We start from the raw sequence: 72,089 nt of genomic DNA, 5'->3' as shown, positions 1-72,089 counted from the left end.
AATTTCATTTTTACCAATATTATAACCAAAGAATAACCAATAAGAATTTTTTTTCTCATTTTTAAATACATATTTTTCTTTTAAATTAGTCATGTTCATGAGACGTTTTCTCCTTAAAAACCGCGAAAAATGGAAAAAATAAGTTGAGTTTCGAAAAATTTGGAATGATTTGAAGCTATTTGCATTTTTAAATTTTTGAAACGACGACATGAATTATTTGATTTTTGTCGTTGGGCGCATCCACTGTGAGACGCCAGCAACCTTGACACTCGGTTGTCAAGGAACCAGGTTCGAATCCCAGCCTTGTTAAGGCGAAGGTCATTTTTAGTGATTTTTTAATTTAAATAATTCTCTTTTTTATAATTTTCGATTTTGAATGAGAAATTGAAATATATATGTAATATACAGTATAGTCTCGATAATCCGGACACTCGTTAATCCGGACAACAACAGTTCAGTTGAAAGTTGGTGTGCAAGTCAACATGTATGAGTGTATTGGTATTTTTCGAACAGCCACTTGTATGTGTAAACGGGGGGTTAGTGGTTTAACAATTTAGTTGTTTTTATACCCTGCGTCATAGTATGGGGGTATATTAAATCTGTTTTTCCGTTTGTAACTCATTGAAACAATCATTTGCGGCCATGTAGAATATATGGTTGAATATTGCGAAAAGTCTTGTTTCTGTGTCCCGACGCATTTAGGGTTAAAAATATTGAAACAATTTAAATTCTTAGATACAGAATAAGTAAAACAAAATGTCCATAAATAAGGCTCGAAAATCAAAATAAAATGTTCTACATATTTATATGAAAAAAATTGGTCGCAAGGTGCAAATACTCACTACCGTGGCGTGTCCCCATACGTTTTGTGCTCAAAAACACTGATATTCATTAATATTTCAAAATATATTATATAAATGAAGTATAAACAATGTCTATTTTAATTTCATATATATAATTTTATTTTTATACCCTACACCACTATGTGGTAAGGGGTATTATGTGTTAGTGCATTTGTATGTAACATACAAAAGGAAGCGAGATAGACCCATAGTTCCTTCTAGGGATATACATAGAATCACTTTCTGAGTCGATTTATGCATGTCCGTCCGTCCGTCCGTTCGCAACGTACAGGTCGCATTTGTTGACCGATTTCGCTGAAAATTGGGGAATACCATTTTTTTAGCCGTCGGAAGATCAAGTTCGAAGATGGGCTATATCGGTCCAAGTTTTGGTATAGCCCCCATATATATTTTCGGCCGATTTCACGTATTTTCTGTAACACACACGCTATATATGTCCGATTTCGATACAATTTGGAATGTGTGACTGAATTTGGTATAGAAATAAGTGTGCCAAATTATATAGAAATCGGTTCAGATTTGGATATAGCTCCCATATATATTTTCGGCCGATTTCACGTATTTTCTGTACCAAACACGCTATATATTTCCGATTTCGATGAAATTTGGAATGTGTGACTGAATTCAGTCTAGAAATAAATGTGCCAAATTATATCGAAATCGGTTCAGATTTGGATATAGCACCCATATATATGTTCGCCCGATTTCACGTATGCGATGTACCAATCACGCTATATACGTCCGATTTTAATGAAATTTGGAATGTTTGACTGAATTTGGTATAAAAATAAGTGTGCCAAATTATATAGAAATCGGTTCAGATTTGGATATAGCTCCCATATATATTTTCGGCCGATTTCACGTATTTTCTGTACCAAACACGCTATATAAGTCGGATTTCAATGATATTGGAATGTGTGACTGAATTCGGTCTGGAAATAAATTTGTCAAATTATATCAAAATCGGTTTAGATCTGGATATAGCTCCGATTTATATTTTACATATTCACAGTGGTGTAGGGTATCATATAGTCGGCCCCGCCCGACTTTGATCCTTTCCTTACTGGTTTAAATGATGATTTTGAGACATTTTAGTCGTGTCCCTATTTTTTGTCATTCCCGTGTGCCAACAATATGTTTATTAAGAAAAAATGCTTTAAACCGGGTTTTTGTCCTTTTCCCTTTAGTTTTAAAGATAATCGACAGAAGTGAAAAATGTAGCCAGTTGTTTCAAAACTGTTGAAGTGTTTTTTGTGCATGTTTCTTAAATTTTTTCATTCCCGTGGTGAGTATTTTTCCGTTATTTATATTATAATTTTCAAATTGATGGTATAGGTATGTTCATTTTTTCGTCTGTATTAAATTATATTATATTTTATTAAAAAATTAAGAGTTGTACATTTAAATCCAAGAATAGTCAAATTTCCATCATTACCTTGTGCTCATTACCGTGGGTATTTTCTAACCACGGTAATGACAAAAGGAACACGGGAATGACATTTTCAATATGAATTTGAGATTATTCAATCTATGATAATTATTTAATAAATTTATTATAGCATTATTAAACATACCATTGTTTAAAAAATTGTTAGAATGTAGAGGAAAAAATGTCATATCCGTGGAACTACTGTCATTCCCGAGGTTTTTAAAAAATCCTTAAAATTCATAAATATACATATACATTCAGGATTTGAGGTGTTTTAGAGCTTCATAAACTCAAAAAACTTTTTTGTTGATTTATGACGAACTCCTAGTAAATGGGCTGTAACTCGTTGAGTATCCACAAACATCCCATACAAGGGCAAGGGAGACGTCTCTCATATCAATGAGTGCACCCCGATTCATATTAGCTTAATGATATGGGGCCTACCGTTTATTGCCGAGTCCGAACGGCGTGTCTTAAGACACCACTTGTAGAGAAGTTTTACATGGCTGAAACACTCAGGAAATGTCGCCAACATTACTGAGGGGTATTTTGCCACCATTGAAATGTTGATGTTGCCTCAACGGGGAAACGAACCCATGACCTTCAGCGTGCAAGGCGGGTGTGCATACCATTGCACCACGGTAGAGATATCAACATGAACATTTCACACAAGGTAAAACAGAAGTCGTAGGAAAAATATAAGTGACGTAATTGAGCGATATATTCTTGATCAGTATAAAATTCTATGTCAATACAGCCAATAATTTAGCTAGAACGCTATATTTTGCCCCTGAGAGTCTTTTTGCCCTATGCATGTCAAGTTTGAAGATGGGCTATATCGGCCCCCGTTTTGGTATAGTATTTTAAAGATTTGAGCTACTTTTTTTTACCGAACTATCTGTTATTTGACGCTTGAGGTTCCCAGTGCTCATAAAATTTCTTCACCAAAAATTGTCAACATAGGTCCACTATTTGATATAGCCCCGTATAAAGGTTTCGCCTAATTGAAGAGATTTTTATATGTATACATTTTCTGGCCTATTTTAGGCATTTGTGGTTGTAAAATATCTCCACCTAAAATTATGTGCAGGAAAGCTAATTATTCCATTTTAGTTCAGATTATTTTATGGTGGAGGGTGGTATAAAATATTCGACCGGCCGAATTTTTTATTTTATACTTGTTTGTTATACACGGTGCGCCTTAACTAACTTTAAATTAGAAGTGCTTACACCTGGGAAGTTTTTGCGGACTCTGAAACTACAATGTTCATAGATGGAAAATCCTCAAAATACATAAAATTGGGCAATACCGGTTCATGGTATATATGGATAGTAGAATATATAGTACTACTCCGCATTTTTTGCAAATATTAAAAATACAACCACATGGAAAAATATTAAGAAATACATTAACACTTTTCCACTACCGTTAAAAAAGTTTCGGCACCGATTGCATAGTTGTTTTTCATAGCAGTTTTTTTCTTATATGTTTTCCATTATAATAGCATATCGTTATTAAATATTGAAATTGAATATAATACTACATAAATTTCGTAAAATTGCGATATTTTAAGCGTTTATTTTAACATAAATAAAGCATATGTATACAAATAAATGTTCATAAAAATTTTTTTCTTTATAAAATTTAGAAATTTAGAAATAGTCGGTGCGGAAACTTTTTTCACTGAATCGACGAAAACACGCGTTTTCGTTATCGGGACAATATTTCGAACATGGTACTGACGTAGTATTTTTATACCCTCCACCATAGGATGGGGGTATATTAAGTTTGTCATTTCGTTTGTACCTACTCGAAATAATCATTGTAGACCCCACAAACTATATATATTCTTGATCAGCGTGCAATTCTACATCGATATAGCCATGTCCGTCCGCCTGTCCGTCTGTGGAAATCACTCTAGCGTTCGAACGGATAGACGTAGGTGGATGACATTTTGGGAAAATCTATTATATGTATGTAGGACTTTTGGTATTGAAAGCGGGCTATGTAGGTCCACGCTATCGTATAGCCCCCATACAAAATGACGCGTGACGCGTCGTCGTTTTAAGGAATTTATAAGATATTTGTCCCATTTTACCACCGAATTGGTTGTAATTTGGTATTTTGTGTCTCCAGAGGCCAAAAAACATGCCTACCAAAGTTGGTTTATATAGGTCCACGTGTTGGTATAGCCCCCATATAAAGTACGCGTCATTTTAATATATTTTGAATGTATTAGTCCCATTTGACAACAGAATCGGTTGTAACTTTGTATTTTGTGTTTCTACCATAAAATGTTTATATAGGTCCACGTTTTGATATAGCCCCCATAGGACGATATCTCCCGATTTTCGGTATTTTGAAGGTTTTGGCCTCATTATCACACCGAGATGGCTGAAATTTGGTATTTAGTCTTCGTTTGGGGTATAAAACTTTCTCCCAGAAATTTGTAGGTATAGGTCCACGCCATCATATAGCCCCCAAAGAACGGCACCTTCCGATTTTCAGTATTTTGAAGGTCACATTAATCCACCGAAATGGCTTAAATTTGTGGTGGATGGTATAAAAAGTTCGGCCTGACCGAACTTAACGCTTTTCCTACTTGTTTGGTTGTATGTAGCCCTAATGGATAGTTTTAAAGTAAGTTTTCTATCTTCTGGGAATAAAAAAAAATCAAATTATACTCTGCAACAATTTTCCTGTCATGGTCTGGGGTGTGGAAAATTCCAAGTGGGGGTGATAGTATTCAGTTAGTAGATCAAAACCCCAAAAGGGTTTTGGGCTCTTAGGACTAATTACGCCAAATATTGGTACTTTGAATTCTTAGTAAACAGAAACAATCTATTAAAAAATCATTAATCATCATTTTGGTATAGCACTCATACATAGGTTCCCCTGATTTTAGCTAGTTTTCAATTGATTGGGCTCTAATTTGGTAGAAAATTTTCCTACAGAAGATTTTCAGTATTGGTATATATTTTGGTATAGCCCCCATATAACGGTTACTCTCAAGTGCAGGTTCCGAACAGAATTGGTATGGGGTGAGGTAAATTCCAAATGGAGATGATGGTATTAGGACAGAAGAGCAAAACCCCAAAAGGATTTTGAATTTTCAGGCCATTTTCTCATTTTATGATGAAGTCCCCATAATATAAAGGTACCTTTCATAGAGGTATCCCCTGATTTTAGCTATTTCGAGGCAATTGGCCTGAGAATATGGGGGCTATACCAAAATATATACCTATATTGGAAATTTCACGCAAATCGTTGAGAAATATGGCAAAGATCTTCGAAATAGGTAAAATCAGGAAGTACCTTTATATGTGCGCTACTGTGAAACATGGACATACATTGCAAATTTTCTGCGAAAAGGTGTGCAACCAAAATTAGAGCCCAATCAATTGAAAAAATATGGCCAAGACCTTTGAAATAGCGAAAATCAGGGGGCACCTATATATGAGGCCTATACCAAAATGTGGACGCATATAAATGATTTTTTTAATAGATTGTTTCTATTTACTAAGAACTCAAAGTACCAATATTTGGCGAAATTAGTTGGAAAATATGGGTAAAATGTAAAAAATACTGGAAATCGCGGTATACCCTTATATGGGGGCTATAACCAAAATTAGACCGACATGACCCATTCTTTGTACCAATGACTCTATATGTAATCCAAAGGTCTCTATCAATCATCTAAGCATTATCTTTAATCTTGCGAAGTATAGTCGCATAATATTGGGAACACATTGCCTTTAGTTAAGGTTATATATAAGGGGCTCTAAAAAGTTTGGCCTGAGAACCCAAAACGCTTTTGGGGCTTTTATCTACTAATCGAATACTATCATACCCACTTGAAATTTTCCACTGTTGCACAGTGTTATCAACCAATTCAGTAGAAAAACGTGACTAATATCTTCAAAAAATCCTAAATAGGGTGGTACACTTATATGAGAGAAATACCAGAGCGTGGACCTATACTGTCTGATTTTTCCCAAGGGATCGTTTGTACATGTTTCAATGTTTTGTACCCCTAGCAAAGACTAAATACCAAATTACAGTTATTCTGATTGAATAATCTGGCTAAAACATTCAAAATACATAAAATCGGGAGTACCGTTCCATGGGTTATATGAAGACGTGGACCTATACCTAAAATTTTTTGGCGAAAACTTTAAACCACGAACAAAGACTAAATGCCAAATTTCAGACATGTTCATACCGAAAATCGGGAGGTATCCTTATATGGTTGCTAAATAAGAACATGACCAGGACTGATAATTATCTTCTGGAATATTTTATACCCCCATAAAGGGCTAAATACCAAATGTAATCCATTTTGGTTTGATAACGCAGCTGAAACCTCCAAAATACCGAAAATCTGGAGGTACCGTTCTATGGGTGGAAATTTTTACAACCCCGAGAAAATTGCGCCATTTCGAAGGGATACTGGAGCCACAACCTTCAAAATGCCGAAAATCGGGAGGTACCGTTCTATGTGAGCTATATCAAAACGTGGACCACATTTTCAATACCAAATATCCTAGGAATAATAGAAACTTCTATAACAAGTTATAAAGGTCTAACTTAAATATTGCGAGCTTGAATTCAATAGAGAGACGGACGGACATGGTTATATCGAGCTGATCAAGAATATACACTTTATAGGGTCTCCGATGAATATTTCGCTGTGTTATAAACGGAATGGCAAATATAATTATACCCTCCATATTATGGTGGTGGGTATAAAAATGTGTACAATAGGGTTATGACTTTACAACCTCGTATGATATTTTGACGAGTTTTTACCTAAGGTTATGACTTTACAACCTCGTATGATATTTTTACCTAAGATTACATAAAATCTTAATAATAAAGTGATTCGATAAAAAAAGCTTCAGCACAAAAAGATTTTAAGTTTTTATATTTCGGAATTTTTGAAAATTGTTTGAAGTCACTGTAAGCAGATATTTAACAGAAAACAAGGTATAGGGGCACACGGCATAACCAAAATGAAATGACCGTTTGTTTCTCACTAATTTTATCATCGTATTATATTATATATCATTTTATATTATGTATCACTTTCTTTCATATATCATAAAAATTAAAAGTGGTTTGTGCAGGACCTTTTTCAATATTTAAATGGAATAAATGTTATTTTAGTAATTAATAGGCAAGAGGTCATTCATTCGTGCAACAGGAAATAATTGTTTGATTTTTTTTTCATTTCATAGAATTTTTTTTAAATTTTTTTTCAAAGTGGTTTGTGCGGAAAGTTTTTTATAATAAAATGGAGTGAATGTTATTTTAGGCATTTATAGGCAAAAGCACATTCATTCTCACTACAGGAAATCATTTTGAGAAAAAATTTCAAAAAGTCATAACCCTAGTGTACAATTTATACAATAATATGTAACTGCGTTATTTTTATTATATCTGTTAAAGGAAAGAAATGAAATAATATTAAGAATTTAAGAATTTACATTTGCATAAAAAATATTTCGAGAACATAAAGAAAGCAATGCATTAGTTGCTGTTATTAAATGCATAAGAATTGTTTAAAATATTCTTTCGATGTTCTTCGTCATTTCACTTATAAGCTTCACTCGTATTCCGTAAACTTGAAATTTATCTTGTTCTGAAATACCTGGGCAGCTACTGGTCTCAATGGAATCCAACAATATTGTGGAAGTATGTATTGCTTCTTTTAAAGTTATTTTTGGAAAAATTATATCAACGACATCAGACTCATCTGAACTGACTTTGTGCCATTGTTTGTGTCATACCATAATCACAATTTATATGAAACGGGAGGTAAGATAATCATGTGCAAACAACTTCTACTGAGAATTTTATGAAAGCACAGACTCAAACGACAAAACCCCTAGTTGGATTTTGTTTTGTCAGACCCAGTTAGGATTTTATAGACTCATCTAAACCGGGCAAAATATTGACATCTTAAAAAAATGGTTATTTGGTATTTTATATTCTGGTATAGAATTTTCTATTACTCTTAGAATGTTTGGAATGGAAATGGGCTATGTCGTCTATATCCGCCACATACCGGTACCTACGGATTATCGGCATTTTGAAGGTTGTAGCCTCAATATTCCACCGAAATTTCTGAAATTTGGTACTTAATCTTTGTTAGGGGTATACAACTTTCCACCAGAGATTTGTGGGTGTAGTTCCACGTTTTCATATAGCCCCTATAGAAGGGTACCTCCGGATTTTCGTATTTTGAAGGTTGTAGCCTCAATCCATTGTAATCGACAAAAAGGAAGCAAGTGTGAGTCTGTATCGCTTGGGTCCTTTCCAGGAATTGCCGCAAGACTTTAATCGTTCATACAATATACCGGACACTAGGGCCGTACGCAGGGTGGTTTTTATACTTAAATTAATTAAAAATGAAATTACTCCTTATAATTTATCATCTTTTTCCACTATGGAAAATTTTGCAAATCTAAAATTTTCCACTATGGAAAATTTGTGTCCGAAATAATTCCATAGTGGAATTTTTATGCAAAAACTAGTAAAACTCGGTTATGTATTTCTCTAACACGCATTCACATACACCCAAAAGTAATTAGTATGACATTTAATATTGGTTGATATCAAATAATGGAGTGTTAATAAATTTGACAATTGCGATGTGTCATTAACCACCCAGCTGATTGAACATCGACAGGTACACAGTAGAAGTAATTATCACATTCCGCAAAGGTATTTGTTGTGAATTCATGAGTTGAAACGTGTATTTGCATAAACTTGCACTTTCGTTGGATACAATTTCAAAATGTTTGGAATATTTTTGGATTTATATATGTAAAGATGATAACTGGACATTATGGAATATGTAGTCGGAATATACATATTTCTTACGATATTAAATTCTAGCCACATTTTTCCGAGCATTTCGGCTATGAAAAACTTCTCTATAAATGGTGTCGCTCTATGTTCAACACGACGTACACTGGTTGACATCACAGATTGCGAAATTTTTTCCATTGTGTCGATTGCAGACATTCTGCTGACTAAAATTTTGTTTATACCCTTAGCCTTTTAGACCCCAAGTATGTTTGGACGAAATTCGTTTCAGACAATTTGTAGTCGATTTAGCCATGTCCGTCCGTCCGTCTGTCTGGTTGGCTGGTGCGCACGTTAACTCTCGAACGGATCAACCGATTCCAACCAAATTTTGGGTATGGTAATATTTTGTCCAACTTAGTTTAAGTTCGAAGGTGCCAGCAAAAAAGTCATTACCAAGTAATGACTTTATTCAGTAAATTTTGACAGTAGTAACTACATACAAATTGACCGCATAAGTTATTATTTTTCTTCTGTTGTTGTATTGTTACGCTATAGGCTTTTTAAGTGAAAGACTTAATGTTTAATTTTTCAAGCTTTATTTGTTTCCAATATTTCGATTGGATTCTCCAATCATCTTCAGGGAATTAATGGATGTGTAATAGGTGTTTACTGTCCAAAGTACGATCTTTAACTCAATTTTATTTTTATTTATTTTTACATGGCGATGTCGTAGGAAGGAAGTACTTCCTAAATATGTTTTTAAGTACGTATTTAGCCACACACCGGAAGTCAAAAAAGCTAAAAATCATATGCTCTATTTTTAGAACAATGAGGTGAAATTATGTTCAAATTTAACACTTACATTTTTTTGTTATACGCTCCACCATAATATGGAGGGTATAATTAAATTTGTCATTCCGTTTGTAACACATCGACATATTCATCGGAGACCCTATAAAGTATATATATTCTTGATCAGGGTAAAAGTCTAAATCGATATAACCATTTTCGTCCGTCCGTCTGTTGAAATCAAGATACAGCTCGCAATTTTTAAGATAGAGCTTTGTAATTTGGTATATAAGTTTCTATTACTCGTAGGATGTTTGGTATTGCAAATAGCTTATATCGGTCCACAGTTTGATATAGCCCCCATAGAACGGTACCTCCCGATTTTCGGTATTTTGAAGGTTGTGGCCAGAATCATTCACCGAAATGGCTGAAATTTTGCATTTGGTTTTAACTTGGGGTATTAAACGTTCCATATGAAATTTGACTGTATAGGTCCACGTATTGATATAGCCCCAATAGAACCGTACCACCTCATTATCACACGGAAATACCTGAAATTTGGTACTTAGTCTTCGTTTTGGGGGTACAAAACTTTCCCCCAGAAATTTGTCGGTATAGGTCCACTCCTTCATATAGCCCCCATAGAACGCTACCTTCCGATTTTCGGTATTTTGAAGGTTAAGGACAGAATCATCCACCGAAATGGCTGAAATTTTGCGTTTGGTCTTCATTTTGGATACTAAACTTTCCATATTAAATTTGTCGGTATAGGTCCACGCCTTCATATAGCCCCCATAGTTTTAGCCTCATTATCACACCGAAATTTCTGAAATTTGCTACTTAGTCATCGCTGGGCGTATAAAACATTCTGCCAGAAATTTGTCGGTATAGGTCGACTACTTTATATAGCCACCATAGAACACTCCCTGCTGGTTTTGAACACACAAACTAGCTCTGTGCCACCGTACTCATTACTTAGTAAGTAAGTAAGGAAGTATATCGGTTTTGAATATGGACTATATCGGTGCACTCCTTCGGGTACCTTCCACACAAAATTCGGATAAAGTGAAGTTTAAAAGCTGCCTTCGGATCGTTCTGAAATTTGTTTCAATAGGTTGTCCTTGCGGCTCCCTTTACGATGGTACAATTTTGTTGTTGTGCAAGTCCATACTTCCTGAGATATTGGCATAACAGCTCCAAGAAACCCTGACGGCACCAACCAAAATGGCAAATCCGCAAAATAATTCTCGCAGGGAGTTTCTGATTGGTGCAGACATTGCCCGTCGTATTATTTCATCCAGTCATGTAACAGGCTGGAATATGGACTATATCGGTCCACTCCTTCGGGTACCTCCCTTGGAAAAAGTGAAGTTTAAGATCTCCTTTCCCATCGCTTTGATTATTTTTCAGTAGGTTGTTCTAGCGGCCTCATTTACAACGGTACAATTTTTTTCCGGAGTAAGCAAAAGCTCCAAAACCCTGCCGGCAAGATAACTCTAAAACTAATTTAATATTTCGAGTCCTTTATGAAGAAGTTTGGTTACTAAAAATGTTTGACATACATATACACATAGCCCAGAAAGTCTGCGTTCACCTTACTACTTTTCAAAAATGATGCTAAAACTTTAATAAAAAGATAAACGATATCAGTTTTTCTTTCATAAATATGTTTTTGGCACTCTTTACTATCAGAATAAAAAGAAAAATTCCAGAAAATATATTATTTTTGCGAAGATAACGGTAAAAAAGTGTAACAACTGCGAAATTAGAGCCCCAAAAAGTCTGCGTTCACATTGTATGTTGCAATAATACCGTTAGTTTTTTGAATTTTTTTGCAGTTTTCTCCCATTTTTAATCAATATTGTCACAACTGGTCATTCTGTGAGGTGGTTTGCACACTTAACTTAAAAAAGTAAAGTATTTCAAAAATGGAAAACAAGGGCAAAGAAATTGGCATCGATAAAAGGAAAATTCTAGATAAATAATGGTAAATAAAAGGTGAACGCAGACTTTCTGGGCTATGTGTATGTCAGTGATTTGGTAGCCCCACATTACCGAACCTACAGGTTTTAAAGCAAACTCTTGATTCAAAATCGATATATTTTACATACGGCATAATTATTGTGTTTGGTCAGCGGCTGAGCGTATATCTCCGTCAGCACCGTTGACTGATACTGGCTTACTTCTTTTACTTTATTGTTGTTGTAAATATTCCCTCAGCTATCCACTATCCAATGCAAGAAACTTTGCTGCATTAGATTTTAAGAAAATTGTTGCAAAATATCTGACTTAATGTTAGTTTAATTGTTAAATAAATTCCAATTCTTTTCGACAAATTAAATTGGACTTCCTAGATTCCGAGTAATCAACTTTTGGTTGCAACTAGCCGCAACTCTTGCTGATAAATGCATGGAAAATGTAGCTTAAATCCTCACAATGCCAAAAATCGGGCGGTACAGTTATATGGGGGCTATATCAAAATGTAGACTTATGTTCACAATTTTTGGTGGAGAAGATGTATAACCAACGAGAACCTCCAATAACAAAATTCAGCTTATATTGTCTGAAAATTTGGACAAAATCCTCAAAATACCAATACCAATATTGGGAGGTACCGTTATTTGGGGGCAATATCAAACGCAATATCCAAATACCAAATTACACCTAATTTGGGCTGAAAATGTAACTTAAATCCTCCAAAATACTGAAAATGGGGAGGCACCTAAAAAGGGGGCTTATACCCAAACGTGGGCCTATGTCCAAAATTTTTGGTGGAAAAGTTCAGTGACCACTAGAAAGCCCAAGTACCAAATTGCAACTAATTTGGAAGGAAAGGGTAGCTTAAATTCTCAAAATACTGAATATCAGGAGGTACCGTTATATGGGGGCTTTACCAAAAAATTAGCCGATGTTGTTCATATTTAGTCCATTATTACCCACGGACACATACTACGTGCTTGTGCAAAATTTCAGAAACATATCTCCATTCGTTTGCAAGTTATTAATTTCGCGCCGCTAGATTAGTGATTTCGACCACTGTGCGACGTTTTGGTTACACAAAGGAGGTCCCATATCAATAACCTAAAAATAGAATCAGGTTGTACTCAATGATATGAGAAGTCTCTCCTCGTCACTTCAGAGGTGGGGATGGGAACTAATTAGGGTACATATAGTTATTGGCTATATTTGATATCAAATAACTTAAGTCCCCTGATATAAATATTTATTTATCTTTCGTCAGTCATACATATGTATATTTTGTTATGATTCGACGACGTAAATTATGATCAATAAAAATGTAACAACATTAAAATGTTAAATATCTTTCAAGTTTTAAAAACGTATTCATTTTGCGGGGAGGCGTGTGTGGCTTTAAGAATCACATACATAACATATACAAACATTTACAGATAAGAACAGCGCTTGGTCACTGGATAAGTGGGTTGAATGCGGAATCTAGCTTCGTAGTTCCATTTCACACACAAATATTAATTATCTTATCCACGATGTGTAGATTTTGTATCGTCTAGGTGAATGTCACTCGTTTATGATTCGTTGTTGTCCCATCCGCACCACCACCCCATCAAAACGCCTCCACAGCACCACAGTAGCCACGCTTGTATATAAACATCTTATTTTGATTATCTATTTGTTTGGTTTATTTTTCTTATTTTTTTTTTCATTCATTGCCTTTTGATGCCTTTGTGATAACTTCTAAGAGATCTCACAGAGCCAGACATAACAGTTTTATTTATAACAAAGCCAGTTGATTTTGGCACACTAATTTATAAGTGAGACGGTGCTCCAAATACAGACAGTTGACAGTTTCCACTTGAACGCGTATCCCGGTGGTACATCATAACGGCTATCGTTAAACAAGTGTGCGTTCTTCCGGAAAAGAAAAAAATATAATATCGGGATAACAAAATGAAAGATCGTTTGAAAATAAAAGAAGGTTAGTTTCAGGTTGTGAAATGCAGTCTTAAAGTGAACTTGAAAATTCAAATATTCCTTTGAATTGAAATAAAAAAAGTATATTATGAAACGATTTATCCTTATATCGATCAGCTTAACGGTATACTCCAAGAAATTATATAATGTCTTCAGGAGCGGGAATTTGAATTTGTTCTCTCAGCTGTCGCAATAATGTTTATAATTTACCGTCAATACATAATGTCAAATTTCTTCAATATCGATTGGAAATGTGGTTTATTGATGTTTTGTGTTCCTTTCCTCTAAAGGAACAAGTAAAAAAGTATCAGTCGGCTTTGCCGACAGAGGTATACCCGCAGCATGTGCATATTGAAAAAATTGTTTCCCAAAATACGTACGTATTTAGGGGGTTTGAAAAAATTTGGGCGTTTGAACCGACAAAAATGTTGATTAGGATTAAAGATCAAAAGTTTTGCGGAGGAGATACTAAAAGGAATGGATCGACATTGACCGTTATGGAAGTGGATCTCCAGCCACAACATATGGTGTCATTAGGGGTTTTTACACTCTTCGGGCTGTTTGCTCAAGAAGTATGGACTTGCCTCTAAAAAAAATTTTAATATCGTAATTGAGGCAGCGAATGCAAGTTGCTTCAACAAAAATCAAAGTGAATCGATATCAGGTCTTAAAGTGAACTTATCCGAAAATATTGTGTGGGAGGTACCGGATGGAGTGGACAAATATAGTGCATATTTGAACCTGATCTATATCTGGTAGATATATTAGGATGTGTAAAGTATAGACCAATTCGGCCACTCCCTTCAAGAGTTACCGTAGAAACAATTTTTCCGAACATTTTTGAACTTTTGTGGGGAAGGACCGATATGGCTTATCTTCAAACTTAAATTATGTTTGGACAAAATATTACTAAGGCCATATTTTGGACCGAATCGGCAGATCCGTTCGAGAGTTATCTTGCGCTCCAACCACCTCACACGGTGCCATAGGGGTTTTTCTGCAACTTTCATGCTATTTTCTCAGGAAGTATGGACTTGCCACTGATGAAACTTGTACCGTCGTATGTAGGGCAGTGAATACAAGTTGCTATAACAAAAATCAAAGCGATTCGAGAGATGGCCCTAAACTGAACTTTTCCGAAATTTTGTGTGGGAGGTACCCGAAGGAGTGGACCTATTGAGACCATATTGGAATCTCATATTACTCTGGTAGAAAGTTTACGCTATACAAAGTATGGACCAAATCGGTCACTCCCTTCAAGAGTTATCGTGCGCACAAACTTTCCGAACATTTTCAAACTTTTGTGGGGGAGGTATCGGAAAGAGTGGACCGATGTAGCTCATCTTCGAACTTAAACTAAGTTTGGGCAAAATATTACGAAAGCCAAAATTTGAACCGAATCGGTTCATCCGTTCGAGAGTTATCGTGCGCTCCAGCCAGCAGGACAGACAGACGGACGGACATTGCTAGATCGACTCCAAATTGTCTGAAACACATTTCGTCCAAACATACTTGGGGTCTAAAACCATTATTTCGATGAGGCACATTTTCATCGTATCAAAGTGTATATACCCTCCTTAGCCTAAAGGCTGAGGGTATAATTAGTTCATGGAGGAATATAAGATGTAAATTTGGTAGCCCAGTCTCAAAATGATCGTAAGTAGGAACGGCGTTAAGTTCGGCCAGGCCGAACTTTTTATACCCTCCAGCTCCACCCTGAAGTAAAATGGAACAATTAGTTTCCTTTTGTTTATGAAGAAGACCAGCAATTTAATTTCAGCAATTTAAGTAAAACTATGTGCCTAACTTACAAAATACCGAAATTCGGGAGGTACCGTTCCATTTAAAACGTCGATATACACCTAAAAATTTCTGGCGAAAAGTTTTAAGACTCAAAGAAGACTAAATACCAAACTTCCGATATTTCGGTAAAACCTTCAAAATACCGAAAGTCTTGAGGTACGTGGAACCCGTGAACCTACATATATTGATAATTCGCTTCTGGAATATTTTATAACCCCATGGAAGACTAAATAACAAATTTCAGTTTTGCGGTGGGATATTGACTTCACAACCTTCAGAATTACGAAAATCGGGAGATACAATTCTATGGGGCCTATATCGAAACGTGGACCTATACAGACGAATTTCAGTCAGAATGGCTTTTACCTTCAACAAAGACTAAATACCAAATTTCAGCCATTTCGGTGGATTGCTGTGGCCACAGCCTTCAAAATACCGAAAATCGGGAGGTACCGTTCTAGGGGGGGGCTATATGAAGGCGTGAACCTATACCGACTAATTTCTGGGAGAAAGTTTTGTACCCCCAACGAAGACTAAATACCAAATTTCAGCCATTTCGACGTGATAATGAGGCTAAAGCCTTCAAAATACCGAAAATCGGGTGGTACCTTTCTATGAGGGTATATGTACGAGGGCGATTCGAAAACTTCTTAGCCTATCAATGAAAGAGAATAGTTAGTTTTTCAAAAATATTTTTATTTTTCAATATAATCTCCTGAAACGTCAATACACTTAGTCCAACGCTTTTCTAGCAATTCTATCAATCTTCTTCAATGCTTGTACGACCACGTTTAAATTCAGCAACCCAATTTTTTACTGTTGCATATGAAGGAGCACTTTCACCTAACACATTCACCATATCATTATGAATTTCTTGTCCCGATAAACCTTTTTTATGTAAATATTTAATGACAGCACGCATTTCTAATTTTTCCATTGTAAAAAAAATTGCGGATGCGTCTTTTTTGAACACCTGTTTCTATATGAAGGAGTTGCCAGATCGAAACAAAATTTAACATGTGTTCATAACAGAGATGGAAGTTTCCAAAACACTTAACTTTTTTCTGTTTATACCGCGCTTTTTGTGCTAGGCTAAGAAGTTTCCGAACTGCCCTCGTACTCTTCTCAAAGGCGAAGTCATTAAAAACAGTCTGTTACTTTCGCGAATTCGTTGAAAATGACCGAATATGCTCTTGGCCGATAGGTATAATAATAAAGAATTGCAATATTGTCAAAGTTGCATTAAATGCTATAAAATGTCGCGATTTCGAAATTGGTCCAGAATGGTTTGATATTGATTTTATATTAGATTAAGGACCATTATTACATCCTTTATGTAGCTAAATTTTGGCCGGTATCGGACAGATAACCCGTTTTTTGTTCTTACATGTTTTCTTTAATAATAAGTGTCAGATAAATTAAAAGGAACTTTGTGTTCCTTTTAAAAGTTAAACTGCGCCCGAGAGTATGCTGCACTAAAAGCAAGAAAAAATGGAAGATGTAATAACAAAACCCTGGTAATGCGAACTTTATTCTTTAATTTTCTTAAAGTAAGGTATAACTAAAATGGGCTTTAAAGACAAGATGTAAGAATGGGCCTAAAACTACTAATAAGTTGTTACAAAAAGCGTATATGTCATTATGACAAATAAAATTAAATATTGCATTACTGAACTTCAATGCATTTGGTGCGGAAACTATTTTCGCGGTAGAAAAAAATGACACCGTTTTTCATGCTCTATACGGCTATGTGGTGGTATTTTTGATATTTGCAAAAATTGCAAAAAAGTTATAACTCTAATGTATAGTTATAGGGTCTCCGATGAATATTTCGATGTCTTACAAGCGGAAAAACTTTACCAGTTCATTATTGTGACTAAAAACGATTTCTACAAAAAATATATAAAATTAGATCGGATTTGATTCACTCTAGTGGCCATGCTTTTTAGCAGTCTTCCGGTATCATTTTACAAGGCATAACCGGCTTATTTAAGTGTCAAAGGTAGTTGCAACGTCCAAATAGTGAATTCAAATGGCGAAATATTTAATACCACAATTAAAAATTTGCTGTACATACCATCCTTCCATGTGAATTTACTTTCGGTAAATAAATGAATTTTGGGTGCCACCGTGGTGCTATGGTATGCACACCTGCTTTGCACACATTAGGTCTTGATAAACTGTAGGTCCCATATCATTGAGCTAATATGAATCGGGGTGCACTCATTGATATGAGATAAGTCTCCCTTGTCCCTTATGGGATGTTTGTGAAACAATTATTAATAAATGCATTTAAAGTTATATATTGAAGCTCTTCGGGAAATGGAGAAAAGAGATTTGGTAAAGGGATTAAACATATGAGAAAGTTATGTGACATATGTGTTCAATATAAAATGACGAAGAAGCCTTTCAATAAAAAGCCTGAGTGGAAATCAATCAGGTGTTAGATATTATCCACACTGATGTATGTGGACCCATGCAGACTGTGACGCCCGGGGGAAAACGTTATATCCTCTACCTACTCGAAAACAAAGATGAAGTCGTCGCTAAAATTAAATGTTTTTATAACTGATGAAGAAGAGATACAATCCGATAGTGGTGATGAATTTACCGGTAGAATGTGCGGAACGGTTTGGAATAGAGAGAGAGGAATAGAGTGTCAGTAAGGTACAGTATCTCTACTGTCCTCAGCAGAGATGGCATTGCTGATATTCACTCGCAGAAGCCAAACCTACAAATGTGTCCTTGGGACAAGCAATAATGACTATTAATAAAATTGCACTTTCTCCAAATCGATCGGTATTTCACCTTACTAAGTATAAGAAAAGAAAGTACCCAGTATTAACCATTTGCATGTTTTTGGATCGAACGCTCATGCCCTTACATTAGGGCTGCTCATACAACTACAAACAATTTTTTCTTATTGTGTTGGTTTTGAAACACAAACATTTTGATAGCTTCCCAACATACCGTTCAGTCTGATTTTATAAAATTTAGGAAAAATAATTCGTATAAATACATTCTTCAATTACACAGATAAGCTAATAATTAGCATTAACATTCATTATCAAGAATCAAGATTCGTTTATTCTCCAGTGGCTACACAAGAACTTATAATTCAAATATGATGTTTTTTTCGAGTAATGTTGGTTTGTTGGGTTGTGTTTTGTAATGGAAAAAAATTGTGTATTGAAAATTTTCATTTCAAAAACAAAAGCTCTCTTTTATAATTGTGTGAGTGAGCAAATTGACACACACCTACAGCAGAAGGGCGCCCTTTGAGCAGCCTTGCCTTACATCGAAAGAAGAACGTCGAAAGCTAGATGACAATACTGAAATTGTAACTTTCATTGGTTATGATCAGAACTCAAAAGGATACAGATTTGTTAACCAAATTACCAAGAAGATAACTATCAGCAGAGACCCAAAATTTACAACGACTGATGAATATAACGATTACAATGATAATTAACATTTTTACAAGAATAGCAAATTGCAATAATACTCCTGTCGAGGGTCATATAGAGAATTCAGCCGATGATATTCAGTCCGAAGAAGAACTATTTTTTGAAAGCATCTTCTTCTTCTTCATTTGCCTATTCGATTTTCGAATGTTGGCGACCAAAATGCAAATATAAGAATATTATTACAATAGTTTTATATTATCATACTTAAATTATTAAATATTGTTTATAATATCGGCAAAAGTCTCTCTGTTTCTGACTTCGCTTAGCAGATCTATGACATCACGTATGCCGGTCCATTCTTGGATGTTGTTGATCCATATTAGTTGTTTCCTCCCTCTAGTAGGCCTTCCTTCAATGTTTACACGGATAATACTTTGCAGCAGTTTGTATTTCGGATTTCTCATAATGTGGCCCAAGTATGCCGTTTTCCGTCTCTTTATGTTGTTCAGCAATATCTTATTTTGGTTTTTAAGTTTACATTATGGCTTGTAAAAACTTTTTTATATTTAAAGAATGTGTCTCTGGCCATTTCAATCCTGCAGGCTATTTCTTTAGAAATGTCCCATTCGTCGTTGATTATCGCTCCAAGATATTTAAAGCTTTGGACTCTTTCCACATTTATTTAATTAATTTTTAATGGGGCCGCATTAGCATATGGTAATATTCAAAAAAGTTTTTCAATCGTTGAAGTTGAGGTTCACCATTTAATAAGTCGCGAACTGTTAATATTTTTTATAAAATATGAATATATTTATATTAATTGATGTGTTTTAGCCACGATCTCATAATATGGACCATAACAAATAATTTTCGTGGAAGCTGCGTTGGTGGTAATATAAAACAATGGGAAAAATGTGTTGAAGTAAACATGTTTTTTTGTGTTCTTTTTTGATTTCTGGCCAAACCACGCAAAATTCGAACCTGTGCCCAAAGAAAGAACTAAACAATGCCCCTTGGGCAACATGGTTCTAGTGTATGACTTTTCGATATATACACTGCATCCCCCTAAAATCGATGCTGACATTTTGAAGTTTTGATTTCAGTGTTTTTCGAATTTTTCTTATAATTAGAGGGTGCAACTAGATAATAATCCAAACTAGTTTATAGGATTGTAGAACTCGCGATTCCACGTCGTTCGATGTATATCTCATGAGTGTGCTCCGTACAGTAATAGGAGTCCAAAGGCGAAAATTTGGTGCGTAAATTTTCTGAAAAAAACTATTGTTTGGCTTTAAAATTTACAACTGTCGTACAGGTACCCCGGAACCCCGCGTGATTTTAGTTTTTTTACGTGCCGGATCTAATGAGCCCTTCCGCGGTCGAATCCATCCACTAAAACGCCGGATATAGATACCTTGAAAGTAGGAAAATCTGCAAAAATATATTTTGACAATTCCGCGAATTGAACCGCGATTTTCTTTGATTATTTTTACATAAATGTAATCCTTTATACGCGATTATAATAATTGCCAAAAAGTGTGTCACAAAATACAAAGATTCAGGAGTAATATCCCTATCTATCCCAAAATAGAATGCGGTGGCACATCCGCAGTTTTTGACGAATCTGTCTAAAATAATTTATATTGACGTATATTTAATAGGGGGCCACTGAAATCGGATGCACCTGATAATCATATGCACATCGCGTAATTTTTGCCCACTTGAAGGTTTTTTGAATAGTAAGATGCAACTGATGGCACACTTTGGCCGCTGAATGAATAATGGGAAAATCCATGCATATTGATAGACATGGACTCCCTGTATCCGAAAAGCACATGCACCTCAACCGATTTAAACCAATCGCGAATTATACGGTTTATAACTTCTATGTTTTTTCTTTGATTGTAATTTCAATATTACTCTCTACTTCTTATTTCTATTGCTTATCACAGGAAGCAAATATACTTTCACGATGACTAATTACTTTTCTCGTAGAAGTTTAAGCAAAATACTTCAGGATTTGGATCGAAATTTAGCGAAATAATAGAATAACTACCAACATTTATTTTTCAAATTTTTCGTATTTAACCAAAAATATATTTTTGAAATAATTTCCAACAATAAGTTTCCGTTCGTTGTTGTTGCTGTAATATGCAAGTTATAAACGCGATCTTTATAATTTTAGTCTCACATTTTTCTACGCGTTGTATAGATTCTGTACGTATTTTTAAATTATTTTTTTAGAGATTTTTTGGACTCTGATTTAGAATAAATAAAGTTTATTCCAAGATTTCTTCAATATTTTTTGATTTTCCGAGAAAATAAAAATAAATTTAGCAACTATTTTAGCATCTACGGATAGATATAAAATGCTGCTAACGATTCATATACATGTATACATGTTCTTATGAGTATTACAACACAATAGGAATTTTTAAATATTTTTTCTTTTCAAGAGAGTAAAACCGCATATAACTTTTGAGTGCAGCATCCAATTTTGTGAACGCGAACAGATTTGAAACCACGATTTTTTTCTTAACCCATGTACCAGAAATGGCGGATGTGCTCGCCAAAAAAGTTTTTAATTTTTTTTCTATGTAATTGTAAAGGAAATTTGAAATTTACCATATGTATGATGTTTACTGATGATCATGTATTTCGTTTTTTATACCCTCCACCATAGGATGGGGGTATATTAAGTTTGTCACTACGTTTGTAACTACTCGAAATAATCATTGTAGACCCCACAAAGTATATATATTCTTGATCAGCGTGCAATTCTACATCGATATAGCCATGTCCGTCCGTCTGTCTGTCTGTCCGTCTGTCTGTCCGTCTGTCCGTCTGTGGAAATCACTCTAGCGTCCGAACGGATTGACGTAGGTTGATGAAATTTTGGGAAAATATGTTATATTTACGTAGGACTTTTGGTATTTGGTATAGCTTCCATACAAAATGACGCGTGACGCGTCGTCGTTTTAAGGAATTTTTAAGATATTTGGCCCATTTTACCACCGAATAGGTTGTAATTTGGTTCTTTGTGTCTCCAGAGGCCAAAAAATATTCTTACCAAAGTTGGGTTATATAGGTCCACGTTTTGGTATAGCCCCCATATAAGGCCCCATATAAAGTACGCGTCATTTTAATATATTTTGAATGTATTAGACCCATTTGACCACAGAATTGGTTGTAATTTGGTATTTTGTGTCTTCAGAGGCCAGAAAACATTCCTACCAAAGTTGGGTTATATAGGTCCACGTTTTGGTATAGTCCCCACATAAGACCCTTATAAAGTACGCGTCATTTTAATATATTTTGAATGTATTAGACCCATTTGACCAAAGAATCGGTTGTAACTTTGTATTTTGTGTTTCCAGAGGCTAAGAAACATTTCTACCATAAAATGTTTATATAGGTCCACGTGTTGATATAGCCCCCATAATACAATATCTCCCGATTTTCGATATTTTGAACGTTTTAGCCTCATTATCACACCGATATGGCTGAAATTTGGTATTTAGTCTTCTTTAGACGTATAAAACTTTCCCCCAAAAATTTGTAGGTATAGGTCCACGCCATCATATAGCCCCCATAGAACGGTACCTTCCGAATTTCGGTATTTTGAAGGTTGTGGCCACATTAATCCACCGAAATGGCTGAAATTTGTGGTGGAGGGTATAAAAAGTTCGGCCCGACTGAACTTAACGCTTTTCTTACTTGTTTTATGTTAATTTTAAGACCGTATTTTTCGCTGCAAGTGCTTAATCTGTTAACCATCTCTTGAAGTGCTGTCATATTATCGGCAATGAGAGTGGTGTCATCGGCATACCTTATGTTGTTAATAATAGAGGGGACAGGACACAACCTTGTCTAACACCTCTGGAAATATTAATATTTTCGGTCAGTTCGCCATTGACGTTGACTTGCACTGTTTGGTGCCAGTACAAGCTTTTTATGCATTCAACCTCCTTCTCTTCTACTCCAATGGACAATAAAATTTCGATCATTTTGTCATGTTGGACCGTGTCAAATGCTTTTTCATAATCAATAAAGCATAGGAATTTCGGCATTTTTGAACTAACGCTTGTAAAGCGAATAGAGCTTCGCGGGTTCCCATCCGATCTTTAAACCCAAACTGGCTGGTCCCCATTGCCTTTTCACATTTCATGTAGATTCTGGAGTGAATAATCTTCAGAAATATTTTGAGTGCATGGCTCATTAGGCGAATTAGTCGATAGTCATTACAGAATTTTGGACGATTTTTTTTGAGGATGGTTATAAAAGTTTATGTGAGCCAATCTTTGGGATATTTACTAGTTTCGTAAACGTAGTTAAAAAGTTTCGTAAGAAGGTTTACGTTATCACCATCAATTAACTTTAACACTTCTGAAGGAATCTCGTCTGGACCGCATGCTTTTTTATCTTTTAATGCCTTAATGGCTGTTTCAACCTCTGTTCTTGTGATAGGTATCCCGGATAATTGTTGGTCTACCCGCCTTTCATAGATTGACCAATTTTCGTCAGTAAAAATGGGTTTAATGTAATTGCTCCATATATTTTTCTTTTCAGTAGTATCCAAGACGGCTTGATTATTTTCATTATATAATACTTTTGGTATTCCTTTGAAGTATATCCCAGCAGCTTCCTTAATTTTTTGTGAAGATTGAAGTCGTCGTGTAATTGTTGCATTCGCTCTATTTCCCTGCATTGGTCATTAAGGTATTCATTTTTGGCATGGCGTATATTAATTTGTATTTCCCTGTTTATTTCGAAGTACAATTCGTAATTCTTGTTTTTATATTTTCGCCGTTCTTCCATTAAGTCCAGTATCTGTTTTGTCATCCAATCTTTTTTTTGTGGTTTTCCTGACCTGGTTTTAATGACACATTTTATGGATTCCCAAATATTTTCTCCATCTACACTGTTTACTGAGATGAGTTCATTGCTTAAAAGTTGCTTTACATTTGTTCGAACTGTTGGCTCCTGTAGTTTCTGTACATCAATCTTTTTCTTGTGGTTGGCCCGCTTAGCATGTGCAGAAAGTTTAATTCGTAATTTAGACATTAATAAGTTGTGATCCCATGGCACGTCCGCCCCTGGGTATGTCGAAGTCTTTTTTACGCTTGAGCTGAAGCTTTTATTAATAAGAATATAATCAATCTGATTTCTAATAATATTGTCCTTTCTGTCCAGGGGTGATTTCCATGTATAGAGGCGTCTTGCAGGCAAGCTAAACAATGTGTTAGTTATAATCATTTAGTATTATTGACAGAATTGTACAAGTCTGTCACCTCTTTCGTTTCTTGATCCTAAACCGTATTGACCTGTAATTCCAGGGACCATATATTTGCCTACTTTGGCATTAAAATCACCTTGTATAATGGTAATTTCCTGAGGTTTTGTTAATTTTAGTAGGTCGTTAATCTCTTCATAGAAGTTTTCTATTTCATCTTTGCTTTTGTCAGCTGTGGGAGCATATATTTGAATTATATTTATTTTCACTGGTTTTGCATCGAGTTGTATAAGCATAGTTCGGTCCGATTTCGGTATGTAACCTCTTACACTTCTTGCTATACTTTCCTTCATGATTATTCCTACCCCATTCCTATGGTTTCTGTCTAGATTTCCAGAGTAATAGATTTTCATGTTTTGCGAGGTGAAATCTGCACTATCAGGCCACCAAGTTTCGCATACTCCTAGTATATCTATATTCAGTTTCTTCATTTCAGATATCGTGTTTGCCAGTTTGCCAGATTCATAAAGACTTCGTATATTCCATGTTCCGATATTTAAAGTATTTATACCCTACACCACTATGTGGTGCATTTGTATGTAACATACAAAAGGAAGCGAGATAGACCCATAGTTCCTTCTAGGGATATACATAGAATCACTTTCTGAGTCGATTTATGCATGTCCGTCCGTCCGTCCGTTCGCAACATACAGGTCGCATTTGTTGACCGATTTCGCTGAAAATTGGGGAATACCATTTTTTTAGCCGTCGGAAGATCTAGTTCGAAGATGGGATATATCGGTCCACGTTTTGGTATAGCCCCCATATAACGGTACCCCCCGATTTACGGTATTTTGACGTTTACAGCTACATTTTCAGACCGATTTAGCTATAACTTGACATTTAGAGTTCTTAAGTATCAATAAACTTATATAACAAAAGTTGTGGACATAGGTCCACGTTTTGGTATAGCCCCCATATAACGGTACCCCCCGATTTGCGGTATTTTGACGTTTTTAGCTACATTTTCAGACCGATTTAGCTATAACTTGACATTTAGAGTTCTTAAGTATCAATAAACTTATACAACAAAAGTTGTGGATATAGGTCCACGTTTTGGTATAGCCCCCATATAACGGTACCCCCCGATTTACGGTATTTTGACGTTTTTAGCTACATTTTCAGACCGATGTAGCTATAATCTAACATTTAGGGTTCTTAAGTGTCAATAAACTTATATAACAAAAGTTGTGGACATAGGTCCACGTTTTGGTATAGCCCCCATATAACGGTACCTTCCGATTTGCGGTATTTTGACGTTTTTAGCTACATTTTCAGACCGATGTAGCTATAATTTGACATTTAGAGTTCTTAAGTATCAATAAACTTATACAACAAAAGTTGTGGACATAGGTCCACGTTTTGGTATAGCCCCCATATAACGGTACCCCCAATTTACGGTATTTTGACGTTTTTAGCTACATTTTCAGACCGATGTAGCTATAATCTAACATTTAGGGTTCTTAAGTGTCAATAAACTTATATAACAAAAGTTGTGGACATAGGTCCACGTTTTGGTATAGCCCCCATATAACGGTACCTTCCGATTTGCGGTATTTTGACGTTTTTAGCTACATTTTCAGACCGATGTAGCTATAATCTAACATTTAGGGTTCTTAAGTGTCAATAAACTTATATAACAAAAGTTGTGGACATAGGTCCACGTTTCGGTATAGCCCCCATATAACGGTACCCCCCGATTTACGGTATTTTGACAGTTTTAGCTACATTTTCAGACCGATTTAGCTATATTTTGACACTTAGGGTTCTTAAGTGTCAATAAACTTATATAACCAAACTTGTGGACATAGGTCCACGTTTTGGTATAGCTCCCATATAACGGTACCCCAGATTTGCGGTGTTTTGACGTTTGTAGCTACATTTTCAGACCGATGCACACTGGTCGAAACCACTGATCTAGCGGCGCGAAAGTCAAAAAATCGAACTATAAAATTGCGAAATATTTTCCATTGTATCGATTACAGACACTTTGCAGACAAAGATTTTGTTTTTTCATTTTTGTTGTTGTAAATATTCACTCAGTTATTCGCTATCAAATACAAGAGTTTTTGTTGCATCAGATTTTAAAAAAATTGCTGCAAAAAATTAACTTCATATTTGTTTAAATGTTAAATAAATTCGTAATGAAAATGGACAAGATATATTTTTAATTAATAGCAGAGGGTGTGATTTAAATTATAAAAATTAGTTTGGGGTCTGGAGGTACTTAGTTATATACCAATAAATTTTCAAAAAATTAAATTTTTTAGTGTTTTTATGGATTGTACGCGCTTGTTCCATAGAGTGCATCTTGTAAACTTGGCCGAACTTAGGTCCGATTTGTTTTTGGGGAATGAAATTGGACTCTCTGGATACTGAATAACCACATTCGGGCTGCAAATATTTGCAAATCTTTTGATGACGGCACATTTAAAATAAGGGATTTTGCGTGAAATTTATACAAATTTAGCTGTGCTTTTGTATGGGAGCCAAATCAAAATATGGACCTATCTTGGGAAATGTTTGCAAGGAGGAGTTCTACCCCCGGAGACACTATAATACCATATTATAGCTAAATATGTTATTAAATATGGGATAACAAGTAAAAATTCAACGAATCGGGGGTACCATAAAAGGGACTACATCGAAACATAAATCCGTATTGAAAATGTTTTGCAAGAAGATTTTATACGCAGTGAGAACACGGAGTGCAAAATTACAGCCAAGTTGAATTAAAAATGTGGCCATGATATTCAAAATACCTTAAATTGGGAGGTACGGTTACATGGGGGCTATATCAAAACGTGGACCTATGTTCATAATTTTTGGTGGAAATATTTTGTGACCACTAGGAACCCTAAATACCAAATTACAGCTAATTTGCTGCGAAATTGTGGCTTAAATCCTCAAAATACCGAAAATCGGAAGGTACCGTTATATGGGGGGTATACCAAAACATTAGCCGATATTGTTCATATTTGGCCCATTATTACCCACAGGTACAAGCTGAGTTTGTGCAAAATTTCAGTGACGTATCTCAATTCGTTTGCAAGTTATGAATTTCGCGCCGCTAGATCAGTGATTTCGACCACCGTGCGATGTAGCTATAATTTGACATTTAAAGTTCTTAAATGTCAATAAACTTATATGACAAAACTTGTGGACATAGGTCCACGTTTTGGTATAGCCCCCATATAACGGTTCATTTAAGTTCATATTTTCGTATAGCCCAGATACCTCCGAACTAACTGTTAATGACATTTGAAGTTCCCACGTTATGTACCGATTTTCGATATTTTGAAGATTCTAGCTAAATTTTTTAACCGAATTAGGAGTTATTTGACATTAAAGGCTCCCATCAAAAACTGTCAACATAGGTCCATGTTTTATTATAACTTCTATATAACAGTACCTCCCAATTTCTAGCCCACCAAAAATTGTCAACATACATAGTTAGATATAGGCACCATAAAAAAGGGCCTCCCGAATGAAGCATAAATGTACATAAACATTATCTGACATTTTAACGTGGGGACAGGAATGAAAAGTAATTATTCCATTTTAGTTCAGAATATTTTATGGTGGAGGGTATGAAAAGTCCGGCCCGGCCGAACTTAATGCTTTTTTACTTGTTTTTGTTTTACCTCCGGGGATTCTTAGCACCCTCGTTTGGCCGGAGACTGTGGGCCGTGTATTGTTGTTCGTATTCATAGATGCATGGTTTGCAAGGGATTTTACTTCAGTGGTTTCCTCTTGCCTTCTGAAGGGTTTATAGTTTCCGTATACATATTCAGCCGCTCCTCCTGGAATTCAGACGCTGTTTGCTGCCGCCAACTGTTGATCAGACGCTGCCTTTGTTTTCCTTTTTTATTTTTGGTTCGCCCCGCATATTTTATTTTTGCGGTACCCACCATATCTGATGAACGTTCCCCTATCCACCACCTGGGGAGGCGTCCGATGGGAGAAAAAAAGAAAAACATAACTCCGCACGGAAAGCATGGAAGATCAAATTGAAATCTCTTCAGATAATAAAACTCGTGAAACAAATGTAAAACATACTGCAAAATACGGTTATGAAGAATTTCAGGAACCAAAAACTTGTAAACATGCTTTAGAATCAAAACAGCGTACAGAGTTGACACGGTGTTCTTGAACCAACTACAAATGTAAGGTGCCTACACCTGGGAAGTTTTTACGGATTCTGAAACTACAATGTTTTAGATAAATCGTGTTCAAAGTTCATATTTTTGGGGTTTTTAGGATTCCAGGTTTTGCTTGGAAACCGCAAGTCCTATAGAAATGGGATAAGAGAACATATTTTAGCTGTGAAAATTCTCTACAAGATTGACCTTTATGATATTTTCGTCGGTTTACCATTTTTGAGATATAGAAGTTGAAATTTGGAAAATGTACAGGCTGTACCAACTCCTTATAAAACAATGTCATGTACGGTGCACCTTAACTAACTTTATATGGAAACCGCTTACATCTGGGATGTTTTTGCGGATTCTGAAACAGCAATGTTCATAGATGAGAAAAACCCAAAATTAAGAAAAAATCGCTGGAGGGATTTTTACATAAATCGCGGTCAAAGTTCACATTTTTAGGTTTTTTTAGGTTTTCACGATTTTGCTTGGAAACCGCAAGTCCTATTGAAATGGAACTAAAGAAAATGTTGTAGCAGTGGAAATTCTGTACAAGACTGACCTGCCTAATATTTTCGTAGGTTTTACCGTTTTGAGATATAGAAGTTCAGATAAGATCTCAGGTCTTCAGGATTTTGAAAGCCGCCATTCTTATCGGAATGATGTCCTTTAACATGTTGTAGCTGTGAAAATTCTATACAAGATTGACTTTTGTATCTGTTTCCTAGGTTGTACCATTTTTGAGATATATAAGTTTAAGTTAGGAAATTGCAGTCATAACACTGTTTTATAAGGAGATAATACTGTCATTGCATTGTCCCAATTTGAACTTCTATATCTCAAAAATGGTAAAACCTACGAAAATACTATAAAGGTCATTCTTGTAGAGATTTTTCATAGCTATAACATTTTCAACACTTTGATTGAATCTAATACATAAGACTAAAAAACATGCTCTTGCAAAATTTCAAGCTTCTACTTTAAAAAATAACGATTCAATTCAAGAAAAGGCATTTCGGAAAATGGGATAACATTGCAGACTTTGTTGCAATGACGGATTACAAAACCAAGCATTTCCGCGGTTTAGTTTCAATACTTACCCCCATTCGTATATGATTTATAATATTCCATTACATGAAGGCTAGTATCTTCATAAGATTATCATTCTGTAAAGCAGTTTTTCATTTTATAACGCTTTTTGCTTCTCCTTGAATTTTTTTATTTTGTTAGTTACGACTTTTGGTATTTATGTTGACGATATACTCGTATCTGTGGTATGTATGATCGTTCTGTAACGACTTGGGACATCTCAAACGCAGATTAATAAATTTATAGTTAGATTCATAAGTTTATAAGTTTCTTTTTCTTGGTTACTAAACCATCTCTTCAGTACAAGTATTTAACTCATTATCTTCACGAGTGTGAAACGCAGTGTCCCAGAAGAAGGCGATCATGACAGGTTCATCGCATTTTTCATCCCCTAGTTCACCCATATTACTGATTTAAATAAATTTATTGTTTGATTTTGATTTTATGCGATTATGATTTTTAAGATGGTGGTCCTATATTTTTCAAAAGTCATAAAAAGTTATCGCTCATATTTGTGTAATACCTAAATAGATTACACAGATATGAGTGACCGAGATTAATGTTTTTTACTAACTTTTAAACAGCTGAAAAGATACATAATCTATATTCAGATCACACGATATCCAACTGACCTTGCACAATAAATATTCTTTCAGTTTGTTTACATCTTGTCACTGGTCTAAGGAATAAACATACGGGGAATGTGTGTCATTCTTATGTCAGAATATGTCACACTTTTTCTCTCTCTTTTCATTCTCCATTCATAACAAATCTGTGAAAAAGAATACAGTACAACACAAGCTTAATAACATCAGTATATTTAATTGAAGTATAATTAAAACAATTAAATAAGCTTTTAAGATCAAACGAAATGATTTGTTTTTTTAACGTCACAGTCACGCTCGAATGAGAGACACTGAGTTATTTTTAAGTTAATATTTTGTGCGTTTATTTATTTTTTAAATAATAACTGTTTAAATATTGAAATAATATAAGTGACAAACAATAAAATGACACATACACACTACATACTCGTACCTAGCCGTAGTGTTCAGTGGTTTCCCATACTACTCGTACTTTTTATTGTACTTATAGAAACGTTTCTCTAAATTTTAATGGGGGCATAAAAATGGTTCTCATTTCGACGCATGAAGGGTGAGCAACTTTTCCCAGTTTGTATAACACCGTCCGACAGCCAAAATTACACATGAACTGGACTGGAAACTATAGGAAAATGGAGTAAACTGGCACTTAAGGTTTTCGTTTTCTCATCCTGTTGACCTTTTAAAGGGCATTCAAATTTCAAAGGACAACATTTTTCAAAGAAACATTTTAAATACATGTACTTAACGCGCGATACTGTTTTTGGTTCATATGCAATTGTTTTTAAATATATGTTTATATCCTTTATGTAGTGCAACACTTCACGAAATTTCAATATCCTAACTTTGTAAGTTCTGTTTTAATAAATATTTACTAGAACATTGGTGGCGTCGTTTCTTATTGGGGTAGCTGATACAATTTTGTTTTTTTTTTTTTTTCAAAATAGTCTGGCTTAACCATAGTTGTTGTTTTATTATTATAAAACAACTAATTTATTAGTGGAAAAATTTGGCATTGTTCACCAATGGGTAAGGCAGGGAAGACTAGTTTCGATCCACGCCACTGGATCTAATCTGTTCCATTGTTTCTTGTTTGTTGATATTCTCCAACTAAGTTATTTTTGTATAACTTCTTCAACGAAAGGCTTTTTATACCCAAACATCAATCGTCTGCTAGAAGTATAAAGGTGCCAACCTCACACAACCCCGACGAAAGTGTTTGCAAAACAAACCAAACCTTTTCCATTGTTATGTGTCGCTGAATTTCAACGAAGGCACATAACAAAATGTTGGTTGCTTGTCGCATCCATAACCAACCATACAAGCCATGCCAGTGTTTCTCAAATAGAACATTGGTGGCGTCGTTTTTTATTGGGATAGCTGATTTAATTTTTTTTCACAATAGAAATTTAATTTGCTTCAAGGTCAAAATCGTGAAGTTCGCATTTACATTATATAGTCAGTTACAGTTATTACCAAATACTTTAACGTTCAGTAAGTAGCCTCATACAAAAACATCTTTTTTTTTTTGATTGGGCTACATCCGCAACTTTTAATGGTGAAGTTTTTTGACCACTCGAAATGGAGAAGTTTTTGTCTGTTTTAAACCATAATTTCCAAAACGAAATCAGACAAATACTGTAAAAAATCAAAAATATACAAAAACGAATTGCTCCGCACCAAAAATCATGGCGTTTGGAACAAAATATTGCCCAATTTTGTCAAGTTACGAACAATGTGGCGTATGGAACAAATTGCTTAAAGGAGTGGGTTTATAAAACGAAGAATAATAGTTTTTAAATCTAAATGTTTATGAATATTGTATTCTTATATGTTCAGTTTAACGCCTTCTACTTAATACCCCAGCCCAAAAAATGGGTCAAACAAAAAATTCCCTCGTTTAAAGGCAAGATTTTGATGTAAGCACACAAAAATATACGCAGATACGTTATTCAAGTTAATTTGGACACCGACAATAAAAAATAGTAATTTGAGAAAAAGGCGTTTAAAATTTTGTTCCCATTTTGTTTTGTTCCCATCGAAATTTTTACCACATATTATACGCTAATTATATAATTCAAAATAAGCAGAAAAAGTGATAAGTGACAGCAACCCCTTAAATAAATCTTAAGGAGACCTATAATAATGGTCCCTAATGTATTTATTTTCTCATATACATGTTTCATTTAAAGCCCTGGATTTTCAACCCCACAGTAGCACATCACAAATGTGGCAAAACGTGTTCCATGTGACACAAACAGCCGAAAACATGAAAAAATATCCCATGGAGCAATTCAGTAACTTTTCGCAATTATAAAATTTGGCTATAACATCTAGACTATCACAGATATCTGACTAAAATAAACTACTGATATATTCTGAGCTCTTAAAGAATTGGATTTTTGCACCACTTTTGACCTGTGCCGGCTCAAACATTAACTTAACTTAATTAATATGATTTAGTACCCCCTTGGTGCATATGGTAACCCTCTCAGTAGGGATATTCTATGCCTTGACACCTTGCATTACATGTTAAATATTTGTATTGGTTATTATTGTTGAACTAAGTGGGTTTATTTTTTATTTATACATTTAAAAGAACATTAAAAAAACCGACATTTTTATCGCAACCATTTGCCATTTTTTACTAATTAATGTATGCAAAGTGTTCGTTTTATGAGTTCGAAAACAAGTACTTGACAAACTGTATGTAAATATAAACAGACGAGTGGAATAAGAACTTGTTGTGTAAAAATAAACATATTAATGTATTTATCATTACTTCTGGTCTTCGTTTATATTCATATATAACAAATGTGTTTGTGTATTTTTAAAATCAATCCCTGAGGATGATCATCAAAAATTATCGAAATATTGGATCAATAAAAATATGAAAAAAAACATTTGTTTTTAATTTTAATATGACCTCAAGCCAAATCGAAACTATAACCTCATTCGTGGCATACATTTTCCCTTGAAACTTAATGTCATTATTATCTTTACCATTGAAATTCTCTAAACAATGTAGGGGGTATGCAAATATGTACATATGTATAATCTTGTGTACTCCTAGATTACATAAAGTTATAAAAGTTTTATCTCTGCGTCCATTGCAATTTGCAATTTAGTTTGTTACAACTTTTAGTGTTATTGTTTTTTTTATATTGATGCTACACATGCGCTAGTTATAAAATTCGTATAAAAATTAAATTGGTAGTTACAACGAAAATCTATTTAAATAAAAATCAAATATCGTTCGTTGGTAATGACATCAGTTGAAAACGGCTGGACCGATTTGGATAATTCTTTTTTTGAAATGTTCCTCATAACCCAGCTTCGGTTTTTATGCAAAGAAAATTGACAACGCCCACTATTTTTCAATATTAATCTTTTCTACAAAAACTACTGAACTAAATTTCCTGAAATTTTCATGGAATGTAAAGTGGTGGTCCCTGGTGGAAATAGGCTACATATGTATTTTGTTGAATTTCGGAATGGGCTTCCCCCTATACCCTATTTCTTTAAAAATGCTATATATTTATAATAATTACGAATGTGTTGGTTTGAAAAATAAATTTGTTAGGCAATTGTGGTTGTGTCTCCTACTTCCCGTGGTGCAAAATGCTATATATTTGTTGATGAATTTCGAGGCCTTTGTTTTATAATCGCTATATTTGTTAAACTTTTGAATGCATCGGCTTGCAAATTAATTTTCGAAACAACGGTGGTTGCGCCCTCGATCAAATGTTCTTACTTGGGGCCCGATGTCTCGATCATATCTCGAAAATTAATGAATCGAAATTTTGTGAAATGTGCCGTGGGTATCTCCCCCATTATGACAGAAAAACGAGCAATCTCGTTCGTTGAGCGGATCGATCTTTTTCATTCCGTTCACCAAAAAGATCCGGATCTTTAACCTCGTTCTTTGACTCTTTTTCGTTCAATAAAACATTTCGGTCTATCTTTTTTTTTAAATATCGTTAGTTATCTGCATCAATATTCAATAGTCGTTTTATCAGTCTTAAAAATAAGCCAATAATGTTTCTTTCCAATCTATAGAAAAAATAATTTTTATTTTATTATAATTTCAATATATTTTTAATTTATACCTATAAATTAAAAAAAAACACTACATTCGACACACAAGATATTTATGTATTTTTAATGCACCCACGCGTAATGATGTTAACAAGAAAAAAAAACGAAATGTTTTCATCGTAAGGTATAGATAGAGCGAAAATTAACACGCGTTCATCTTAAAAACTAGAAAAACAAGAGCTTTAAGAACATGAATAGTACAAAGAACGAGATAAGCAATAAAGAACGAGCGGAGCCAATTGAACGAGATGATTCAGCTTAAAATTTAAACGTACGATGTAAAAGAACGACAGAACTCTGCAACCATATGCATTTGTTTTTCTTGCTTGCTTGTGTGTGTGCATAGCTAATGGGTGGTTTTGTTTTGTAAGCAGCAATGTTGTGGCCATCAGCGATCTAATCGAACGATATAAACCAATGAACTGGATACGGATCCGTTCGTTCTTTTCACGAAGTCATTCCTTTGAGTCGGTTCGTTCATGAACGACACAACTCTAATATTTATAAATTGCCTTAAATGGTGAGGTTCAACGGTCCATCAGCAATAAAAAAACTAAAACAAGTAAAAAGTCGTTAAGTTCGCCGGGCCGAACTTTTTATACCATCCACCATAAAATAGTCTTAGTTAAAATGAATATTCAGAATTTTAGATGGAAAAAAATTTCAACCCAATTGCATAATTCATCTAATCTAATTTAAACAAGTAAGAAAGTATCAGTCAGCTGAGCCGACAGAGATATACCCTCAGCCACGTACCCGAAGAAAAAAAGTTAACACAATACTTCTGTAGGTTTTTTAGCTGTTGGGAAAATTTTCCAGTATGGAAAGGACCGCAAAAAACTACATGTTGCAACAAAATTCAGAATGATCCAAGACGAGTGCATTTTTCCAAACTTTGGTTAGGGTGTACCCATAGGAGTGATCCGATGTAGTACATATTCGGACCTAATACAAATCTGTAGGAAATATTTTTTTTCTTTATTAGTCTATGGATATTTTCCTTACAGACTATATAATTAAATATGTTTTACTTAATTTTCTGAATTTAAATATATTAAAATTTTACTTTTCAATATACAAATTTTGATCTAAATCGATTTCTCTCTTAAAGGGTTATTTTACACATTAGCCAGTTTAGGTGGTGCCGGTAGGATTTTCTGGACCTTTTTGGGTCATTATCTCAGGAAGTATGAACTTTCCCACGAAAAAAAATTATAACGTCGTAACAGGGGCCGCAACTGCAACCTGCTGCGTCACAAATTAATAAGATCAGAGAGTTGTTGTTAAACTATATTTTTTCCAAATTTTGTGTGGGAGGTACTCAAATGAGTGGACCGATATAGTCCATATTAGAACTCGATCTATGGCTGAAAGTAATATTACCAATAGCAAAGTTTGGCTCAATTCGGTTATTCCCTCCTAGAGTTATCATGCGCACAATCTTGGCGAAAAATGTTGAACCTTTGTGGGGGAGGTACCGGAAGGAGTGGACCGATATGGTCTATCTTCGAATTTAAACAAAGTTTGGACAAAATATTGAAAGACCCAACATTTTAACCAAATATGTTGATCCGTTCGAGAGTTATCGTGCACTCCAACTACGCACATGGTATTATATGGGTTGTTTGCAATTTTCGTGCTGATTTCTGAGGATATATGGACTTGCTCCTGAAAAAAAATATATCGTCGTAATGGGGGTAGTGAATACAAGTGGATGCAACAAAAATCAAAGCGATTCGAGAGCCGGCCTTAAACTGCACTTAAGCAAAATTTTGTGTGGGAGGTACCCAAAAGAGTGAACCAATAGGGTCCATATTGGAACCTCATCTATGTCTGGTAGAAATGTTACGATGTGCAAAGTATGGACTAATTCGGTTACTCCCTTCAAGAGTTATCGTGCGGACAATTTTTCCGAACATTTTTGAACTTTTGTGGGGGAGGTACCTGAAGGAGTGGACCGATATGGCCCATCTTCGAACTTAAATCAAATCTGGACAAAATATTTCGATACCCAAAATTTGAACCGAATCGATTGGTCCGTTCGAGAGTTATCGTGCGCACCAGCCAGCCAGACAGACAGACAGACGGACGGACATTGCTAGATCGACTCAAAATTGTCTGAAACACATTTCGTCCAAACATACTTGGGGTCTAAAACCATTATTTCGATGAGGCACATTTTTGGCCGTATCAAAGTGTAAATACCCTCTTTAGCCTAAAGGCTGAGGGTATAAAAATGTGTTCAGCAAGGTGAAAGAAACCACCTACTGGGCTATATCAAAGTGTCGACCTATCTTTATAGTTTTTGGTGGAAAAGTTTTATAACTGCAGGGAACCTCAAAAGTCAAATTGCGGGTAGGTAGTTCCGTCAAACAATGTAGCTAAGACCCTCGAAATACCGAAAATCGGGAGGTACCGTTATATGGGAGCTATACTAAAACATGGACCTATGTATGTTGAAGATTTTATGTGAAGAACCTCAAATATCAAATTAGAGCTAGTTCGGTTAAAAATTGTTGCTAAAATCCTCACAATATCGAAAATCGGGAGGTACCGTTATATGGGGGCTGTACCAAAACATGGACCAATGTTGACGATTTTAGTGAAGAAGTTTCGTGACCACTGAGAACTTTAAATGTCGCGTTACATTAAAAATGTTACCTAAAATTCTCAAAATAGCGAAATTCGATATCTATGCCCATATCTATACGAATCTATGTTTGGAACACTAAATGTCAAGTTGTAGCTAATTCGGTTTGATCATGTGACTAAAAACGACAAAATAACTGAAATCGGACGGTACCGTTATATGGGGGCTATACCAAATCGAGGACCGATATAGCCCATCATCGAAGTTGGCCTGCCTGCAAACAAAAGACGCATCTTCCCAAAATTTCAGCGTACTATCTCCACTTTTGTGGATGCTAGAGTGATTACCACAGAGGGACGGACGGACGACTCAGAATCTACGCTGATCAAGAATATATATACTTTATAGGGTCGCATATTATTATTTCAATGCGTTGCAAACGGAAAAACAAACTTAATATACTCTCCATACTATGGTTGAGGGTATAAAAATATAAGTCGACTTTACCATTTTTTTTAACTTTTATAATTAGATAGCGTTAGGATAAATATGGGGGACAGGGACTATAATAAATCCTAAACAGCATAATCCGACAAAGTCCGTTAGAGATAAGCAAGGATACAGTCAAAATCTATTGATAAGTCCTCAATGAATAACTCGGCTTGACAATGGACCCGAAGAAGTGAGGTAGAAAATACCTACTTTGAATTAATTGTAAAGCATAAAGTTTATTGAAAGTTGTCATTAAAAATCAATATGAGGGGCCAGCAACGCGGACCCGGGTCTGCTAGTATATAAATAAAAACGATTGGGAACATTGAAAAATGGGATTACCAAGCAGGACTATAGGAAAAGTTTGGAGTTTCAATTAACTGACATAATTTCGCATATGCATTTATCTAATGAAGTGCGATATATATACTAGTTTACCAAGCTTTGTCTTCGTCTGCCACAAAAACAACATCCTAACAGCTCAACTCGAAAGAGAATTAGTTAAATACCACTATATATGACCTTCGCCTTAATAAGGCAAAAATATATAAAAAACGATTTAAATTTTATAGTCCGGTCAAAATAGACATGCGTATAAGGTGGAAATAGCAAAAATTCCCACAAAGCTGAATTTTGGTGGAGAGCTAGGGTTGGCCATTAGAAGCAACGTCCTAAAAGTTCCCATCGATCCCATGTGTGCAAAACAAGTTATTCGGGGTCAAAGGTCATTTTTGGAGGCATTATTCAGTTTTTTTAATTTTTCTCAAAAACGGTAATACTTAGCAAAAGCCCACTAAAGTAAAAGTTGTAGATTCAATAATTGTCTACAAGATTGGTCTTTATGACCAAAAATTAGCCGCGTAAGTACATTATGAGGCGAACCGGTTAAAGTAACGACACTATGTGTTAGATACTTCCGTAAGCGTTTAAATGATATCCACTTTGCAGTAATCGGTTTAGTAGAACCGGGTCTAACCCGGTTTTTAAATTTGGGCTTCCAGGACTAATAACCGGCGAACCGGATCCGCAACCGTTGAAAATTATACATTTCCGTAATCAGCGCAACAAACCCTACCTTCGGACAAAACTTGAAAAAAATCGGAGAGTTTTCGTTGGGGTCGTTCCCGTTGGGCTTTCGATTATAATGTGGGTTAAATGGGCTATTTTTGCATAAAATGACTCTAACATTGAATAACTCTACTAAACACACTCCGATATTGTTGGAATTTTTTTTAGAAGATAGCTATAATTTCGCTCTTCAAGAAAATATATATTTTTTGGGGGACAGACCCGATTACTTCGCTTATTTTAGCCGGTTCGTCTGAATATGTGCATATTTCCCTTATAAGTGCATAAAAACCATGTGTTTTTTAGAACAGCTATATCTCAAGAATGGTTCCTTCTAAGAAAAAAATTGTCGGGGTCAAACTTGTAGATAATTTTTCTGTCTACAATATTTACTTTAGTCACTTTTTGATTAGATCAACCGTTTTCCAAAAATAAATCCGAAAACCTAAAAACCCTTAAATTTTGACCTTTGACCCCGAATAATTTTTTTTGCACGCATGGGATCGATGGGGACTTTTAGGACGTTGCTTCTAATGGCAAACCCTAGCTCTTCACCAAAATTCAGCTTTGTGGGAATTTTTGCTATTTCAATGTCTATTTTGACCGGACTATTATAACATATTGAGAGTCATTGGGGGAAGCATGAACATGGGTGCAAGAGTCAGAAACTTCGAAAATAATGGAAATTTCTTCACATTTCAGTTATCGATTTAATACAATAGAGAGCCTAGAGTGCAGTTATATTGTTTATTAACAAAAGTCAGAAACCTGGGTCTCGATAAACATATGAGCGTAGGGATTGGACCCTTATCAGGGTGAGTAATACTGATCTATTGGCGCTATGACAGGCGGTATCATTGGAAATTCGGGTGTCTATAAACTTGAAAGGAAAGCTCAGCAGATGATAGTTTACTACACACATTTAGTATATAGACATTTACGGGAAAAGCAGAAGCTTCCTATTAACAGACAATTTTTTAACACAGGAAGTGCTCGCTATAATACGTTATGGATATCCCATAATTTTATGAAAACATGTGTTTATAATGGATTTAGATACCAAAAACATTATCTTTAGTTCGAAGAAGCAGGAGTACTATAAAAAAATCACTCAGAAAATTACAAACAAATGTAGTTATGACAAAATGTTAATGGGCTTTGGCGAGCACTAAATGTATTGAAACATTTTCTTTTATTGGGAATATACAAAATGTCTTCAAAAAGTGTATTCTTTGACGTGGCTTCAAATTCCAGAAAAACAAGTAAAAAAGTATCAGTCGGCTTTGCCAACAGAGATATACCCTCAGCCTGTACAAATTGAAACACTTTTTTCACACTTTTTCACTTTTTTCGGAGGTTTCAGTGAACTTATCCAAAATTGTGTGTGGGAGGTACGGGATGGAGTGGACAAATATAGTCCATATTCGAACCTGATCTATTTCTGGTAGATATTACACAGAAAAAAAAGCAACACAGAAAATTTTGATTAAAAGCTTTATCACCATATTTTTGTCGAATGGCGATAAAATATTACGAATATATAAGGAAAATGTTTATCAAACATGAAAATTTTACTAAAAAGCGATCAATAAACGATTTCAAACAAATAATTTATTGAAATTTGTTTATGGTTATTAATAAATTTCTGTAGTTAAAATGGTTTTCAACGTTTGTCGCATGTTCTCGCTCTCAAGAGCGAGAGAAAGAACATTTTTATGGCATAAAGAGAGCGCTACAACAATGTGCTAACAATGTGCTGTGTTTTTTTTTTCTTGAGATGTGAGTGTCGTTGCTATGTACATTTCATAGCATGGTCATGGAATTTTTGCGGAATGAAGGTATGGAGCGTTTGTGTGACATTTGGCTTGTTTATTTATTTGTGCTCGGGTGAAGGCTTGTATGTAAGTTTGTTACTGTTTTTTGTTGCTGATTTTTATGAACCTAACAAACGAAGAGGGAAAGAAAAAAAACGGGACGAGTTCTCATGTTTTTTTCTGCTTGGTGGTTTAGGAAGGCAGATAACATTTTTTAACCATCAGTTTGGTTTATTTTGGCAGTTCCTTTAAAGCAGTCGTCGTATGTGGATCGGTAGTGCATAAATCTGTGTTTGTGTGTTTTCTTAAAGTAAATGTGCTTTTCAAGTAAATTAAATGGCCAATACATTTTTATAATTGAATTCACGATTATGAAAAAGGATAATATGAATATTTTATTGGACAAAGAAGCAACCTTATGTGATATTGGTAATAACATCAAAACATTTTATATAATTGAAATATATATGGATGTACTATTTCTCTCATTACAGATACCCATTTTCCGCTGATGATTTTCAATGTGGCAGAAGAATGTGTTTTATTTCACAACGTTTAATGATGTTCCCTGTATTTTATATTTAAAAGTGATTTATTTGTTTTCTTATATTAAAATTAATGTGTGGCACTAAATAATTATGTACTTCTGTTATTAATTATTCCATTCCGTTTTTCTTTCTTTCATCTGTTATTTTTTATGTACCTATGCGTCTAGTGTTGCTTTTGTTCTTGGCATTTCAAATAATAAATAAATAACCACCACCATTTATAAATGTGTGTATGTATCTTTTTGTGGCGTTTGGGTTTGTATTTAACAAAAAAAAAAAAAAAAAAAAAAAACAACAAAATAATTGTAAATGTGAATATTTTTTTTATTGATTGAAAAAAATGCATTCAACAATTTTTTCAATCAAGAAAATATTTTGTTTTTATCAAGCAAAATGTGGAATATTTTGATAAATATTTTTGTCAATATGTGAAATGTTTTATCAGTTCAAAATAAAAAAAAATCGATAAATATTTTAATCAATACTACAATTTTATTTTATCAACATGTATTTTTACTTTGTGATCACAAAATTTTATCGAATTTTGTCAATATGACAATTTTTTTTATTGCCGGAAAATCGATAAATTTTTGGTTGAATCTTTGAATTTCTTTATCAAATGGCTACAATTTTTTTTTCTGTGTATGAGAATGTGTAAAGTATGGCCCAAATCGGTTACTCCCATCAAGAGTTATCGTGAGCACAATTTTTCCGAATATTTGTGAACTTTTGTGGGGACCAATATGGCTTATCTACGAACTTAAACTGAGTTTGGAAACAATATTACGAAGGCCAAATTTTGGCCGGAATCGGCATATCCGTTCGATAATTATCTTGCGCTTCCACCCATAAACAAACCCTATGTTTTTCAACTTTCAGGCTATTTTTTCAGGAAGTATGGACTTGCCCCTGAGGAAACTTGTACCTTCGTATAGGGGACAGTGAATACAAGACGTGACAGCAAAAACCAAGGCGATTCGAGAGCAGGTCCTAAACTGAACTTTTCCGAAATTTTGTGTGGGAGGTACTCGACGGAGTTTACCGATTGAGTCCATATTGGAACCTCATCTAAGTCTGGTAGAAATTTCATAATGTGAAAGTATGGACCAAATCGGTTACTTCCTTCAAGAGTTATCGTACGCACAAATTTTCCGAACATTTTCGAACTTTTGTGGGGAAGGTACCGGAAGGAGTGGACCGATATAATCCATCTTTAAACTTGAACTAAGTTTGGACAAAATATTATGAAAGCCAAATTTTGGACCGAATCGGCAGATCCGTTCGAGAGTTATCTTGCGCTCCAACCACTACACACAGTGTCATAGGTTTTTTTGTAACGTTCAGGCTTTTTTCTCAGGAAGTATGGACTTGCCCCTAATGAAACTTACAGCGTCGTATAGAGGACAGCGAATACAACAAAAATCAAAGCGATTCGAGTCCAGGTCCTAAACTGAACTTTTCCGAAATTTTGTGTGGGAGGTACCCGAAGGAGTGGACCGATTGAGTCCATATTTGAACCTCATCTAAGTTTGGTAGAAATTACACGATGTGCAAAGTATGGGCCAAATCGGTTATTCCCTACAAGAGTTATCGTGCGCACAAGTTTTGCGAAAATTTTGAACATTTGTGGGGGAGATACCTTTAGGAGTGGACCTATATGACCCATCTTCGAACTTAAATCGAATCTGGACAAAATATTTCGATACCCAAAATTTGAACCGAATCGTTTGATCCGTTCGAGAGTTATCGTGCGCACCAGCCAGCCAGACAGACGGACAGACAGACAGACAGACAGACGGACGGACATTGCTAGATCTACTCAAAATTGTCTGAAACGGATATCGTACAAACATACTTGGGGTCTAAAACCATTATTTCGATGAGGCACATTTTTGGTCGTATCAAAGTGTAAATACCCTCTTTAGCCTAAAGGCTGAGGGTATAAATATTAATTAACGAGAGGACGAAAATGTATGTATTTTGTATGAATTATCGCGACTTTTGGAATGGACCCGCAGCTTGATACAATTATGCGAATAATCGGGTCTCGAATTATCGCTATTCCACTATATTTCCAACATTAAATAACTATAAGGCAAAAAATTTTGCCGGGAAATATTAATTTAAAGCTTATATGGTCTAGTTTCATGGGAATATGCCCAACACAAAAGCAGAGATATCGGCCAAATGGCCCATTGGATACATTTAAAACTTTTTAAATATATACGAGCTACCTACGTCAATATACTTTACATCATTGTAAAGGTTATCACTTCTTCTTACATTGGCAGACTTTGGATTTGGAATACCCCTACTATGATCGAAGATATTCGGATAAGAATACGAGGGCTGAACGATAACTATCTGGCCTAACAATGAAAAGGCGAATATTTACCATCAAAAATAGTTTTATTGTTTCCTTAAGTACACCAAGACCTCGCTTTGATTATCCACGTCGAAAGTTGTGAAAAATGATCGGACGAAAATGTTCACAAGTAAATGCCATTTTTTTTTTGCAAAGTAATTTTTTCAAGTCACTGTAAACAACAAAACACAAGGTCGTATGACAAACTATCCTGAGTATATATAATCTAAGAACTGTCAAACCCTCCAAAAATGTTTTTCAAATGGCGCCTGGCAACACGCAGTGTTGCCTACGCCAGATAGTTTTCGTGCAGCCCTCGTAAAATGTTAAGTTTTTCTGTTGGCGTTTTTTATTGTTGGACTGCAGAATTTTACATCTTTGTGTTTATTTCAGCTCGAGTCCATATTTTGTTGTATTCAAGTATTTGAATAACAACAAAATGTTTTACAGTGGATATGAAATTGATTAGTTGCGGGCGGAGGGTAGGGAATACTATAGTTTCAGTTGTCACCAAACAACTTCATCAGTTCCCTTTTCCGCCGACTCTGTATCGATAAACAGGTCAATAAGCCCATCCAGCAAATTAAACAAAATGAGAAATTTGCTGTATGGCCCTAAAGCTGATTACCCTACAATTTGAGTCGAACTAAAGAATTTCATATCCACCACTGTTTTTATGTCGTCTTTGCTTTGCAAAGAATGCGAACATATGAATGTTGCTTCAATAAGCGGGGGTATGAAATTCTTTAGTTCGACTCAAATCGTAGGGTAATCAGCTTTAGGGCCATACAGCAAATTTCTCATTTTGTTTAATTTGCTGGATGGGCTTATTGACCTGTTTATCGATACAGAGTCGGCGGAAAAGGGAACTGATGAAGTTGTTTGGTGACAACTGAAACTATAGTATACCCTACCCTCCGCCCGCAACTAATCAATTTCATATCCACTGTAAAACATTTTGTTGTTATTCAAATACTTGAATACAACAAAATATGGACTCGAGCTGAAATAAACACAAAGATGTTAAGTTTTTCTCTATTTAAGGCCCATACCTATATACGACCGTATACCCAGGGCGTGTGTGGTGAAAAAAGTAGAACACATGTATTCTTATGAGAACTACCGAAATACGTCTTTGTAAGTTGAACAAATTCAACTATGACAGAACGTTATTGTTTGTATGTGTGTGTGTTTTGTATTTTGAAAACAAAAGCCCAACAAAACCTGAAATCCAATTAATTGCAAAGGAAAATTATTTATTTTACGAATGAAAACATTTAAAAAAGTTTTGCTCGCGGATTTGGTGTTTTAAATGTGATTTTGTATTTGGGTAATACGGACGCTCAGAGAGCGTTGTTGTGGTAGAAAGGTGAAATATTTGTGTACGTCCCGTCGTTATTTAGGTTTAGCAGTAAGTTTTTGCTCATTCTGACTCCTAAATATTATCCGCCTGCCAACTTTGCATCATTGTAAAGGTGATATTCTCTTCTTTCAATGACAGGCCTTACTTTTGAAAATGCTCTACTAGAAGGGAAGTTATTCGCATAAGAATAAGACGTTGAATTTTTTTCCACATAAGTTGTTTGTCTATTTTAAATCGATGTTTTCAGCCCAAATAAAGTGTAATTTGGCATTTAGCATTCGAAATGATCAAAACAACTTTTCCACCAAAAATAATGGACATCGGTCCAGGTTTTGGAATGGAACTCATATAGGGGTACCTCCCGATTTCAGAAATTTTGAAGTTTTTGCCAATGTTTTCAGTCCAAAATTGAAGGTAATTTGGCATATAGTGAACGAAGTGATCAAAAAATCTTCTCCACCGAAAATAATGGACATAGATCCACGTTTTGGAATGTCCCCCATGTAACAGTACCGGTCAATTTCAGGTATTTTGAAGTTTTTATTGATGTTTTCAGACCTTAATTCTGATGTAACTTGGCATTCGAAGTGACTAAAAAAATATCCACAATAAATTGTGGACATAGGCCCTCGTTTTGGAAAACGACGCTTTCGGACCAAATTGAAGGGAATTTGGCATTTAGGGTTTCAGTCGTCAGAAAGTTTCTCGTTTTTTAGCCACAACAATGAACTGGTAATTTGTCTCGTCGATTGGAAAGTAATTGTAGCCTGTAGAGCGATTTTTGATAGTTCGCCTTTGGCCCCCATACAAAGTATTATGGAAATAAAGATCGGTCAGGGGGCTCGGGTTATCGTGAAATGAATCATTAAGAATTTTTGTAGAATTAGTTTTTAGCCACAACAATGACCTCGTAAAGTGTTTTCTTTGATTGGACCATAATTGAGGCCTTTAGAGAATTTTCGTGAAAATGCATACAAATACTATGGAAACGAAGATCGCTAGGTTGGCACGAGTTAACTCGCCATAAAATTTTATATATAAGGTTTTTGGATCAAATGGAAAGAAATTTAGGGTGTAGGAGTTCCAAAAAAGAAATGTTGGTTTTTGGGTCGCTCTAATGTACATACATATATCTCTCCAGATATTTCTCTATTAAAATGTCGAACAACAAAGTAAACAATTTTCACAAATTTACAGTGATATGTAATTGATTGCTTATTTGAAATGGGCTAATAGGAGAAATCTCTGAAATTCTGTGGGTTAATATGCTGCTATTGTACCTTCATTTAATGCTAATTTTCATAATTTTGTTTACCAAAAAAATCCATTAAAAATTCAATATTTATTAATATCAACAACCGTAGCATAACAATTTGTTGTTTGTATGAAGTTCATGTGCCTTCCCAAAAACAATTGGTTCGGGGGTTCCCACGTCCATTTGTAGCACCCTTTGCTTGATTTGGAAATATTAATAACTCAAAGTGAGTTGAAGTATTGGCGTGTTTTGTTGTTTGTATTGCTTTAAAACTATTAACAACAACCGGACGAAAAACAAACAATTGGTTTTTGTTGTTGTTCCACCCCAACCTCTCTATAGAGATATTGAGCTATTCTTGGAATTAAAAAAATAATTATTATAAACAAATTCACATAGAAAACAAACGAAAGCTTAACAAAGGCTAGAGGGAGAGAGTCACACCAAGTATCTCTTAGCCAACCAGATTCAAATCGAATGGGCACTAATATTGAAATCGTTACACGTTTTGCAAAATAGTTCAATATGAAACTTTTTAGTGAAACGGTGTTCGGTCGTTGCTGGGCAAAGTTGACAACAAAGCAAGAATTAAATTTGAAAAATGCGGAACGCACTCAACAAGAACCCGCCGTGGCTGTAATATATAAACGTAAACAAATAACTTAGAATATTTTATTTTCATAAAACAACAAACTGTGGAAAAATGTATGGCAGTTTTCGGTTTACATGTACTTCGAAGTTTTTCTGTTACTAAAGTTCGAAGAAAGTTACAATATGTTTAAGTATTTTATATAGAAAGTAGACGTGGTAAAAAAGTTCCGTTATGCATAATCAGTCACAAGGCGTTACATCAGATTGTCTGGTTAAAAAAAATAATGGAAAACATTTTTCTGTGATTTGTAGTAATTGGACAAATTAGATCGAAAACTAATGTAATAAACGCATTAGATTCTGAAACGTAATTCGAGATCTCACTTTTTAAAGGCTCTGATCTAAGAATGATCTAAGAGAAGTTCCAATATCTTCCGGGTACAAACTGCATACGTTTATAAAATACTTTAGTTGTGACCGTTGAACGTGCTACTGTTGAACTTATGCAACTGAGAAATCCAAACTACAAATTTTACACGAATAAAATCATGATCTATAATATATTAGAAGAAAATCACTTGTCAGGAGTTTTTGGAACTTTCGGCCTATTATCTAGGAAAATATGGAAACTCAAATTAGGATATGATTTTTAGAGGTTATTTCAGGAAATATGGAAGTATGAAAAATGTGCAATCGCACATAAGCGAAATTATATAACTCTTTTGAGGAAGGAACCCGAACGATGACTCCGTAATCTGATGTACGTTTGGCAGAAATATTACGATGTGGAAAGTTTCGTCCAAATCGGATATTTAGTTTGTAAGTTGTCGCACTCAACAATCATTTGAGGCAACAATCGACAGGTCCTTTTTTGATATTTTGGCCATCCTTCACAAATTCTGCCTGTCAAAAATGTATGATTGTGATCAGGATCACATGTTATACCTTCGCTGAAAATTTCATTACGACTCAACTGCACTGAATTAAAATTTTTTAAAATGTTTGTGTACCTGAGGCACTATAGGTAATTTGCGCAATTTTTGAGGAAAAAAATTATTATGTTTTTTAATAATAATAATTTTTTAGTTAGCATTGAAAAATAAAAAAGTCAAAATTTATTAATATGAATGATATTTTTCAAAATACCGGCATTTTCGCGGTTTAAATTGCAATCAAAGCGAAAATTTCGAAGAAAAACAAAAAAAATATAAAGCCTATTTCAAAGTGTTTGATTTTGCAACTTTGCTTTATCAAAGTTTTCACAATTTGTAATGGAAGAAAAAATATGATCTGACACATTGTTTCGAGGCTCCCAAAAAGGGATAATTCAGATTTTGCCCGTTTTTTGATATTTAATAGATTTTGTTAGGCTACTTCTCAATAAAAACTCTTAAAATTGTGGAAGTTTGGTTTTGAGGAAATAAATTGTTTTGTTGTTTTATTTACGAAATTATCTTAAACATCTTAGTGAATGAAGTTTTTGTGTGCCCGCGATAGCTTTAGCCAATTCATATCTCAAATTCAAATCCTCTTTTTTATTTAAATAATCATCTTCTGCGGAAAAACCACTCTAATATTTGTTATATTATTCGGTTCGAATGCCCATTCATATAATTCCCAAGCTGTAGTCAATTGACGACCAATTGATGATCAATTTATTTCGTTTATTGCTAAACCAATTTTAAAATCGAAAAACTAAGAAGTTTTGGAGATGTTTATGATAAATTTTTTAAATGAAACAACAAAACGATGTTTTATATGAACAGTCAGTCATTAGCTGTGCCTTTTTACGTGATAATTATTACTAATGTTGCAGATTTTGACAGCTGCATAAAACAAAACTTCCTAAAAAATGTTTGAGCAACATTTAGTAAGTAAAAAAACACCCCTATTAATTTGTCGATAATTTGTAATAATTAATATGCCTGTCCGTGTACTCGATAATTTGTAATAATTATTACAAATGTTTCGAATTTTGACAGTTGTATAAAGGAAAAGTTGCTTTAAAAAGTGTTTCAGCAACATTTAGTAAGGACGAGGATAAAATTTGTATTGCCGTAATGGGTGCAGCAAACAAGTTGTTATCCTAAACTGAACTTTCCCGAAATTGTGTGTGGGAGGTACCCGAAGGAGTGGACCGATGAAGTCCATATTGGAACCTCATCTATGTCTGATAGAAATTTCACGATGTATAAAGTATTAAACAAATCGATTGCTACCGTCAAGAGTTATCTTTCGCACAATTTTTGCGAACATTTTCGAACTTTTGTGGGGGAGGTACCTGAAGAAGTGGACCGATATGGTCCATCTTCGAACTTATGCTAAGTTTGAACAAAATATTAGTAACGCCAAATTTTGGACCAAATCGGTTCATCCGTTCGAGAGTTATCGTGCGCACCAGCCAGACAGACGGACGGACATTGCTAAATGGACTCCAAATTGTCTGAAACAGATTTAGTTCAAACATACTTGGGCTCTAAAACCATTACTTCGATGGGGCACATTTTGCCCGTATGAAAGTGTATATACATACCCCCGTTAGCATAAATGATGAGGTTATCTAAATAGTAATTATTCGAATCCCACTACCAAGTCGGTCATTACATTGTTTATAGACCATAGTTTATTTAAAAAACCAAGAAAATCTAAGAGTATAATCATTGATAAAAATTGATTTTAAATATTAAATCGAGAAAATTGCATCCAAACTCGCTGTGAAATTTTTTTCTATTTTTTATTACATAACTGATAAAAAAAAAAAAAGATTTTTTCAATATGAACCAATATTAAAGAAGTTTCTTTGCATAGTTTTTATAGAAGTCGACTTTTTCAGAATTCGCACCTACATAACCGTTAGCCAAAAAATAAAATAAAAAGAAGTTATGTTTCAGGTTGAGAATCTAACCCCCATTATTAAAAGTCTTCTTTTGTTATAGTTAGGATTTTACGCACAGATTTTTAGCGTTCCGCCTAACTTATAGATAAAAGTGATCACTAAATTTCAATTTGCATTAACTTTTAATGTGAAAATTATAGTTGTAATACTCCAAAATTAGTTTATTTTGCGTTTTCAAATCCATCCAATAATAAACGAAAACATATAATAATGCCCCTAAGAAACACTTCCCGTTATAAAATCACTTTATGAAGTGTCCTACAAACCATTATTTCGATGAGGAACATTCAACCATAAGGTTCAAGGTATAATACAGTTTTTGAACGATTCATTCCAATGAAGATCATATTTTGACAACAAAAAAGGAAGACTCTCGAAATAATAGAAGTTGTTTATACAAAAAATAAAATGTTTGTCATATTTGAACTACACGCATCGCTCAAATATACAAATCGTCACCATAAATGCCTGAAGACGTAACCTACAAAAACAAAACTTTACAGGAGAAGCAAAAAACGTTAAAAACTGAAAAACTGTTTTATAGAATATCAATCTTATGAGGGGGAGTTTTGGGGTATTGTCACTCACGTACGAATGGAAGTAAATAATGAACCCCAACCCGCGAAAAAACTTGGTTTTGGGATCCGTCATTACAACAAAATCTGCAATGTTATACCATTTTCCGAAATGCCATTTCTTGAATAGGATGCTTATTATTGAACGTAGAAGCTTGAAATTTCGCCGGATCATGTATTTTAGCTTTATGTATCAAATTCCATCAAAAAACTAATTTCGATTTGCGTGTGGGTTTCGTCTTCGGGAATTTATGGTGACGAAACACACATAGCCTGCAGGCAAATTAATCGATTAAAAAAACGCCTAACTCCGTGATGTAATTACTTCAACAACAAACTTTATGCTTTACTATACTTTCATAAACTGTCGAAAAAGTAGGACATCCGCAACCAGTTTTTTACTCAATCTAATAAAAAAAGTCAAAATATAATTTATTAATAAAAAACAACATAATTTTGCTTACAGCCAAAGAAGATGAAGCGACATATCCCATGAAAAATGACACAGACAATACAAACGGTGATGTTGGTGTGCAGATTGGCCAGTCGTATACAAAACCAAAAGAGAAAAATATACTGGTACGCCGTCTATATATCCTCTCCTGGATCGGTAGCTATGATCGCGAGAAGGCGGTGTCGGATTTAATTGCTGGTATTACCTTGGGCATGACAATTATACCTCAAAGTATAGCCTATGCTGCGTTAGCTGGTCTCTCATCTGAATATGGTTTATATTCGGCGTTTATAGGTAAGTTCATGCTATTAAGAGAATAGTATTGTAATAAAATCACAGTTTTTGGGTTTTTTTATTTCAGGTTCTATGATTTATGTATTTTTTGGTACCATACCTCAAGTATCAATAGGCCCCACAAGTTTAATGGCTCTTTTGGTGTTGCAATATTGTTCAGATAAACCTGTAGAATTTGTTATCGTATTAGCCTTCCTGGCCGGGCTGTTTGAGTTATTAATGGGCGTTTTTCAATTGGGTAAGTAAAATGCTATGACATAATTGTTTTTTTTTTTTCAATATTTGACTATAAAATTAAGTCTCTGGTTGGCTATGTTATGCAGTTTATTTTATTAGTTAGTAAGTGTTTTTTTTTTTCAGATTTAACTAAGGTATTTAGGTCTTTCCTGTGCAATAACACATTAGCATTTATTAATGAATCAGTAGTTCCCGAACATTTTTCCAAAAAATAACAATTTGTTGAAAAGATATTTGTGTTCGTACATATTTATAAATAACTCAAGAGTATTTATTTAATTCATTGGTGAGTTTTAAAATTCCATGAATTTGTATTGTGCGGTTAAAATTAGCTTTACTAAAATATACATAATTATTAAGTCAAACATATCACTTATCAATAATTTGAGGTTTTACGATGATAATTTTATTTAAAATTATGGATTTAATTCATAATTCAAATAAAAGTATGTGGTTAAATGATTTTGTTTGGATTGATTACTAAGAAGTACAAATATAAATATAGGACAACTCAATTGTTAACTTTTTTCAATAGATGGAGTTAAAATCTGTTGTTACGATATCATAACCATTGATAGTTGTTGTAGAATACAATTATTTACTTTTTTGAATATTTTGTTCATTATGTCGTACACTGTTATACATCAACGCCCGTAAAATATATGGGGATTTCTGAGTGAAATCGGACTTACTTACTTAGCTGGCCCATTACAGAACATTTGTTCCATAGACCGAACTAAGAAAAGATCTCCAATTCTCTCTGTTTTTCGCTTCGCTTTCGGGAATACCGCGCCTTTTCATTTCTTCATCAACTTGTATGCTCCATAAAAGCTTAGGCCTGCCGATTCTGCTTGCACCGCCATGTGGCATGTATTCATACGACTTTTTAGCGGGTTTATCATCGCTCATTCTTATGGTATGGCCTAGCCAACGCAATCGTTGCATCTCGATACGTTTAACTATATTCATGTCTTTGTCAACGCAAATCTGCCCGTAGATCTTTCGAAGAATTTTCCTCTCAAACACACCAACAATGCCTTATCTACTTGCGCAAGTACCCAAGCTTCGGAGCCATACATTAGCACGGGTAGTATCAGCGTTTTTTATAGTGTTATTTTTGTTTGACGAGATATGGCTTTGTTTTTAAATTGCTTACTTAGACCATAGTAGCATCTGTTGGCCAATACAATTCTTCTTCTTATTTCACAACTGATGTTGTTTGTTGTGTTTATGGCGGTGCCGAGGTAGACGAAGTCTTTAACTACCTCAAAATTGTAGGTACCAACTTCTACAGGTGGTCCGAGCTCTGTGGACGCTTTGCGCGTCGACACCATCAATTTGGTCTTTTCGCCGTTTACCGCCAGACCCACTTTCGCAGATTCTGCTTCGACCTTCCTAAAGGTATCAGTTACTTCCTTTACTGATCGTCCCATGATGTCTATGTCATCAGCATAGGCAAGTAACATGTGGCTATTGGTGTAAATTGTGCCATTTCTTTTGACATTTGCATCTCGTATTACCTTTTCCAGCAAAATGTTGAATAGGTCACACGAAAGGCTGTCTCCTTGTCTGAAACCACTTTTGGTACAAAATTCTTCGGAGAGGTTCTTTCCAATTTTAACTGAGGACCTAGTATCAGTTAAAGTCATCTTACAAAGCCGGATGAGCATTGCGTGGAATACCTTTGATCGGAGGGGACTGTCGAATGCTGCTTCATAATCGACATAAAGGTGAAATATGTCGATCTGCATCTCTTGGGTCTTCTCTAGGATTTGCCGCAGGGTAAATATCTGGTCAATGGTGGACTTGCCAGGTCTAAAGCCACATTGGTATGGTCCAATTATTTCGTTGACCATTGGCTTTAGTCGTTCGCACAATATCCCTGACAATATCTTATAGGCAATAGGGAGAAGACTTATGCCCCTATAGTTTGAGCATACAGTCTTATCTCCTTTCTTGTGGACGGGACATAGGATGCTCAGGTTCCAATCGTCGGGTACGCGTTCTTCCTGCCATATGGTGCTAACTAGCTGATGCATACACCTTATCAGCGCGTCGCCTCCGGTTTTAAACAGCTCGGCTGGTAAGCCATCGGCTCCTGCTGCTTTATTATTCTTCAGCCGGTTGATTGCTGTTTTTACCTCATCTTGGCCGGGCGGTATACATTCTATACCATCTTCTGGGATTGGATCTGTGGTATCATCGTCTTCGCTACTATTGGATACCAGCAGATTGGAGAAATGTTCCTTCCATATCCTAAAGTTTCTAGTTTTGTTATATTTTAAGATTGCCAAAGTTTGAGGACAATCGGAATATGTTAACACGTGCCACTGTTATATAGGGCCTAAGGTGAATTTTCACGAAATTGCTCTAAAAGCCGCAATTATTGTCCAATCGATGAGAAAATTTTACATGTTCATCATTATTTCCATAGTAACACATATAGGGCCAAAGGCGAATTTTCAAGAAATCGCTCTACAGGCCACACGTATTGTGGCTGAAAAATTAATCCTAATATTAGCTATATATAGGGCCCAAATTACCTAAAAATGGCTAGATATGCTATTGGAGCAATATGAAAATTTTACCCGATTTTCGTAATTTTTTGTAGGATTCGTTTTTTAGCCACAGCAATGAACTGGTAAATGTTTCTCATCGATATAGTCTGTAGAGCGAATTCGTGAAAATTTGCCTTTGCGCAATAAATATGGTCTGTAGAGCGAATTCGTGAAAATTTGCCTTTGGCTCCATACAAATTACTAAGGAAACTTTGAGGCCCCAGTGGCACGTGTTAACTTATTCCGATTGTCCTTAAATTTTAACAATATTTAAATCTAACAAAACTAAACCTGTTAGGGGGGTGCCGCATTAAAAAATCCGACATCGATTTTTTAAAACCACCCTAGTATTACATGTTCGACTTTCCAACTATAGACCTTTCTTAATTGTTATAATATAGCGTTATCATACTTAATTTATTTGCTTAACTCAAATTGTTTTCTTTGGCGAGATTACTCAAACCAACTTTAATGATACATCTTTAAATATTTTCTATTCTATGCTTTCAGGCTTCATTGTCAATTTCATACCGTCCCCGGTAACGAAAGCCTTTACATCGGGAACTGCCTTAATTGTAGCCTTAGTACAGATGAAGACACTGTTTGGTGTTAAAGTCAAAGGAGTACCAACACCAGCAGAATTTTGGAATAACATCAAGGTTCCGGATGCCATTGTGGGGCTTATATGTCTGATTGTATTGTTGCTACTGAGAGTGAGTTAAATATTTCAGTTTATATTGAAAAACTAATACATTGTCTATCCCACCTAACAGCAATTGTCGAGTGTTACATTTAAAAAGAAGAATGACACAACGAGACGCTTGAAAAAGTTGCTCTGGTACATTAGTATTTCACGTAATGCTTTGGTTGTCTTCACACTGAGTTTTATAGCTTACATGTGGATTAAGAAGAGTTCATTTGAAGCGATACCATTTTCGCTGTCATCCAAGGTTAGTTCGGGTGTGCCACATTTTAAATTGCCTCCATTTTCGTTTGAAAGTGGCAACCGAACATATGGATTTTTCGAAATCTGTTCAGAATTGGGTAGTGGTCTTTTTGTGGTACCCATTGTTGCTGTGTTGGCCAATGTGGCTATTGCCAAGGCTTTTGGTAAGTTTGGTCGGGAATTTATTTATTTTTTTTAAATTAATACCATTTAATTATTTTTTCTCTACGATTATTTTTAGTTAAGGACAGTCAGCTGGATGCTTCACAGGAAATGTTAACTTTGGGCCTCTGTAATTTGGCTGGTTCCTTTTTTAGTGCCATGCCTACATGTGGAGCATTTACACGTTCTGCTGTTAGTCAAGCAAGTGGCGTTAGAACACCAATGGCTGGTATTTATACGGGTAAGTCGGATAAGCTCTTGGTCTCTTAAAGGTTTTTCATTCTTATTTTAACCTAGCTAGACGATAACCTCGATAATTCGTAAATAAGTACGAAATATCGAATTTTTAACATATACCAAGACCTCGCTTTGTGTCGTTTCACTTGTGTTGTTTTCGAAGTTGCGTCGTTGCTTAGTTAATACCTATTTTCAATATGCGTGGTTCGATTTTCGATGTTGCTTCATTTTAAGTTTGACTGTTTCATTTTCTATACCCTCCACCACAGTATGGAGGGTATATTAAGTTTGTTTTTCCGTTTGAAAAGCATTGAAATATTCATTTGCGACCCTATAAGCTGATTTAGTTATATCCGTCTTTCCGTCCGTCCCTTTGTTGTAATCACGCTATCATCCGAATGATGATGACATGTGCATTTGGTCTGAACTTCAATCAAGTTCGAAAATGGGCTACATCGTTCTACGTTTCAGTATAGCCCTCATATAACGGTACCGCCCGATTTCAGGTATTTTGACCTTTTTAGCTACATTTTCAGACCGAATTAGCTATAATTTGGTATTTAGTATTCCCAGTGATGTAGGTACTTCTTCGCCAAAAATGAAGAACATAGATAAACGGATTTATATAGCCCTCATATAACGGTACCGCAAGATTTCAGTTATTTTTTAGCTACGTTTTCTGGCCGAATTAGACCAAAATATCTGTATTTTAGCATTTACGATTTCTATTTGTTCAAGTAATTTCTCCACCTAAAATTGTGGGAATAAGAAGAAAAATAGTGTTTTTTACCCTGGAACCTATTTCCGAACTTTACATGGCTTTCCATAGAAAAATTAATTCGTTTTGCGTCGTTTCACTTTGAGTCGTGTTATTTTGGAACGTATCTACGACGCAAAGCGAGGTCTTGGTGTATTTGTTTTCAAAAACTAACTAATTTCATTCTTTAATTTTTCTGCTTTTAGGTATAATTGTTTTTTCGGCATTATCGATCCTTACACCCTACTTCCAGTATATTCCAAAATCCACATTATCCGCTGTTCTCATTGCTGCAGTGATATTTATGGTAAGTTGGGAGATAGGCAAGTTTGAAAGTAAAATGACACCATAGTAAACAATTATCACTTTCACAATTTTAGGTTGATTTTAGCCCGGTTAAATCTCTGTGGAAAAACAGCAAAAAAGATTTCTTCAGCTGGACTGGCTGCTTGCTGGTGTGTTTAATTGCCGGAGTCGAAGTGGGTCTCCTATATGGCATTGTACTTAATATGATATTCGTATTGCTAAGGTTGGGTAATCCCGAAGTAGAAGTTAAACTGAAACAGGTAAATTTTAGATTAAGACTAGGTTTATGTCTCTTATAGCCAAGAAGGCCAGCGGACACAACACCACCACCATTAGTTTTACACTCAAACTCTGCTCACGCAAGTTGCGTTAGCACAAGCATCACAAATGCATATGAATTACTACTGCTTTGTCTCTGCTGGCCATCATAGCAGCTATGACTTGGCAAAAGCCCTATCTCAAGTGCGCAAGCACATGGGTTTTTTATTACTTACTGCACTCAGAATAAATGGAAATAGTGAAGTTCAAATGCTAATTTTATTTTTTGATTTTCCTATTTCAGTGTGACACCGTGACTTACGTCCATGTCAAGCCAATGTCGGATGTATATTTCTCCGGCGTCGATAGTATACGCACTGAAATGCGTTCAGCCTGCATTTTATATCGTTACGATTTCCCCATTGTTTTGGATTGTTCCAGATTTATGCTCTTCGATGCCACTTTTATTGAAATGCTCAGTGCAGTGGCGAAAGAATTAAATGAACAAAAACAAATGTTCATTTTGCAAGGGCTCAGTGAAAAATATAAACCTTTGCTACCCGCCGAAAACTCGAATATTTACTATGCCATGAATCCGTTAACCATAGACGATTTTATAATTCCAGAGAAAAAAGCAAACGGAAATGGCGTGTTATTGGCTTAAACTTAAGTTATTACTTAGTATTAATAGGATATTGAAACAATATGACTGTGACGTAAATGTATATTTGTATGTAGATATCAACACCTTGAACATATAGTATTCTAGATGGAATCTCTTATTAAATATTTGTTAAATTGTTATTATTATAAATTAAAAGAAAGAAATATAATTATTTGAAAAACAATTTGTTATTCTTATTATTATCAACACTCAGAAAGGGAGAAAGTGAGCAGAGCAGGGATGTCGAATGAGTGAGGAGTTGTAATCGTAGTAAAAATTTGTAGATACTTGCAGGTTCTGGAACAGACCTATTATTGAAAATTCAAAAGATAATTAAAATAAAATAATTTATTTACACGTCCTTGGATTATGACTGAGGGAGGGAGAACAAGTAAAAACGTTAAGTTCCGGGCCGAAATATTTATAGCCCCACAACAAATTTAATTTAAATAAAGTGGAATAAATAGTTTTCCTTCTTTTATGGCAGTACTAAGTTCTTCCGCTACGTCAAACAAACGATAAGAATATGTTATCTGAACAATTTTTAACATCGATGATACCACGATGTTTTCTACCCAATGAGAACCCGAAATACCAAATTGCTGTCATTCCAATGTAAATTTTTCCAATAGCGTTATATCGGAGCTAACCATGGACCTTAGGGTGATGACATGATTACAACCTTGTATCTCTGTATCATATTTACATTTTTAGATTTTTGTGTGGGGAGGATATTATAAGTTGGTTTTGGCCAAAAAATTTGTAACGCATCGAAATAATGGTCGCATACTTATATATACCAAAATGAATGTCTCGACGAGCTGAGTCGATCTGGCTATGTGTGTCCATCCATCCATCCGTCTGTCCATCTAAACCTTGTAATCACGCTACATGTCGCAATTTTGATCGGATCGTCACGAAATTTTGGTGGTTAATGGGGGAAGAAAATATCACCTTTCTAACAATGTAAAGTAGGTTGTCGTAGGTGTTCAAACAACGAATATATCCCAATAGGCGCTAATGAAATCCAACTTTTCAGTGTTGCGATTTTAATTCTAATGACGAGTATCACAGCTTTGGTTCGGGACCTTCCAAAAGCAAAGGCTGAATATGAAAGTAAAAAATCCCATCATTACAATGATGCAAAGTAGATTGGCGTACAAATAACGGAGATATCGCAATAGTCCCATTTTTTCCATTTTTTTAATGGGGGGATTAATGAAGGTCCCATAGAGGAAGAAGCCTATTTTGGTGATGATGATAATATTCAGAGGTTGGAATGAGCAAAAAACTTATATGGAGAACATTCAATATTTTATTCATATCCGAATATCTCCGCTTGTAATAGTCGTATTCCAAAAGGAAAGCCCGTCAATGGATGAGAAAAATATCACCTTTATTATAATGCAAAATAATGATGCAAAATAAAATGCACTTTCCTTTCCCCCCTTCAAGTTGAGTGTAAACGAAATAGGTACCGTAACAGGACCCAAGGATCAATTCAGTATACATTTATGAGAGATTATATGTTTCCTACCACAATAATTAAATTGAAATTAAACTTAATTTAAATTAAAACAATTTAGAAAGTATCAGTCAACTGTGCCGACAGAGATATACCCTCAGCCTAGAACCTAAAGAAAAGTAAAAAAACATAATACTTCTGGCGTCTATACGGTTTTTTGAGTTTTTGGCCCAATTTTTCTGGATTTGCCCCCGTATTAACTAGGGGACGGGACTGATATAGTCCTTATTCCAACCTGAAACATGACTAGATCAAATAATACGATGTGCAAAGTTTGCACCAATCAGAAACTCCCTGCGGGAGAATCTTCGGAATTTGCCATTTTAATTGTTGTTTCAAAGTGGTTGTTAATTCATTCATTGCTAAAGGAAAGAATTTTTGAGAAAAAAGTCGAAACGTCATCATCCTAATATGTTACTGGAATCAATTTTACGTGCAATATGGCGTCAAGCCTGTACTGGACAGAATGATTCAACAGGATTGCAAGGCCACTACAAAATATTATACCCATCAGTCCATTAGCAATACTGGTAATAGCTTTTCCGGTCGTTATTTTAATCCCTTATGGGGTCAAATATTATTTTTTTAAAATGGTCATTATCATATATGTTTGGGTACCAACATAATTTTTATAAAAATGGGTGGAGAGAGGATTTTTGTCAAAGAAAGTAACAACAGGGCTCTCGCGGCTGCGGAAGGAACAAATCTAGTTTAGTAAAAACTCTCCGATTTTTTTGAAATTTTTTCCAGAGGTAGGTATTTTTACGCTGATTATGGGAATATTAAATTTTCTTGGGGGACGGACCCGGTTACCCGGTTATTCGACCCGAAAGTCCGGGTACCCGGTACCCGATAGACCCGGTTCTACTGAACCGATTCTTACAAAATGGGTATCGTTGGAAAGCTTATGAAACTACCTATCCAACAAGTGGTCATATGATGGGGTTATCTCCAGAAGTTATAACCAAAATACCTCTTTTTGGACCCGGGTTTTTCCATAAAAACCTCAAAAAGTCGAAAAAGGGCCCATTATGGGTGCTCAATTAATTCACGTAATTTTATAGCTCATACTTCAACCTTTCCAAAATGGTGCCATTTGTTATAATACCTTCACTGGGTCCAGAGATATTGACCTTAGAACCATCGTACATATGTATATAAATTAAAAAAGTTTTTCTAAATTCATCACTTTTTTTAAGTAAATTTTTTTCTAAGTAGCCGGCCTTCGGCCGGGGATTTAAGACTCTCTCCTATGGACAGGTTCAAATCTAGGGAATGGGAACAACATTTTCTTTTAAATTATAAATTTTCTCTAAGTAGCCGGCCTTCGGACGGGGATTTAGGACTTTCTCCTATGGACAGGTTCAAATCTAGGGAATGGGAACAACATTTCTTTTAAATTATAAATTTTCTCTAAGTAGCCGGCCTTCGGCCGGGGATTTAAGACTCTCTCCTATGGACAGGTTCAAATCTAGGGAATGGGAACAACATTTTCTTTTAAATTATAAATTTTCTCTAAGTAGCCGGCCTTCGGCCGGGGATTTAGGACTTTCTCCTATGGACAGGTTCAAATCTAGGGAATGGGAACAACATTTCTTTTAAATTATAAATTTTCTCTAAGTAGCCGGCCTTCGGCCGGGGATTTAAGACTTTCTCCTATGGACAGGTTCAAATCTAGGGAATGGGAACAACATTTTCTTTTAAATTATAAATTTTCTCTAAGTAGCCGGCCTTCGGCCGGGGATTTAAGACTTTCTCCTATGGACAGGTTCAAATCTAGGGAATGGGAACAACATTTTCTTTTAAATTATAAATTTTCTCTAAGTAGCCGGCCTTCGGCCGGGGATTTAAGACTTTCTCCTATGGACAGGTTCAAATCTAGGGAATGGGAACAACATTTTCTTTTAAAGTATAAATTTTCTCTAAGTAGCCGGCCTTCGGCCGGGGATTTAAGACTTTCTCCTATGGACAGGTTCAAATCTAGGGAATGGGAACAACATTTTCTTCTAAATTTTAAATTTTTCTCTCATTCTAAGGTCAATATCTCTGGACCCAGTGAAGGTATTATAACAAATGGCACCATTTTGGAAAGGTTGAAGTATGAGCTATAAAATTACGTGAATTAATTGAGCACCCATAATGGGCCCTTTTTCGACTTTTTGAGGTTTTTATGGAAAAACCCGGGTCCAAAAAGAGGTATTTTGGTTATAACTTCTGAACCCCTGGAGATAACCCCATCATATGACCACTTGTTGGATAGGTATTTTCATAAGCTTTCCATTTTGTAAGAATCGGTTCAGTAGAACCGGGTCTATCGGGTACCGGGTACCCGGACTTTCGGGTCGAATAACCGGGTAACCGGGTCCGTCCCCTAAAAAAATTTTACATTCCCGTAATCAGCGTAAAAATATCTACCTATGGAAAAAATTTCGAAAAAATCGGAGAGTTTTTACTAAACTAGATTTAAGCCCTGCGGAATGCTGTTTTAAAATACAAATCTGTGTGTATGGTGTAATAGGAGAAGCTGAAGCTTTGGTGGTGTGTATGCGGCCAAACACGTGTGTTTCGTGCTTTGTTCTTAACCAACGTAGCAAACGAAGAGGAAAAGAAACAAGTAAGAAAAGCGTTAAGTTCGGACGGGCCGAACTTTTTATACCCTTCACCACGAACTGTATTGAAGTGAATAGGAACAATTAGTTTAATTTTGTTTTATTACAGGAGTAGTACATATACATATCTCAACCAGAGCTCCGATTCACTCGCGAGTGAAAATTTGGGGGGAGGTGGTAAGTTTTTTTGGGTGCAATATTTTTAGTGGTTGTGGGGCAAGTTTATTTAGGGGTGGTATAAGTTTTTGTTTGGTGTTGGGGAGGGGGGCAAGTGTCCACCCTTAACTTGCTCGAATTCGAGAAGAGTTTCACTCGCGAGTGGAATTCGAGCGAGTATTCGGAGCTCTGATCTTAACTGATAATACTCCCTTCAAAACAGCTAATATGGGGGCGACATTTTTGTTCTTTCTAAAACATGGACCAATATTTACAATTTTCCGAATTGAGCGAAATACATAAAATTGGGCAATAACGACTAGACCTAAACCTGGATATTCTGGATTTGGATAGTTAACAACATCGAGAGCACCGTTCTATGGAGGCTATACAAAACGTTGACATGTATCGATAAATTTCTGGAGGAAAGCTTCGTAACTCCAGCGAATACTAAATACCAAATTTCAGTTATTCCCGTTGAATAATGTGGCTTAAACTTGCAAAATACCGAAAATTGAGGTCCCTCCCAATATGGGGGCTATATAAAAACATGGAACATTACCGGAAAATTTCTGGCGGAAAGTTTTATACCACCAACGGACTATTAAATATCATGCGTTTCGATGGGATATTGATGACACAACCTTCAAAATATCGAAAATCAGGAGGTACCGTTCTATGGGGGCTATATGAAGACGTGGACCTATACCGACAAATTTCAGCTGGAAAGTTGTATACCCCCAACGAAGACTAAATACCAAATTTCATCCATTTCGGTGGAACATTGAGGCCATAACCTTCAAAATACCGAAAATAGGGAATTACGGTTCTATGGGGGCTATACTAAGGCGTGGACCTGTACCTACAAATTTCTGGGGGAAAGTTTTATACCCCCAACGGAGACTAAATACCAAATATCAGCCATTTGTGAGGAATATTGAGACCACAACCTTCAAAACACCAAAAATCGGGAGGTAAGTTCTTTGGGGGCTATATAAAAGCGGGGAGCTATACAAACAAATTTCATATGGAACGTTTAGTACCCCAAATGAAGACCAAATACCAAATTTCAGCCATTTCGGTGGATTAATGTGGCCACAAGCTTCCAAATACCGAAAATCGGGAGGAACCGTTCTGTGGGGGCTATATGAAGGCGTGGACCTATACCTACAAATTTCTGGGGGAAAGTTGTATACCCCCAAAGAAGACTAAATACCAAAATTTCATCCATTTCGGTGGAATATTGAGGCCACAACCTTCAAAATACCGAAAATAGGGAATTACCGTTCTATGGGGGCTATACTAAGGCGTGGACCTGTACCGACAAGTTTCTGGGGGAAAGTTTTATACCCCCAACGGAGACTAAATACCAAATCTCAGCCTTTTCTGACTAATACTGAGACCACAACCTTCAAAACACCGAAAATCGGGAGGTAAGTTCTTTGGGGGCTATATAAAAGCGCGGACCTATACAAACAAATTTCATATGGAACGTTTAGTACCCCAAATGAAGACCAAATACCAAATTTCAGCCATTTCGGTGGATTAATGTGGCCACAACCTTCAAAATACCGAAAATCGGTAGATATCGTCCTATGGGGGCTATATCAAAACGTGGACCTATATAAACATTTTATGGTAGAAATGTTTCTTAGCCTCTGGAAACACAAAATACAAAGTTACAACCGATTATGTACTCAAATGAGACTAATACATTCAAAATATCTTAAAGTGACGCGTACTATATATGGGGCCTATACCAAAACATGGACCTATATAAACAAACTTTGGTAGAAATGTTTTTTAGCCTCTGGAGACACAAAATACCAAATTATAAACAATTCGGTGGTAAAATGGAAATAAATATCTTAAAAATTCCTTTAAACGACGACGCGTCACTTTGTATGGGGGCTATACGAAAACGTGGACCTACTTAGCCCGCTTTCAATACCAAAAGTCCTACGTACATATAATAGATTCTACCAAAATTTCATCCACCTACTTCAATCCGTTCGGACGCTAGAGTGATTTCCACAGACGGACGGACATGGCTATATCGATGTAGAATTGCACGCTGATAATGAATATATATAGTTTGTGGGGTCTACAATGATTATTTCGAGTAGCTACAAACCGAATGGCAAACTTAATATACCCCCCATCTTATGGTGGTGGGTATAAAAGTGGAACATCATACTTTGCATCATTGTAAAGATGGGATTTTCTACTTTCATAGTCAGGCTTTGCTTTTGGAATGTCCCCAACCAAAGCTTTGATATTCGTCATTATAATTAAAATCGCAGAAATGAAAAGTTGGGTTTCATTAGGGACTATTGCGATATATTCGTTTCATTGTCAGGTCACCAAAATCTCCCAAAAGTTGGTGACGATCCGATCAGAATTGCGACCTGTAGCGTGATTACAAGGTTTAGATGGACTGACGGACGGACACACATAGCCAGATCGACTCAGCTCGTCGAGACATTCATTTTGGTATATATATGTATGGGTCTACGACCATTATTTCGATGCGTTACTAACTTTTTGGCCAAAACAAGCTTATAATACCCTTCCCACATAGTGGTCAAAGATTTAAATGCATAAAGATTGGAAAACTCAATTGTTAACATTTCTTCGGTGTCATGCTTAAGTGTTCCATACGCCATTTTTGACTTTTTGAGATACAGGTGGTTTCTAGGGTTTTCCGGTATGCTCTTTCTGAATTTCTAGTCGGCTTTCTCCTATTTGCTCTAGTTTCCGAGATATCTACGCCTCGACGGAATAGCATAAACTTTTTTCAGTTACGAAATTAATATTTTAAAAACTTAGAAGTTTAAAAACACATTTCAAAAATCAGAATTTTAATTTTCGATTTAGAAGTATTTAATTTATTGAGGCAAATATGGAATTTTTTTTTGTCACTTTGTACCATGTGATTTACAATACTTTACATTTGTGTCATAAGTGCGGATATGGATGGACGACAAAAATTCTTTTTTTAAAAAATCTCTATAACTTTTATATTCCAATTCATATTCCTCTAAATTTTTGCAAATATGTTCTATATACTATTATTAATATTTCAAGTCAAAAATATATATATTTGCTTTAGTCAGCTCCACACAGTTGTGACACAAAACATTAAAATGCGATTATCTCAAAACGGACAAATGGCGTATGGAACGCTTAAGCATGACACCGACGATTTGTCAATAGATGGAGTTAAGTTCTGTTGTTACGATATCATAACAACATTCTGTTAAGTAGTTAACCATTTCAGGCGCCAAGTTCATATTCAATGAACTGGCAACTGCTATGGAATACAATCCTGAGTCCAACTTTTTGCTTTCCTACAATTTGTATAAGCCGAATTGCGCTTTAATGGGGTTTTTATCATTAACATACCCCTGTTGTTGGTAAAATGTTTATATACTTTGTTTCATAAACATTTATGCATTATGCATCTTTTCCAGTCTTTACAGTTCTATGTCTTTGTAGTGGTGTAGGGTATAATAACGGATAAAATCACCGAATTCAATAAAAGAACTCCACTGTTTTGATATTTCAACAAACACTTTAACTTTTTGGATGTTTCTCATCATGTTATCTTTTGGTCGGTCACGTTCATTATCAAGGCAGCTCGCTCGATGGCATATTTTCTATGTCTACAATGTATGAATGAAATTTTGTTCTTCTTCTTGTTTTCAGAAACCCCAGTTATGTCAGAGGAATTTGTTATCTTTCCCGGTTTTTATTATGCGGATATTTTCAGTTCTGTTGTTCTCATTCAATATTATAACAACAATGCAGAATCACTTCGAGTTTATATATAGTAAATTTTTTTACTCTTCCACATTTCTAGTTCTAATTCTAAAATAAACAAACATTGCCTCGTTCCTTGATGTTTGTTATCGCAGATGCATGTCAGTGACATTGTAAACAGTGGCGAACGATGTTATCATCAAATTCACACGTAGATGACAAACTGCGGTTGTTTATTTATCGTGATATAAGTTAAAACATGCAGGGTGGAGATATCATGCATATTTGGTCTATTGATTATAACATACAACAACTACTTCATCTATAAATTAATTCGGATTAAAGCTAAATTTGTCAACATTAGTCTTATCTGTGGACATGGGCGAGGGGACAAAATATTATTTTAGGAGCTCCAAGAAAGGACTTCTTTTATCCATTGCTTGACCTTGTTTTCATGTCGAAATTGGAAAGGTAAATGGTAAAATGGAAAAATGGTAAAACCTATGAAAATATAATAAAATTCAATCTTCTAGGGAATTTTCACTGCTACAACATTTTCTTTAGTCCCATTTCGATAGGCTTGCAGCTTCCAAGCAAAATCGTGAAAACCGAAAAATAGCATAAAAATGTGAACATTGATCGCGATTTATTTAAAAATCACTCCGGCGATTTCTTTTGTTTTTTGATTTTTTTTTAACGAAATAACGAAGTTTGGCGGTAAGATAGGAGCAAAATAAATATGTCGCTAAGTTCTACCGATACCACAAGTTTTGTCAACTTTTATTGGTACATTTCATTCATCATTTTGCGTTTTAATTTCACCGATTTTCGAGTAACAAATGTTAAAACTTGAAGATTCTTGCACGTAGCGGAACATACCTATAGGACGTATGACAGTAAAGATTCAAATCGATGTTAGCTCATAATAACGTCGACGAAGATGTCACGGAGTTAATCCCAGAAGATGATAATTGACACCCTTTTATCCCCAAGTAAACGAAAAGTCAGTTTGAAATGTTAAATCTCAACTAAAAACCACCACTTTTGTGAACAACAACAGAAGAGAGGACCGATACAACATACTGATCAAGGGCTATACAAGGTCGGCCAATAAGCCCACCTGATTATTATGTTTGTTGTCAAAAACATTATTGTGACTTAAAATACAAAGAACAAAGACATAAATACAACAAGATAAGACATTTCTTTTGCTATCATTCTTCAGTGAATGGCTTTTGAATTTAACATAATGTTATGTTACCATATGGTGATATAACATTTTTGTTCTTTTATACATTTTTACGTATTTAACCGAATTTACCGATCCAATTGACATGGAATTATTCTTGAATAGATCCTTGAATTCATAAATTTCGTTTCTGATACCATTACATGAAATGTGCCTCCTTGGTTGCGATTTTAAATTAACTGCAACCTGTTAAGGGTAATGTTTCTATACAAAGTTTCGTAAACATTTTTTTGTTGCATGCATTTTGTCAGGTCTTTATTACTTTATGTCTTTGCAAAGAAACTCAAATCACAATAATGTAAAATCTATTATGTTTGTTGTCAAAAGTTCTTAACAGTACTCTGAATGGCCGACCTCCCCATGTTAATGTTTATGGTTGATTTCACTGTGCATGGTTTAAAGTGGGGATACGCAATGAAATGCAATAATTTTCATTATTTTCGTCAAAAAAAACTTAAAACTCGATTTTCGGTTAGTCTGTTATTTGAGAGTGTTCTAAAAGTTAGATTATTCGTTATACCGATTATAATTATATAACACACCCAATAGTTAATTACGACTAATAATCGACCACGATTAATAGTCGACTGCGAATAATAATAGACTACGACTAATGGTCGACTACGAATAATAATAGGGTCACTAGAAAACTTACTACAAAAAATTTCAAATGAAGCCTGGCGACGCTGCGTCTTGCCTAGGCCAAATAGTTTGACCCTCGTAGTTGACTCCGTCTTTCGAATGTCGATTAAAGCTGGGTACACATTGTCAGTTTTGAATGTCAATATTTCGCAATTATCGATAACTGTCAAACCGTCCCACAACCACAAAACATTTTGTGGTTGCCTGATGAATGACAAAAACGATTAGCCACACTAGCAAGCAACCAATTATTTGAGCAAAGCTATCATTCAAAACTGACAATGTGTACCCAGCTTAATAGTTGACTCCGCCTTTCGAAAGTCGATTAAGGATAATTGATTATCCGGTTTTCGCACAGTCAAAAGTAATAAATGAAGTTGAGCCAATGCTCAAAACAAGATATCGAAAATTTTACCGTAAACTCGTAGTGACTGGAAGATAATTTTCCCCAAAAATCGTCAAGTTTGGTCCACTTTTAGGTATAGACCCCCCATAACGGTACTTCCACTTTTTTTATTAATTTCAAGATTTATCTATATTTTTAAAGTGAAATCTCCGTAATTTGGCATTTTGCGTTCTTTGGTAGTATTAAACATCTTGCGTAAGTCCATGGTCGATAGAGGTCCTCGTTTTGGTATATCGCACATATAGACGTACCTTCCGTTTTTTATATTATCACGATTTTGGTCATATTTTCCAACTGAATTTGCTGCAATTTAACATTTCGAGTTTATAATATGTATCAAACATTCTTGCCAAAATGCATCAATATATGTCCATATTTTGGTATAGTCCTATATCATGTTAGCTCCCGATGTTTGACATATTTATGTATAAGTATTTGGCCTAAATTTTCTACAAACAAGTTTGTAAAAATCATGACATTTTATAAATTTTATTCTTGACAAGGGTTAATTGGTAACAAGTATCAACAATATGGGGCACAGAATATTCTTACTAGGTGCGTTAACATATGGACCAAGGGCGTACCAGATTATATTTGATGTAAGCAGTGTCCTATAGGTCTCAAACAGAGAATATATGGAAACTAAGATGTTTTATAAGATTGTTTAGTCGCGAGGATGGGTTGGCATCTATTACAATAAATAATAGCTTTAGCATATCTCGATTAGGAGAGTTCCCAGATCGACTAAAAATGTACCAGGATATATAAACATACATATGTGGTCCTGCTTGCCAATTTAACCATTCTACGTTTTTTAGTTTTCTGTGTGGAGTTTAAATCTACGGCAGGACTTCCGCGTTGTTACTTTCAACTGCTGATAAATCTTGGAGTGGCATGTATCTTTCAAAAATATTGGTGTCTTTGCAGAGTTAGCGTATACGATCTAACAACTTAGAGAAATCATATCCCGCAACATCCACCTGAAGGTTTGCTATAATTTCTTCGAATGCCGTCCGTCCCATGCTGACATTGACAAAGTTCTTTGAACACCATATTTCAAAAACATACAAATGTGAAAACACACATTCATAATGTAATCCTAAAAACATAATTTTTTATAAAATAAGATCGAAACAAAGTACAAAACAACAACACCGATTGCTTGAAAACACCCAAAAACCCTATACTAAACATTCACAAAACTCCGAGTATACTCAGTATAATGAAAACTGAATACCGCTCGGCAACTTTCGGCAGACGGGATATTTTTTTTCTAATTCTGGACACTTCCACGAACATTTAAATAAAAATAACGTGAGGATCCGCGAGGATCCAAGGTACTAAAAGTCTATTTCTTTTCACAATATTAAATAAAAAACACTCACAAAAATACATTTTAAAAGAGATCAATTTTACTACAAAATAAAGATACAACTTTATGATGTTATCAATTAAAAACAATAACAATACCATTAACTCTAACTTCCATTTCTTACTAAAGTAATTTTACACATTGCTTTTTGGTGGTATCACTTGTAACTTGTCACTACGTTAAAGGAAATTTCAATATCTCAGTTTCCTCAAATGGAAATGCCGACTTCCTTGGCTCTGCTTTAGCTAGTACCGTTAGAAATTGTAAAAAGAAAGCTGGAATACTAAAATCTGATGTGTCTACGATATATTTGAATAGTTACAATCATAATTTCTAGACATTGATTTTTGTAAGTTTGTCGCGGGCTGGGACCACAGTGCAATGGGCGAATACTCCACTCAAGCAATCGAAAATGAGATTGAACTTCAACAATAAACAAAACAAACAGTCGACTACTACTTTTAGAAATTTTACGGCTAATAATCGATTACCCCAACTCGATTTTACGTATCTCTAGCCTCCAAGTACGGCATTCACACTGTATCTGCATACTGTCTGTGCGACTGCATCAGTGTGAATTAGAGTGGGGCGATTTGAACACCATCACGGGCGTCTGGAGTTTTTGATTCTTGGGATTGTACTGAGCAAAAAAGTCAACTAGACCATATGTCTACGGTGAAAATCGAGCCCCCGGATTTTGACTTGAAGTTTTTTCAAGGATTTTTGGATATTTTGGCATATAACAACCAAACCACTGAGATTTTCGATCCAACAGAAAGACAACAATTGTAGCCAAGGCAATAATAAAGAACTCTCTAGTACATCGCAAAAGCATGGGAACGCTCCTTCAGGTAGTTATGGCCTCGAGAAGGTGCACATTTTTCGGAAAATATCGATAAACGACACTGTGCTACAAAATGGAACTCAAAGTCAGTGGGTGGAAAATTTCTTTTGGAGATGAAAGCCCTTGGTGAGTGTACTGAGAACACAAAAGGAAATTTTCACCATAGGTCAAGTTTCCGAGATATTGCGTGATTAATGGTTTAATTTTGGCCCCTTAATTTGTGATCAAATAGCTTTATATCTCTCTAAAGCGTTATTGTAGCTTCATTTTGACATTACATGCCTTCAGTCAAATCGAATGGTGAATCTTTTTGTAGAATATTTCATCCCTCTAACTCAATTCCTTTCATGTCCTTTTCATCCTTTATTTTTTGAACCGTAGTAAAAGTACCACAAGGCGAGATTTTACAGCATCCAAATATTCTACAAAAATGTTGTTCAGAAGATTTTAGGTACGGTTCTCATTGATGACCAATCGATATTTCCCCGTTTTCATGGTCCTTTTTGACATTTTACCGGTTTTTGTTCAGAAAACGATGTTTTGTTTTTATGTATATTCGTTATTGGTCTGTGGTGCTTCTGAAATACTTACCATAAATAGCTCTTGTAATGACGAACACGTTAATAACAAATTTTATTGGAGGACAGATCCGGTTATCTAAATTTTTGAACCGGATATTCTGATATTAAAACCGATTTTGGAACCGGTTTTAAGTAACCCATTAACCAATATTTATTTTGAAAAGCTTCGTAACCGACAAAGTTGTAATCAGCTACTTGCTGTCATTTGATTGAAAATTTTATTAGCTTTCTAATGATATACATATTCGGTTAATGGGTTACTTAAAACCGGTTCCAAAATCGGTTTTAATATCAGAATATCCGGTTCAAAAATTTAGATAACCGGATCTGTCCTCCAATAAAATTTGTTATTAACGTGTTCGTCATTACAAGAGCTATTTATGGTAAGTATTTCAGATGCACCACAGACCAATAACGAATATACATAAAAACAAAACATCGTTTTCTGAACAAAAACTGGTAAAATGTCAAAAAGGACCATGAAAACGGGGAAATATCGATTGGTCATCAATGAGAACCGTACCTAAAATCTTCTGAACAACATTTTTGTAGAATATTTGGATGCTGTAAAATCTCGCCTTGTGGTACTTTTACTACGGTTCAAAAAATAAAGAACGAAAAGGACATGAAAGGAATTGAGTTAGAGGGATGAAATATTCTACAAAAAGATTCACCATTCGATTTGACTGAAGACATGTAATGTCAAAATGAAGCTACAATAACGCTTTAGAGAAATATAAAGCTATTTGATCACAAATTAAGGGGCCAAAATTAAACCATTAATCACGCAATATCTCGGAAACTTGACCTATGGTGAAAATTTCCTTTTGGGTTCTCAGTACACTCACCAAGGGCTTTCATCTCCAAAAGAAAATTTCCACCCACTGACTTTGAGTTTCATTTTGTAGCACAGTTTCGTTTATCGATATTTTCCGAAAAATGTGCACATTCTCGAGGCCATAACTACCTGAAGGAGCGTTCCCATGCTTTTGCGATGTACTAGAGAGTTTTTTATTATTGTCTTGGCTACAATTGTTGTCTTTGTGTTGGATCGAAAATCTCAGTGGTTTGGTTGTTAAATGCCAAAATATCCAAAAATCCTTGAAAAAAAACTTCAAGTCAAAATCCGGGGGCTCGATTTTCACCGTAATCATATGGTCTAGTTGACTTTTTTGCTCAGTACAATCCCAAAAATCAGAATCTCCAGGCTCCCGATAACACTTTTTTCCTTCCATACAAATCGCCCCGGCCTAGTGTGAATGCTAAGGCCAAGTTTATATTATAGCCTTTTGCAGGGTTAACCTATTTTTTTGGGGACTTGCGGTTTTCAAGCAAAATGGCGTTTTCACTTAAAGTTAGTTAAGGCGCACCATGTATGACATTGTTTTATAAGGAAGCGACACAGTCAATGCGAAGTTGTCATGTAGGTCGATCTTGTAGAAAACATTTTCAAAACAACATTTTCCTTCGTCCCATTTAGATAGGTCTTGCGGTTTCCAAGCAAAATCGTGAAAACCTAAAAACCCTTAAAAATCGCTCCGGCGTTTTTTTTTTGTTATACCCTACACCACTATGTGGAAAGGGTATTTATTATAAGTTTGTTTTTGTAAAAATTCATGTAACCCCCAATATGGTATACCAATCTTCATATCTCGGCGAGATAAAGCGATTTTGAGATGTGTGTCCGTCCGTCCGTCTGTCCGTCTGTCCGCAATTATGGACCGATCGTCACGAAATTTGGTATGGAGGTTGGTTTCACATTAGAATAGATCGATATTTTAATTGGTGATGATCGTGAAATATTTAGCGGGTGAAATGGACCAAAAACATAATTTTTATCTGCTTTGTAGCTGCTCTGTATGTCGGACTAGATAACGGGCCTACTGCTTAATATATAATGGGGTTTGTGTAGAGAACCACATTCTCCCATTCCCTGTCGTTGCATTATTGCAAATTACATGATGCTCTGCCGTTTTAATTGTTCAATTGGATTTTTATACATACATTGCAGCATGACCACTCCAAGTGCTGCCGGCCAGCGACTTGAAGAACTTGTTCCTAATTTTGATCTTGTCGCAAATAGCTGAGGCTTGCGCGGACGACTTAAATATGCTATCGAACGTTACACCCAACAGTTTGGGGTAGTTATTGATGGGAATCATCGACCATATGCTCAGTGGGATTATCATTTCAGCCGTGCAAATGGTGAACAGTGTGACAGTGGATTTAG

The 72,089-nt window shown here is 35.2% G+C and overlaps 1 protein-coding gene across 2 annotated transcripts; it reads left to right on the top strand.

The window, feature by feature from the left end:
• Positions 1-13,637: 13,637 nt before the first annotated feature.
• Positions 13,638-56,897, top strand: LOC141404880 (sodium-independent sulfate anion transporter). Of its 2 annotated transcripts, none has more exons than XM_073988711.1 (9): positions 13,638-13,850; positions 50,307-50,588; positions 50,656-50,826; positions 53,894-54,096; positions 54,157-54,493; positions 54,571-54,732; positions 55,692-55,792; positions 55,866-56,051; positions 56,354-56,897. In XM_073988711.1, the coding sequence occupies exons 1-9, from the start codon at positions 13,823-13,825 to the stop codon at positions 56,711-56,713; spliced, it is 1,830 nt and encodes a 609-aa protein (XP_073844812.1). In that variant the 5' UTR covers positions 13,638-13,822; the 3' UTR covers positions 56,714-56,897. The 2 variants fall into 2 exon arrangements, with proteins under 2 accessions (XP_073844812.1, XP_073844806.1); XM_073988705.1 differs by lacking the exon at positions 13,638-13,850 and adding an exon at positions 46,028-46,427.
• Positions 56,898-72,089: the final 15,192 nt, after the last annotated feature.

Source organism: Musca autumnalis, unplaced genomic scaffold (assembly GCF_047663935.1).
Source record: "Musca autumnalis isolate F117 unplaced genomic scaffold, ASM4766393v1 scaffold_1, whole genome shotgun sequence".
Taxonomy (NCBI): domain Eukaryota; kingdom Metazoa; phylum Arthropoda; class Insecta; order Diptera; family Muscidae; genus Musca; species Musca autumnalis.
Note: the sequence above shows the minus strand (reverse complement) of the source record. Positions and strands in the feature narration are given on the sequence as shown.

Coding starts and splice junctions, on each gene's coding strand:
- LOC141404880 (XM_073988705.1), top strand. CDS start 46,304: ATGAAACTTTTTAGTGAAACGGTGTTCGGTCGTTGCTGGGCAAAGTTG. Junction 46,428..50,306: donor CGTGGCTGTAATATATAAAC/GTAAACAAATAA, acceptor TTTTGCTTACAG/CCAAAGAAGATGAAGCGACA. Junction 50,589..50,655: donor TTTATATTCGGCGTTTATAG/GTAAGTTCATGC, acceptor TTTTTATTTCAG/GTTCTATGATTTATGTATTT.